This window comes from Melanostigma gelatinosum (genome assembly GCF_949748355.1).
Source record: "Melanostigma gelatinosum genome assembly, chromosome: 15".
In the NCBI taxonomy this organism is placed as follows: domain Eukaryota; kingdom Metazoa; phylum Chordata; class Actinopteri; order Perciformes; family Zoarcidae; genus Melanostigma; species Melanostigma gelatinosum.
In genome coordinates this window covers 8,132,739-8,199,118 of record NC_136648.1, presented here as the reverse complement: position 1 = coordinate 8,199,118, position 66,380 = coordinate 8,132,739, and the positions used below count along the sequence as shown (strand labels likewise).

The window sequence follows — 66,380 nt, the reverse complement described above, 5'->3', positions numbered from 1 at the left end:
ATAACGGGCAAATAATGCATTTCATTGAAAAAAACACAAAACACCTTGAGGAACATGGATCCTGCACGATTGAGTTTAACTTGTGTGCAACATATTGGGATATTTTGGATTTGAATTCGCTCATTTTGGAAAATATAATGTTTTAAATCATCTTCAAGTAAAAGTATGCTTACTCTAATGCCACCAATGTTAACGCCCTGATGTTTTGTGTTATGCTTTCTAGTGACTGTAGTGTTGAGCAAACACGTAGATCACAGAAACGTGTTCACACAGAGACTGTGCTGCAGAAGACAGAGCCACTTTGTCTACATCGGACAAGGTAAAGCACCACCACATGTCCTACATCAGTACATGTGCATGTTTTAATTTGCCATAGTCCCCTAACAGAAGCCAAATAATGCGTTTTCAAACGAACAGGGAAATTTAAAAGCAACCGATGCTCTAACTTTTTTTAAAGTAATAATCTTTGAGATAATAATTCAAATCTATTATGTGTCTCTCTCTCTCCACAGACATCTCTGAGAGTCCTGTCAGTGTTGATGTGGGAATGTGCAGGTCGCATTGCGGGGGAGCATCCAGGCCGTCACATGAAGCAGGGCAGCAGGAATACTCCAAACATTCCTCAATGCTGGAATTTCTTAGGAGCAAGAAAGTAAGTGAAGTTTCCCCTCACGCGCCACAAGGGCGCGCTGTAACTTTGTGATCGTCGTCAGGGTTGTCCTGCTCAATTCCCAATAGAAAATAAACTTGACAGCGTAAATACAGTTATAACGGAAGCGTCACGAATCAGTTCATTATTAAAAGCGTAATTCATATTCTAAGATTAGCACAAGGGGGCAACTCAGCATGAACCAAATAATAAAACCATATCGTAAACTACACGTGAAACAAAACACTCAAACTAAGTAGCACCACTAAAAATGATGCACACAGAAATATGCTGTGACATGTCTGACCCAAACACAACTCTCAACCCTTACAAAAGACGAGGACGCGCGGACCCGCCTCTCCAGACAGCCCGGAGCCGCTGAACCAGCTGCCCTCCTGCGGGATGAACCGGGTGTGTGAGCCGACGGGCATGCGTGTGGACTGGGTGCTTCTGTTGGAGGGACCCCGAGAGGTGGAGGTCATCGAGGGGTGCCAATGTGAGATCAAGCTGACTCTGTGCATCAGGGTCCCCGCACTGAGGACGTACCACTCCGAGACGCCGTATGAGACGGTCATCGACGTGGGAGGATGCTCCCGGTCCAAGGGCTCACCAGGTGTGTGTCTGTATGTGTGTGTGTGTGTGTGTGTGTGTGTGTGTGTGTGTGTGTGTGTGTGTGTGTGTGTGTGTGTGTGTGTACCTGTCTAACAACAATCAAAACAGGAAGAGGGGCTCAACCAAACAGTGAGCAGCTAACAAATGAAAAATGACTGAAAACGAGTGGCAAGTTCTTACAACAGACAGAAAAATGGTCGATTAACCAATTTAAAACAAATGGGGATACAAACTATACAGGAACATATAAAACCAAGTCACGGGGAGATTCAGGAACCAGCGTTGTTATGCTTTCTCTCAATTTAGATCAAATGAACTTGACCTTTTTATTTTATTGCACATCAACATCGGGTCACTGTGTTAATGTATTCTATGTTTTGGGGCTAAGAATGAAATTATAACAGCAACAGTTACAATGATATTCACTGCAGGCCCATTGTGAAAGCAGCACTGCTAGCATTGGATTCACCACTTCTTATTATGCTGATAAAAATTAAACCGTACCTTACTTTTTGGCCATTTCTAGATTGTGACTAAATGTAATGCATGAGTATCTTTAAAGAAATATCTTTCTTATTTTAGGTCTCTTTTCCAAATCGTACCGATATACACTATTCTCTAACAGCACCAGAACAAAACACAACTCATGGCGTTGATGTCTGAGACGCATTGATCAGAGTGGTCACAAAGCTAATCCTGTGTTATATATGTTGCTAGTCTGTTTATTTTCCTTTGGATCACAGATTATAACGCAGCTATTGCTCCTGCTCGTAAACAACTTTTCCTTTCTTAATCCTCCGCAGAGGGATTCTCCTGTGTGCCCACTAAGTTTGACTCAGCCTTGGTGGAAACCCCCAACAAAGCGGACCTCATCCAGACAGTGGCAGCCTGTGAGCTGAAGGAAAGCTGCTACAGGGTTCCATACGTGGAGTATTACTATGAAACAGTCCACCATTCAGATGGAGTTAAAGAGGAGAGGCTCAAAGTAGGTGTTAATTCTGATTTATCACTAAAACGTTTCATTCTATTTCTCATAAATCAAGAGTCTTGTTCATCCACTGCAAAAAATGTGTCTGAGTTCAACTTTATATTTGTATCCAGCCTTTGAAAATATGCTTCATCTCTTCTTTGATCAGCATGGCATACTTTAACACTAGAAGAGTGATACATTTGTGATGCCAGTTTCACACTCTCGCTTTTGTAGCACAGTTGAGAGGAAACAGGGGTCTCGTTAGGTGCCAGACAGTAAGAAGTATCTTTATTCATCAGACACTTCTGTGGGAGACAGCACTTAATTAAGCTAATCCACTGGCCAGTGGCTGGACTGTAGGATGGGTTTGCATGCTTATTCACAAGACAATACACATGCTAGATAATAATAAAATTAAAACCTGATTTAAACAACTTTGTTGGCCTTAAAAACAAGGAGTTCAACTCTTTATTCTTTCTCAAACCTTTAGCATTCACAAAAGTTCATCCTCAACCCTCACAAAGATCAAAATAATTCAATAAAACATCAGACTTTACATGATGAACAATTAGATTTAAGTTGGCACAGTTGGTCATATGCTGCTCCTCAGCTCCAAAGGTGCGAGCGCAGTGCAAACACAAATGGCTCCTGCAGGTGTCGAATCAGAGCAGTTAAAATCCTAAACAGCAGCTGGGCTCCAACTCAACAGGGTCAATATTTGTGACCAGCTGTGAGCTGATTGCCCTCTCTCTGTGTTGCTAATTTTCCACAGGAAATAGATGTGGGCAGATGTTTGGGAGGCTGCACTGCAGGAAACCGATGCCTTCTCAGGTAAGCATGAACACAGCTGCTACACACACCCACAGCCACACGTCCTCTGCCTCTCTTATAACAATTGCCTGTGAGTTTTCACACTTTCTGCACTCAGCATGTTGTCCCCGATTAATTCCCTCACCATATGTCCCCCTGTCAGAAATCCCAGACTTGTAACAGCGTGCGATAAGAGGTTGATTTGCTTGTACTATTTTTGCTCCTCTGTTCATAAAATAAAGTAAAATGATATGATGAAGGAAATAGATGGTACATTAGGAATGTGAACCTCTTATTCTTTTTATTTAAGTACGATAAACTGATATTTTGCAGTTAAAGTAACCCCATCACACGTCAACATGCTGCAGCACTCGAATGAAGCTATACGGTGTTTACTCTGCGTGAAATATTCAAAAGCAAGACCAAAGATGTTTTTCAAGGCTTCACCATTTTATCAAGTTTAAATATTCTTCATATAATGTGCCTTTTTTAGACACATTTTCTCTATATTCCCCGAACATGTTCTTTATCTTTGAAAACGTTGGTCTTGCAACTATAATTTAAAATAAAGCACTGTTTTTGGGGGGGGGGGGGGGGGGGGGGGGGATGCAAAGCGTGAGTTTGTTGTCACTGCCCCAACAGCAGGTCATTCTGGTCGAATAAGAGGTTCATGCATGGAATTCATTTTGTGTATTGTACAGTTGTAAACCCTTTATATCAGCAGTTTCTTAATCAGACTCATAATACCGTCATTAAAAGCGTAAGCAAGATTTATTGTATTAAATTAAATTAAATTGGACAATAAAAAGTTCTAAAATGTCACTGGACAAACATGATCAATCATAACAATTAAAGAACCTCACATACTAAAGTGAACTGTCACTGTGCCAACAGACATATCAACAGGTGACTAGTAGTTCTCTTGAATACGTTGAATACACTTATTGTAAGTCACTTTGGATAAAAGCGTCTGCTCAATGACTGTAATGTAACAGGAGGCCAAATGTAGACAGCTAACAAAGTGATTTTAATGTTCTTGCGATTTTCTTTGGCAGGAGTCAGTCTGATCCTGCAATCTGCCACTTATGGGCTGAAAGACAGTCCAGCTCCTGCGCTCCGCAGGGCTACGAGAGCCACAGCTTCCTCAACCCGCATGGTCGGATACGCACCGTCCTCTCCATCGCTTCCTGTCTTTGCCAAAACTGAACACGGCGCCCTCTACTGGAAAAACAACTTCCAATCTCTTCTCATGAGAAGTTATAATTCACAGCCCGTTGATGCCCCCACCACTACTATGACATTTGTTGAAGAATTTGCTTCCCTAAAGTATTATTGTATTATATGTAATATATGTAAACATGATAATTTTGTAAATAAATTGAATACAACAATGTGTGAGGACTTGTCATGGGACCATGAACGAAACATGTTTACTAAAGTGCGACTAAAACTTAAAACATTTTGGAAAATTCAAATGCCATTTCAGACATTCGAATGTGTAGCCCTATTCTAAATGATTATAAAAAACGTATTTCGTATAAAAACTTCATAAACTTTGTGTGAGTTCAGAAAACAAGTGAACAACAGAAACAAGTGGAAGTATTGGGAGGCCTGTCAGACAGTCTTTTTGACTTTAGTCTAAAGTTTCAAAGAGACGAAATTAGACTTTGAAGAATCACTGGAAAGGAGCAAATGAAAAGCTCAGCAATTTCGCAAACGTGCCTTTGAAAGAAAGCACGTGCAGGTAGTAAATATCTCCTGATTTGATATGAACGTGTGAAACACACGATAGGGGTTTTATGACTTGCTTACAGGGTGTGATGTAGAAAAAAACTTAGATCTCTTAAATGTTTATTACAGTGGGGGAAACAGACTTTTTTCATTGTCAACCTTTCTTTTACTCGTGCGTAATTGTGCGTAAAGATCAAAGTAACCAAATGGCACAGTTAGACAGTTTCCTAGGAAGGGATTGAGTTGGCTTTGATGAATGAATCAAACATAACCAAGTTTAAAGAACATCTAACATTTAAAAAATGTTTTTACACAGTTAATATATATGAAATATCTAAATTATTATATTGATTTATTACAGAAAAGTGTATTTATGGGGAAAATGAGAGAAATTGCTGGAAGTTACAGTATTCTTTTCAGCACCACATCCATTTAGCCACAACAGGAGGTCAGTCCAGTTGATTTTTTTTAAACCACAAAACTGCAAATTTGGTGATTATCCAGCTGGATAAGCAGTTGATGTAAATCTCGCGACGTTTAGCCAGCGACACCCGTCTCTTTATCGAAGTAATTGGTTTCCACCTAAGACACTGTGACCATTATTCTAAATTAATGGATTCATTTAGGAGCAGTTAACCTCCCATGGTGAGTACACTTCCTCAACAGATCAGCTCCAAATGGCTTCTGTTCATATTCGTTACATTCCTCCTCTATAACATGGAACATCACAGAGGAAATATATCCCACAACAACAACAACAACAACAACAACAACATCACTGGTCAATAAGTATCAAGCTTTTTCAAACGCTGAAATTAGTTTATTTGAGCGTTTATTGCCAGACGTGGAGACAATGGGCTTGAGTAAAATCTACAATCGGGTTCACACCTTGTTTACGCCGCCATTAGTCTCCCTTTACATTCGCTGATTGGCGATTTACATTTGCGACTAAATAGCATCTTTACTGCTGTTTACCGAGGCTTTGGGGGCACTGAAGAGTGAAGGGGAGCATTTGATATAAAAAGTCGCGCTTCCAGGACCCTGCAGTCACTCGTACTCCAAGTTGCTGGCCGGTTGTGTGGTCCGAGGACACCGACGCACAAGGGATCTACTCAACTTTTAGCCATGATGCTGTTTGTTGTCAGCTTCGCCGCTTTAGCGTGCACCGCCGCTGCACGGCCTTCACTTAGCTATCTGGAGAATCATTTCAGCGCCGAGACGGAGTCAGAGGAAGTACGCTCAGCTGCCATCAAGAGACTTTTGGAGGTTTTTGGGATGGAGGACCCCCCTGCTGTCCATGGACACAAGCAGGCCCCTCAGTACATGCTTGATCTGTACAACACCGTTGCTGATGTGGACGGTGTGACCAAAGACCCGTATCTTCTGGAGGGGAATACTGTGCGCAGTTTCTTTGACAAATGTAAGATTTAGATTCACGCATGTTACTGCTACTGGTTACTGTATACAGTGGAGTATGATGGCGTTTGTTCTGGTCTCTAATGACGTAATTTCCATTGCAGTGCACAGTGAACAGGTGGAGTTCAGGTTCAATTTGTCCACGGTTGCTAGAACTGAGAAGGTTCTCACTGCAGAGCTCCATCTCTTCAAGCTGAGACCTCAGTCAACACTGACATTCAATAGACACCATTTCTGCCAGGTACGTAACATTACATACCATCATGGTTACAATTTAATGAAGGAAGTATCTCTGTTGGACATTACTGTAACCCCCCCCATCTCTTCTGTCTCATTCAGGTCAGCGTTTATCAGCTGCTTGACACCAGCAGAAACAACACACAGGGCAGGAAGCTGCTGTCTTCTCGACTCATCCCCGTCCACTCTACTGGTTGGGAAGTGTTCACCATCACACAGGCAGTGAGTATTCACTTCTTTTTAGGGCTTGCACTAACTTATGTACGTGCATTCTGAACATAACTTCCTGAATTATGTGTTTTCGAATTGACTAATAATGTGAACCTCTTCATGAAGGTGCGCTCCTGGATGGTTGATGAAGGCAGTAACCTGGGGCTCCACGTGGTGGTCCGGACCCTGGGAGGAAGCATGATGGACATGAAACTGATCCGCTTTGCTTCAGGACGCACCCACCACCAGAGTAAACAGCCCATGTTGGTCCTCTTCACTGACGATGGCCGCCGCTCGACTACTCTTGGAAGCATAGGTGAGATTTAGGTCTCTATTTCTCTCAAACAAATCTTTTTCACATTTACATTTGCACATTTCTTACCATACAGTTCCAGACAGATTTCTTAAGGAAAAATTGATTTCCAATGCTAATTGGACATCAATACAATACATTCCTCAGTCGGCGTCTGACAATACATCTGAATAAGAGCAATGTGGGAAGGACGAAAAAATGTTAGAGGCCCCAATTCATAACAACCATGTGTTTTCTAACAAAATACTATTTTTGCTCACCAGACCCAAATGACAACACAGCCACTTCCAGCCTGCCCCAAACCCCAATGTCAGGTCCATCCTCCCGCACCGCCCGCTCCCTGGACTACAGCGAGGAGGAAGGTGCTTTGCCCTGCCAGCGCCAGGCCCTCTACGTCGACTTCGAGGAGATCGGCTGGTCGGGCTGGATCGTGTCTCCCCGGGGCTACAACGCGTACCACTGCAAAGGCTCCTGCCCCTTCCCTCTGGGTCAGAACATGAGGCCAACCAACCACGCCACCGTCCAGTCCATTATCAATGCTCTGAAGCTGATCAACGGCATTGAGACACCGTGCTGCGTGCCCGACAAGCTCTTTTCCATCAACTTGCTCTACTTCGATGATGATGAGAATGTGGTGCTGAAACAGTACAATGACATGGTGGCTGGAAGCTGTGGCTGCCACTGACATCAACTTGTCACTGGTGTCGGGCTGCACAGATATTCATTCAAAATACAATTGAGGTTTTTGTGCATAAATAGCCATCTGCCCTTTAAATTAGTAATGTGCCATATGTGGCGTTGTAATATATGTAAATATCTATAAATTATAATATATGGCAGTGATGGAAGTGATATCATGTAAAAGATGTGAATGTGTATATTTTATTTTTTTTCTGTTGTGGAGTCAAAATAAATGGTGTTCCAAAAAAAAAGATTACAGAACAAATTGATTTGCTCAATATTTTTCTCTCAAAAGTGTGAGATTATTTCAAGGTCGACTGAAGTGTTATTGATTATGACAGAACAACCACACAGTTAGCTGTCAAAATGGCCAACATTTGGTCAAAGAAAAGGAAAGCTTTACAATACTTGATAGAACAATTTCACCTAATCTCTGCAGTATTTACACACACAAAATGTTCTCAATTGACTGAAGTTTTCTGCCTACAACAATTTGATTAAGAAGAAAAGTTACAAATACACGTGTGTATTCCCATAAAGAAAGACTGAATTAACTAAACGAAATAATCAGATTCATCCCAGAGGTCTTGCTATTTTTAAATATGACAATTCTGCACAACATATTGCCCAATTTTAGAGAGCATTTCTGATTGAAATTTTCACAAAAAACTTGATCTTGTTCAGACCACACAAGTAAAAGTACAGTGAGACATTGTCACAGCAGTTCTTGTAAATTAGGTCAGATTATACAAATTTGTGGGACTATTGTTGACTCTGATATTGTTTTTATTTTCATAAAATGGACATATTTATTTGAGCAAAAAATATATATGTTGTATTTCCAAAATGTTCCTGAAATTGATTGGATACCAATGACCTTTTATTGGAACATCTCCAATGAGGAGGCCAGCAAAATCATGTGAAGTACAGTAACGAGTGTATATCAAGAAAAGCCCTCTTAAGATTTCATGCATTTTAACTCTACAATCTATAACACCGAATCCAAGGTGGGAAAACAGTCGCTTCAGAAAGTTATTTGTCATCTTTAATAAAGAGTTATATATTATATGTCTGCACAGCTGCCATCATGCATTTTCTTAAACATTAGCCTAGTTTGAATCAAAAAAATACTCTAGCAGGACTTGTTGCTGCAAGAATGCATTGAGGTATTGCCTCTCAGTTCGAAGGTCTCACTTTGTTTTTTGTCTTTCTTCTGCAGGACTTGAGCTCTGGAGCTCATGTCTGGAGGGATGCTGCACAACACCCACACCGATACAGTCGCCCAGCGCGTTGGTGGTTGTCCTCAAACGATCTCTACCAACAAGAGTACAGGAAGTTCTGTTGTGAGTGTGACTTGACCACAACCAGAGGAAGTCTAACGTTTTTCAGAATATGTGCAACTTTGTGTTATCCTCTTACCAACATGTACAAGCAGTCGAAATAGATATGCAATATATGGCACAATAATCACAGAACAAACAAACTTACAGCATCGAGTCAAGAGCGATGATGAATGAAATGCCTTCAAGTGGCAGTCCAACTGATGTTAACACTATCGTCATTGCTACCGTGCCGCCCTGGGGGATACCTGTGGCCCCAACAGCTGCAGCTGTGGCAGTGATACTGCAATTACAAGATTTTTAATGATAAACAAGTGCTAATAATTAACATACACAGGAAATATCCAGGAAAACTGATTTGACAATAGCTAGAATATGCAAGGAATGTATTTACATTTTATAAAGATGTTTACAATGTGCATTAAATCACACCTGATGATGATGATTTGACCCAGATCAAGCTCCATATTGTAAACTTGGGCGATGAATATGGAAGCCATTGCCTCATAAAGTGCTGTGCCATGCACAGTCAATGTGGCCGCGACAGTATTACGCGTGTCACCCGTTTGTCCATGTTGAGATTCTCCTCCAAACAGCGGATACTGACTGGTAGAGTCACAGCACTGTAAAAAAACAAACAACAAAAACATATAAATGACATTAATTTACCAACGGTAATCAAATAATTATTCAAGATTCAGGAGTGTGTTTTATTTGTGTTATGTGCCGTATTTCCTCAAGCCAGATCCATCTTTAGTTAAATGTATGAACTGTAGCCAACAACACTGTATAGGCAAACGCCATCATATATTTCCAAGGATGATGATACTGTGTTTTAGCATTTTACAAACTTTATTGAAATGTTGCTATTATTTTCCCCATCTGCGTGTTAGCAGCTTCTCGTTCTTACCAGATGGCGATGCTGATAAGATGCTGATAAGATGCACGGTGGCTTGATTCAGGCAGTCAAAAAAGTCCCTCAGAGGTTTTGTCTCATTCTCCACACTGCTCAGGACTAGGCCAAAGGAGATGCAGAAGACCAAGATTCCCAAAATATTGACTCCATCTGAGGTGCCTGTCATCGGCACTGTGTCATCTATAGGGTTACCAGTAATGCCGTTACAAGGCATGATGATAACCATGAATAAAATAAATGTAAAAAAATGTATCACAATTACTAAGGTCAAAAGAAAATAATCTCACTGAACCTCCTTGGTTGGGTCAGATTGACAGCACCAAGACTTTTGGCAGAAACTGTTTTTTCCTGAACAAAAGTAGAAAACCTTTGTTGTCAAGTACAATTATGAGAAATACAAAAAGCAAAACGTGACGGCTTCAGATCTCACCTTGCTAAAACAAGCAGCCACCAGATTTGAGGGAAACATATTTCCGCAAAGAAACAGAGCATGGTTAGCTTAGGCTGAATCTTTACATTTGATGAAGTAGATTGATCCTTTTTGATGCGCGTGCACCTGATCAGATCCAGAAAGGCATCCACAGTCTGCACAGCCTTCACTTGACCACCAGAGGACGCTGATGCACCTACAGGTGATTTCCCTGGCTGGATGAGAACAACAAGCACGATGCCAGTGAAAACAGCCATAGTGGTTGTTGTTATGTAATAGCAAATAGCCCGGAGCCCCATTTTACTAGAAGTCTTCCACTTCACAGATGACACACCTGAAATGAAAATAAGGTGAAGCATATCAATGTCACTCCATGTTTTAGATGTTTTGTTTTTTTAAATACCACAGCAAAATATGTTTGACATGTACTATATGTACAGTATATAAAGTATATTTAGTGTATTTGCATCATGCTAATTCTTAACATTTTCACATGGCAAACATACCCTTACACACTGTTCTTCGGCATACATGAACATCATTTACCACGGTTCCATGTGCAATTCAATGCAATTCATCGAAGCTCAGCAATAAATCCCAAACATGTGAATCTTATAAAGTTGAGTTGTAGGCTGTAGCTATTGGTGCTGTTGCTGTTTTGGATTACATTGTATTGAGGATGTTCGTAACATTCTGTGAGAAAAGGCGAAGAATGCTGTTAAACTGAGCATCTGCCAGTGACTAACATCACTGGATTTACAAGGTTGGCAGACTGATCATGTAGAATGACATGGAGGGTAATATTCTTGTGCAGGACACACTATAATACACACACATAGCCACCCAATTGGGCCATTTGACTGTAACATCCAGGGATCTATCTAACCTGTAATCAGAGACGATGAGAGGAAGCACCAGCGACTGTAGCATCCGTAAGAACAGCTCTCCAGGAAAGGTGAAGTATTTTATATTTCTGGCTGTCAGGTTACAGGATTGCAGAGCAAAGCCCAGGCCAATCCCTCAGAGAAACGTAAACAAAGCAACATGTCATTGTGTCTATCAAATTACTAGTTCATTCACAGGAGGTACCAAATGCAGTGCAATCAATAAAGCACTGCTGGAAAAGCAGCATTATGCTAACAAAAACAGGTGCAATCTCCAATAGCATGCCCGTAATGTGATAAAGTCCTCAGGTGAAGAGACCCAACAGACATGGAGTTTCATCACAGATTTACATCAACTACAACATCAACTGCAAAGAGACAGGAAAGACTACAAAGAGACAAAAGCAACTTGCGACAAGAGACACATGATGAATATGAAAACGGGCAAGACAACCACAAAGAGACACAAAGTGACTCCAAAGGGACACTATAACACAGAGAAATACAGACACACAAAACAACAGAAACAGGTAAACAACTATAAAGTATGTGTGACTTGATCCTAATTAGAAGAGATGATGGGGCTTTTTGCATGCCATAAACTGCCTATAATTACTGCTGGCATGGCAAAAAAGTTGGCAAATTAAGTCATCAACACTCACAAATAAGTTTGGAATTCTTTCAATGATGCACAGAAGCATTACAGTTCACATTATTTTATCAAATCTCTCGGATTCTATCAAAAAGGTCATAAAATACTTCTTATTTTTTATTACATCCATTCAACGGTAAGATTAAAAGACACTGTTACTTTAGAAAGAAGTTCAATCTTGACTGATAATATTTTGAAAAAGTCTATTTGCCGACTACAAAACCCTGTCTCTAAAGAGTGTAACCTGAGCTGTGACCGAGGCGTTGGCCATAGAGTGGCACTAAAGGGGGGTTGATACCACTTGGCATGATGCTGGCCGACAGCCCCTATTCATTGTCAAAGGGTCTGCTATTCACAAAGGAGAAAACGATGAAATGCTGCCATTATAATGGGGACCAAAGGGCCCGGTGGCAGCCCGACACCTGATCTCCTCTTTGGCTCTGGCTTCCTTTTGTCCCAGTATTTCATATCTGACATATCCACACACCCTAAAAAAAAGCACTTGATGCTGGAGCAGCGATGGACCTGAGGCTCGATGTTTGCGGGCTCAGACATGGGGAATAAACAGACCATCTTTACAGCAGAGCAGCTCGATGCCTATCAGGTTGGTGTCAATCCTGTTTCTTTCTGAATGAGGCGATTAGCCTCACTCACGTTAAATGGTGCTTCTCTTATCAACACGAGCTACCCGCATCTGTAAACAACGTTAATACACTTGTCAGACTTCACCACGCAACCTCCAACCCAGCTGTTGGGAAAAGTCTGTCTTCCGACATTTTACAATCAACACTTAGTTAATGATAGCATGCATATAATTCATTGGATATTTATAATCAAGTGTGAAAGAGTTATTTGTATAACAGATATGTTTGCATATAAAACCAGTGGTGGAATTGAACAAAGGACATTTACTCTACTTAATTACCTTACTGGAGTTTGTATTTCAGTATTATTTTGAGGCCCTTGTGCTAGTATTGTAAGTATTTGCATTTGAGGCTGTACTTTGAAACTCTACATTTTATAGAAATGTTTATAGAAATTAGCTTGTGAGCTTTACCTCACTACAGTCATTTCATAGCTATAGTTATCACTACTACTACTACTACTACTACTACTACTACTACTACTACTACTACTACTACTACTAAAAGTAATATGACCATGCACAAAAAAAACATACAAATATGTGATGCATTATTGTAGATGGAACGACTCAAAAGTAAACTCGGTATCTAAATGCGTACATGTTAATGCAGCATTAACTGTGCATTCTACATAATGAGTACTTTTGATACTTTAAGTGTTGTCAATATTTCTTGAGTAACATTTTAAATGCATGACTTTTAATTCAACTGAAAAGTACTTTTATAGTTTGGTATCGCTGCTATTACTAATGTAAATATCTTCTTCCAACTTGTGTCAAACAAGTGATTTAGAACACTTGCACAGCTGCATCCTGCTGTTCTTTGCAATAACTTGACTCTCCCGCCCTAATCTGATTGTCTTCGCAGGACTGTACATATTTTACAAGAAAAGAAATTCTCAGGTGAGCAAATTATTTCACGGATATCAGAATGGTACAACATCTTATTATATCGGAGTCATTGCTGGTGTGACATATATGACACGGCTGAATTTTGCTCCGTTCTGCACAATACTACAGTGTAACTTTAAACTGCAGTATCAGGAAGCCTGTCCTACTGTGGGGCAGGCTACCATTGAGACCACATGCTATTTCAAATCATGCTTTCAGAACTTTACAGCACTGAAACTTTTTTCAGTGTTGACCACAATATAGAGAATTAGACAGCATGGGAGTTCGTATCTAAAGTTTTCTTGACGACGCTCTAAAATACACAACGATATAATATGGAAGATATTTTGTAATATAATAACAAGAATTTTTTTAAACCTTCCCTAGACTGTTCGACCGCTATCGGGATCTGGCACCGCAGCTCGTTCCCCTCGACTACACCAGCCAGCCAGATGTGAAGTTACCATATGAGCTGATTGGCAGCATGCCAGAGCTGAAGGTAGACCCACTGGCCCACGCACACCCTGCAGACCCGCTCTCTCCCTGTGTTCCCAATCCATAATTAATAGCAAACTAATCGACAGAATTCTTTGAAACGTTATACGTTACCCGACTCCTTTAAACTTGAAGGATGCTGGTGAGTCCCTCAGGGCACACTTGTTTGAAATGGATAAATTATATGCCTCTTTACACAATGACAGCAAGGTAAACAGGTGTGTTAAACATGCTGATCTCTGATATGTCCTGAGAAACATTCCCCTCTCGGTCATTCATTCATCAACATTTTAGAGCTTAGTTGAATTCTCATTAGAAAGGCAAACAAACAAAAAATCAAACAAGAACATGCGATGTGAATTGAACAAAAACACACAATCACGAGCACAGGAATCAAGCACCAGTTCATAGTTCTGCAGGATTAACCGCTAGAAGGACTTGTGTCCCCTCTGGTCAGGACAACCCATTTCGTCAGAGGATCGCTGAGGTTTTCTCTGAGGACGGAGAAGGAAACATGACACTGGACGACTTCTTGGACATGTTTTCGGTTCTGAGTGAGATGGCGCCGCGCGACATCAAGGCCTACTACGCTTTCAAAATTTATGGTAAACTATATGAGGAAGTGGTACAATTACAATTTACAAAAATCACATCAAGAAGTTCCAGTTCTCATAATTCCGGTTGGGATTTGTCGTTTGGGGTCCCACAGATCCCAATGCTGTTTATGTACAAATTATAATAACTGAAATGAACCCTCTTTTTTTCCCCTTTAAATGCCACCGTACTTTTCTTCTGATCATTTAAAACCCAATATGTAGAAAAGTATCGAAACTCTTCCCTTTGCTACAAGCTGAGCTTACAAATCTGATAAAGGTGACAAAATGCAGAAATGAACATAAAGCATTGATATAGGATCGCCTTGGTAGCCGGATGGTTACTGCACATGAAAAGTAGCCGCAGCACCCCTGGTTCAACTCCACCCAAACAAAAAATAAAACATTCTTCACCTAATAAGGACTTGTTTTGTGTCCGGGTTTCACCTACTTTTCAAAAATAACAAATCATTGTGACCCAATTCACGATAGGCCTGACCTATGAACCGTGAGAAGAGCGAATTCCTGCATGAATGAACTTTGTTTACCATCATTACTGGCATTTCCACAACAGCTTTTATTATCTGGAGAAAGTAAAGAAGCCATTTCAAAGAGATATAAATTACAACTCCATGTTATACACGTGTGACTGAAAACATATACACTTGTTCAATCATATATAAATGAGACAAAGTAAATGCATTTAGGCAGAGTTAACAGGCCATTTCATTTTTTAAATGTCTTCTCACCAGTTCAGCAAACAGAATGCCGCTATAGCCTTTCATCTGATATTTAATGTTATTAGTCGGCTACAATTATCAGAACAATACAAACATTAAGGCTGCCTCAAGTGGCTCAAAGGTGTCTGGCAGATAAACAAGAAATTCGGACAAATTATTTGGTGGCCCTAATACAATTTGCTGCGACCCAGTCTTTGCATATATATATATATATATATATATATATATATATATATATATATACACACATACATACATACATACATACATACATACATACATACATACATACATACATACATACATACATACATACATACATACATACATACATACATACATACATACATACATACATACATACATACATACATACATACATACATACATACATACATACATACATACATACATACATACATACATACATACATACATACATACATACATACATACATACATACATACATACATACATACATACATACATACATACATACATACATACATACATACATACATACATACATACATACATACATACATACATACATACATACATACATACATACATACATACATACATACATACATACATACATACATACATATATATATATATATATGTGAAACTGAAATAATGCACCTTTATTAAGGAATCAGTCCAAAATCATGTTTATGAATAATTATAATAAAATTAAGAAAGTCTTTAGGTATCATGGTGATAAAACAAGTAAAGTAGTTATTTTTGCTGTCAGAGGGCCCGGAGCCCCATAAAGTGCAACATAAAGCACCCTGATACCAAAATAGGCCTCACCTTTGTGCAACAAATTCATTCAATCGCTTGTATACATTTTATAAAAGTAGATAAAAACATGGATATCTTTTTAATTTGAATATGGAACAAGCATATGAAAAGCGATCATGGTGAAAGGTGTTGGAGCTGTAAGCATGATGGACGGTGCATGGAATGTCATGAATGATTAACCAGCCCGTCAGAGAGGCAGAGAGCTCGTCAAAGGACAGTTTGTCCTCAGCACTCGAGTCCCCCCTAATTAACAAACGCTGAAAGATGAAGAAGTTACGTACACATCGTCGCCATGGGTCAATGAAACCTTTCATTCACGGTTCAAACCAAAAGAGGGCGAAACAAAAACATGGAATTTGACATCCTGTAAAAGCACAGTCACATTGGCTCAGATACCGCTTTGCCCCTGAAGGACTGGATGTGTTGGGTAAACATATATATATATTCAGTCAGCGCTGCAAGTACGGATCAAGATATTCCTGCAACATGATACGAACATTGCAGTTTCTACCTCGACAATAAAACTATGGGAGTTTATGCTTTTTTTATTTGGAGGGAAAAGTCAAGTTTCAACACACTGAATATTGTCACAAAATATCAGCTGCATCTGTATGTAACCCTGATTATTGATTAAACTGTTTATTAAATAGTTCGGTCTACATAATGTCAGAAATTTGTTTTGTCTAACCAAATTAGTCCCAAACCCCAAGATATTGAGCTGAATATTATCGAGTACAAAGACAATCATCTAAATTGTTGCTCAACTAATGAGCGAGCAAATATTTCATATCTCCTTCTTTTCCATTTCCCGGAAGATTTCAACAATGACGACTTCATCTGCAAGTCAGACCTGGAGAAGACGCTGAACAAACTGACTCGCAGCGAGCTGACAGAGGACGAGGTGAGGATGGTGTGTGAGAAGGTAATAGACGAGGCTGACCTGGACAACGACGGACGTCTGTCACTGGAGGACTTCCAGCACATGATTGTTCGAGCTCCAGACTTCCTCAGGTAGGACAACGGTTACAACCATTACAAGCAATACATCTTGTGTGTACCAATGATTGTCATCTAATGTGCCTTTAGCTCCTTACATCTGTTTTTAACAGGGACTTCTAATGAGGAAATCAATCTATTCTTATTTCTGTTCACAGCACCTTCCACATAAGGATCTAAAGAAATGAAGCAACCACGTGCATTTCTTAGCTTGAATATCACAAAAGGACGGACTTATAATGCAGCAGAATGTCTGGAAAGTGGGGGAATCATGACATCACTCATAAAATCAATCTCATCTCGTCAATAACTACATTTTTCTCCTTCTTTGGAAAGACAAACATTCTGATCTTCATCAGAGATGATCTGATTTTTACATTTAGTATCCAGAGTAAATACTTAGAGACTTGTCTCGTCTTTAACGGCGGGCACTGCTGTAAACACGTTGGATTTGTATGAACGTAGTGAGCCCACATCTGATTTTTCCTTTTATTATCGCAGCTGCAGAAATAACACCGGTCACAGTGTCACTGCAGCAGGTCTATCATCACGAGGACGCAGCAACCAACCCATCAAGACAAGGCTCATTAGTTATGACCAGACAGTAGATTTGCGTTTTGCATCAGAGGGGGTTCAGTTACAGCAGACTATAAAAGCAGAATATTCCAGTGGGTCATAGCGGGCCAATAAAAGGAGAGCCATTTGTCATCAGTCGAGCTCCATTGTGGCAGCATGGGGTCAACTGACAGCGTAGTTTCCACAGCCAGCCAATAGAGACAGCGAATAGAAGAAGCAACTTTTATAATCGTATTTTATTAAATCAAAAGTACACATACCTACAAATTGTAGATACATTTTCATATGGGTTTAGAAAGTACAGTACAATTTAAGTAGATGTCTTTTTTTTCAATGAGATATTTACAATGTATTTTTCACTTTTTTCAAAATGTATTTTATTTTTCTCCCCGTGTACTTCACAATCGATGGAATGAAAATATGACTGTAAAAAGAGATGTACAGTATATTATTAAAGGATATGATGTAAAAAACAAAATCAAAGTATCATATCAGCTGAAAGTGATGCCGTTTGAGTCCCACAAAAAGGTCTGCTCTCCGTTTATGACTTAAAGCTACAGTATCACTTGAATGAGACAACAGCACTATCTCCGCCGTCTCTACTTAATCTTCTGTCATGATCAATTCCGCTGGCATCGTTGTAGCAATGCCATTTCTACAGACTCAGTGAATGACACAAACAAAACAAAAAGCCCATACATTCAACAGTATAGGTCTACACGTATGGCTGAAAGTCACATCACACAAATATGCACAGGTCCAAGATTCACAATGCATAGCTCGCCTATGACAGAACTGAGTATTAGCGGTTAAGACAAATGGCCATGGTAGTCACGAGGTCCCGAATTATTGGATATTGTAAAAAAAAAAAAATGAAAGGAAAGTGCAGGCAAGCAAAAGCAAATCCTCCCTCGATATTGTGCATATAGGAGTTTGATTTTCAGAATAGTAACAAATGGAGGAAGGATTCACGAGGAACAGTGGAAACAGATCGAGACTCAACATCAATGTTAAATAGTGGGTACATGTTTGGATCGCTGTGGCTCACACTGTTAATAAAATACCGATGGAAATTCAGATGGCCACCGATAGTGCATACTGTGCCTCTGGTGCCACCTAGCTGTCAAACTAAAAGGGCCACAATCAAACAACAGACGCATGAGAAAGTGTACAATAATACTAACGGGCCATCTTTCAGCGTCAGACAAGCCAGCGTTCATGTAATAAGTCAAGAAACTGTTAAACTAGAATGTTGCAGGGCAGTAGCATAGAAACAAAGGCTCGCTAATTCTTCTTTTATAAATATATATTAGTACGTTAGGGCAATGTTTTTCAGTGAACTAATACCAGGACAGTGGATCACTAGTAGTGAAATAGCCAAAGAGATCAAGTCATTTATAAGTAGCTGTAATAAAAAAAAAAAACAAGAGTAGAAATTAGGCCCATTATATGAGATTCAAAACGTTTTTTTTCAGTAATTGTATTGTTGTATTGCAAAACTATCACTTGGCACACAGACTACATACAAAACACGAGTTACTGGTAAAGTGCAAGGAGAGCTGCATGGCTAGCAGGAGGAGGGGCTTACAGTGAGACACTTCTAGAGTGATTTTAATTGCTGATGAAATAACCGGAGACATCATTTAGCTTGACTGTGAATCAGAGCTGCAACAAAACCTTCCGAGTCAAATTAAAGGAAACACTTTAAATTTTTTTTGGTCAGCTGTTTAAGTCAATTTTCAAACAAAACACCAAACATTCGCTAGTTCCAGCTACTCAAATGTGATGATTTGCTGCTTGTTTTTGCTTTATGTGATAGTAAAGTGAATATTTGGGGGGATTCGGACTGAAAACAAAATGACACATTTGAAGATGTCACATTGAGCTTTCACAGCCATTGTTTTAAACGATTTTCTGATGTTGTATAAGAATAATTATTAAATGCACAATTACACAATTACAAAATGTTGGATCATTTATATTGTACTGTTGTGCACATCCTAATAGTTTCCTAATTGTGTACTTACATATAGGTCATGATGCAGTGTTTGCACATTTTCACTTTCACACCACAGTGTACAATACTTTCCAGCAGGTAACTACACCAGAGAAAGCCTAAGCAGGAGAACGTCACCTCACCAAAGTTCTGCTGATAATTTGACAGCAGAACTGTATTTACAGAGGCAGAAATCTGAATTGTATTTTTAGTAGGTTTTGTGCCTGCCAGCACCTGCAAGCTTTAGCAGAAAGGGTAAAATGAGTTGGAGGCACTGTGTTATGATCAGGACAAGATGAAACAGACATTTTAAGTCACATCGAATGATTGTCAAGGACTACTTGCAAACCAATGAGCACAACCTTTCAATCAAATTCCTCTCTGACCCTTGACTGCCTGATGAGTGATTTGATTCACAACTCTCAAAATGAAAGCATGTGCAACTCTGTTTCACTAGAGTTCAAGCATATCAGTCTCTGGTTGACATTTACCACTTAAAAATGGAAAGGGCACTAATAAAAATAGATCTCAATCTCACATTTGTATTCGCAATCCCAAAACCTTGACAATAATTGAATGATTTCTCATCCCCGGTTGTGCTACCGGCTGTGTGAAATATGAGTGTGTAGAACAAAGAGACTAACACCAGAAGTAAGAGCCTGTCTTTTGTGTGATGAAGAACATCTGGACAATGCTCCTGGTGGAGTCTATCAGTAAAGCACTCTGACACATGAAGACAACAGATCTCCTTAAAATGGAAGAGATGCACCACTGGAAGTTTTCAGAAGAGGAAGAGAGGAGGGGGAAGTCCTTCGCTTACTGGGAATATAATGGCTCGTGTGGACTGGGAGGACAGGCCGTGGATGGGAAGAAAGAAGGAAGTGCTAAGAGCAAGCACAGTCCATTTATGTCCAGCCAGCTGGCAGCCAGTACCGAAGACCTCGGTCCTCAGAGAAGGCTACAGCGGAAGAAGCTGGTCTTTTTCTGAGGCTCTGAGATCTTGACTCCATGACTGCTGCCCGGCGCCGTGTTGCCCTCCTGCAAAATGACAAATGAACAGGTCAATGCTGTCACGTAGAACTGCTGGCTCAGCAGCTGCTCTGATGTATAATCAATGACTTCTTACCAATTTTGTGTCCATTTTTGATTTGATGTCTCTGGCAAGTGTCAAAAACGACTGTAAACCAGAATAAATACACATGTTGTCACATTGATGACGTGTGATCTCTTGTTACAGGGCATATTCTAACTCAAGAATGGCTTCTTACATTTTCCACGTTGATGTTGGCCTTTGCACTGGTCTCCATGAACTTTATTCCATACGCCAATGCGAGCTGAAAGAAAATGGAAGAAAAACGTTACATTTTACCAAGTCTGTTGACATGTTTTACTATGTCATATACATCTAATAGTGCAATGTTTTTATTTATTATCAAGTATAACCTGGTGACAATGGATTACTTTAACTTAAACCAAAGCTTCTCACCTTCTCGCCCCTGTCTTTGGACACCTGCCGCTTGTCGTTGATGTCACACTTGTTGCCGAGGACCATCTTCTCAACATCTGATGATGCATGCTGGATCAAGAGAAGACAAATGTAATAAAAACAACACTCTACATCAGGGGTTCTTAACCTTTTTGACCTCGGGGCCCAACTTTTCAAGTACAAAGTGTCCCGGGGCCCACTCTGACTATATGCATCAAAAGTGTCAGACAACCTGTAGGTCATACAGAAACAGAGCAGTGGGCCTTTGGAGTCAGTACAAATTTAAGATTTTTGTCCGCATAAAATAAAAAAGTATCTTTCAGTATAAATAACTGCCGGTGGCTGTATCTGTACAGGTAAAGGACAGTATAGGGCTGCAACTACACTATCAGTGAACAACTGCCTCAAATTTGAAGAAGATTGGACAAAGTATGACCATTCTACAGAGTTTCTTCCATGAAGAGATCCAGGCGGAGCTCTAAAAGGACATTTGGAGACCCAAATGGACACATGGTAACCACACGATATTCTGACACACTAAAGGTGTTTCTCCCTTTATATTGTGATATTATATTATTTTCCTTTTATTTTTAGCCTTTACAAATTGCAAAAACGATGTATATATGGTCGAAGACATGGTGTGTGAGTAGCGGACTTGCTGTGCTTAATGGCTGCGACCGAGCGCACAAACGAGAATGAGAATAGCTCAGTTACGCAAACGTTGGTTGACGGCTTATGGAAGAGGAGGATAAGGTTTGTACTATAAGTACTAGCGTTTTCTGAAGGCAGTAGCTCCATGGTAACATCCGCTAGCACGTTGTCGGGTCTGTAATGTGTCTTTTTCCGTCGAAATGCTGCAAGATACGACTTGCAGCGGTTATGGCGACTTTGTACAGTGTGTCTGTGGGCTCCTTTTGTGGAGAAACCATAAGAAATGAAAGAAAATCGATGATTTCTTTGCAAAGATGAGGATTTTGGGCATGCTGGGATACCAAACACGGACATGTTTTGTGACGTATTTGCGCAAACAAGCCGTAGGAACGGAAGGGGAGGGGATGGAGGACGCCGGTGTTGAACAGGCAAAACCCTTGTTAAATAAATGAGATGATACAATGTGATGATCACAAAGACATTTATTATCATGTGTATGTAAACCTGCATACACAACAAGAAGCCCAACAGACTTTCCCACGAGCGTTGGATGTTTCGTCGCTACGTGTCGCTTTATTTTTGAAGGCTCCAGTGCTTCGTCTGATAGCATTAGCCCACATTCCACACACTGAGCACTCGGCTCTGCCTCGTTGCCTCCGTTCACAAAGCTTAAGAAACTTAAGAAAGTCAGGGTTGTACTTGCGCACACATTTAGACTTTTGGGGGGTATGGCACTACTGTCGTCTTCATTTTTTCTTTTTAATAACTTATCCATAACTTTCGCTACAGGCTAGCGGCTAGCTGAGTGTCTTCTTCTGCTTATTGCAGCTTGTTAAACAACTGACTGACGCATTACCGCCACCTGGTGGTGGGAAGCTGTATCGTAACTGAGTGTCTCATGGATAACAGTGATATCTCTGGTGTCTTCAATTGATAACCTATGCAGTCCCGCGGCCCTCGCGGCCCACAGGTGCAAAACTGAACGTTTTTCGCGACCCTCTAGGTGGCGCTCGCGGCCCAATCATGGGCCGCGGCCCAATCATGGGCCGCGGCCCAATCATGGGCCGCGGCCCAATCATGGGCCGCGGCCCTATCATGGGCCGCGGCCCTATGGTTAAGAATCACTGCTCTACATGGTCCATTTACATATTTGAAAAAGTAGCAAGCCAGAAAGAAAAGAGGGTCTATTTGAGCCATTAAATACCTCCTCTATGTTCCTAATCCAGTTCTTGATATTCTCAAAGGACTTCTCGTTGGTGATGTCGTAGACAAGCATGATGCCCTGCAAATAAAATCAAATGTGTTGACAATAATAGAGCTCAAGATCTGTGGTTTCACAGTAGAGTGGATTTTATTACATTTGCTTGACAACACTTGGAGACACTCACCATTGCTCCTCTGTAGTAGGCTGTTGTGATTGTTCGGAAGCGCTCCTGACCGGCAGTATCCCTGAAAAACACCAGAATTGTGACATCTCATATATCAGAAAGATCAGGAAAAATATGAAACGCCTTTAAGACTAATATTGGGATACATAATTTGGAAAAGTTAAAAACAATATGTCACTGCAGTTAGGTATGCTAGCTATGTATTAAGAAGGTTGGTTTATTGTAAATGGACTTTTTCCAACACGCTAGTATTGCAGGAAGATAAGAGGCTTTGGTACATTAGCTCGGGATCAATGTAGAGATTGGCATTAGATTGATGATTTTTGAAGGCTGTGATTGTGTCACTGAAGAGAGAAATTGTTAATAAAGGGTGAAATCAATTCTGCTAAAATTACAATCATGACCGTGTAGATTCAATTCTAAAACAACTGAACAATCTTTACTTCCCATTTTAAAAGCGCTAATGATCTGGAGGCACCCTATTCTACATCTGTAAGGACACTTAGGTTAAGTGTGAGTCATCCTTTCTTTATTAGCCACACACTGCTAGCATGTCAGACGTTCCGAGTTAAAAGGAATTACATTTTTATAAACTTACCATATCTGTAGCTTTATCTTCTTGCCGTCAAGCTCTATTGTCCGAATCTTGAAATCAATGCCTGGAGGGATAAAGAAGGATCGTGCATGTCAATCATAACGTTAACTTGCTAACTTACTGTAGCAACCTGTCAAACATTAGTCGACACTACTGTGATACAAAAATGACACTTGTGGACTAAGAAAAACGGCAGCTCGGCTTCTTGTCGTGCATACGGCAGTAATATGTGCATTTAAGAACAACAGAGCTGGTATCATGCTTAAATTAACCAGTTACGACGGGTTATAAGTCAGGCTTTCCGGTTTCATACCAGAATATAGACGGCACCTAATGGCTACTGCTAGAGCTAACAGTTACTTAACCTTAGCTAACCGCAAATGTTGCCGCTAACGTTAGCTGGAAGGGGAGCCACCCGGCATGAATATATAATACACCGCAAACGTTGGTACTCATACATTTGTCTTCTTCAAAACACACGGGTTACAATGTTTCCCCTTGTCATCTCGTATTAATGAGTTACCAAATGTATGACATTCAAATAAAGTACAGGCTCTTTGACAAAGAGAAACTAACGTTACTTCAACCCTTAACCGTTCCAGTAAGTAGACGGAGCCACTGAGACGGCTCTTTGGCGACAGACAGAAATACAGTTCAACGTCACGTCACCAAAAACCGTACCTATAGTTGAGATAAACGTCGAGTTGAAGGCGTCTTCTGAAAACCTGAAGAGGACACAGGTCTTCCCGACACCAGAGTCGCCGATTAACAGTAATTTAAACAAATAGTCGTATGTCTTCGCCATACTTGATATTATTGCGGAAATCCCGCCCGGCGGAACAGCAAACTGGATGTACAGAATGTAGGCGACACGCCCCCTGCTGGCTGTTTATATCTCACTGGGACCAGAAGGCGTTTACTCACTTTACCAACTGCAGCCTTCAGTACTCAAGTGGCATAGTCTACTTAAGTATACTTTCTACGTACTTGTACTTATATAGAGTATATTCATTTATGGTACTTCACTCTTGTGCTTACCAGTGACAGCCTAAATATTCTTTTTACTCCACTACACTTATTATGCAGCTATAGTAGTCTATTATGCAGATTCATATTTTACTTGCAAAACACATTTTCAATTTTATAAAATATGATGCATTACAAGATAAGATTAAAATGCTGCATACATGATATATTTATACAATGACATACAATAATACTCTGAAGCAGGCCATTTTAGATAAGTAGCCTACTTCTACTTTTGTGTATTTTATTCATGATAAACCTTCTCGGCTTTTACTTAAAATTGGGACTGCACTACTTTGTGGCATTACATTTTAGAGGGCCGTCACTTTTGTTTTTTTTGCAAAATATCTCAACACTAGGTCCATTTTAGTTGCCGTTTTCGGAGTTTTCAATCACATCTCCATGTTGCACAGTTTCCATGGAGAGTTTAGTTGTTTAGTACTTATTACTCCTTCATACCCTTTTGTGTGGTGCTTTTGTGAAACAATGTCAGAATCAATTGTTGTGGGACCTGCAGCTGAGCCATATCTCCAGTTTTGTATTTGATGAATCCTCTGTCTTAGCAGAGCACGAAGAAAACACTGTGCATGTTAGCACATGTAAACTGAAGGGAGAGGTAGTGTATGGCTCCGTGTTGACACACACACGCTGAAATGTGCATACATAAACATAGTCTACACAACACATACAACTCACTTCATCATCAGTTTTATTTGCGGTCAGAATTCAGTCTACAACACAATTTCCAGCACTGAAACTGATAAGCATATGGACCCAAAACCATTTTTAAAAAAGGAAAATAAACAAAAAGAACCATAAATATATAAAAGGGGTACATGTGTTTTAACATCCAGGATTAAGAGTGAAAATTACAGAGAATGGATAGCATGTAGAAAATATCTTTTGCAAAACAAGTGTTTGCTTTTTTATTTGCTTGATGTTCTTCTTGGCATTTTACAAGCTATTCAGCTCCTGCAGTGTTTGGTCCAGGACTTGATGCATTCCTACGTTTTGCTCCTTTTCTTTCGATAGGCTCTCTGCAATAAAAAGTAACAACAGATATGAAATGCAACGGCTTTGTCAGTGAACAGATTATTGATCATATAAGAGCAATGGGCGATCTATTCATATATGGTTGGAGCAGAAATACCAAAAGAAACACACTGGTGTACAAAGTTAATCTACAAATTTGACTTTTTCAGAATGGCCAAAAAATATATAAACTGTTGCAGCTTCAGAGTGATGAAAAGCAGGCAGAACTCAAATGACAGAAGACAGAATAAAAGAGATAAATATCTTTATTGAGCTTTAGTTTAACGCAAAAGGAGCAAGGGCCAGTGAGAGCAAAGGGGGAGAAAAAGAAAAGACAAAGTGCTTTCAATCGGACGAGGGGAGACAAAGAGAAAGGAGAAAGGTCATGAGCAAGGTTTACAAGGTGTTCATATCATTGAGGGCAAGATCCAGCTCCTCGCTGATAGCCTTGTATTTCAGCTTCTGAGTGTACAGTTCGTCTGCAGGTCAAAGGGCAGCGAGAGGGAGCAGGTGGAGGAGGTTGAGAGGAGAAGGCAGAATTGTGCAGACCATGACGGGAAATCAGGAGGAAAAAGAGAAATCAAAGAATGAGAAGATTAAAAACGTTAAAGTTTGGAACAAAGGTCGAGTATAGAAAGAGTGGATCACTGAAGGATTGAAAAGAAAAAAGGATTCAAATAAAGTGTACCTTCTAAGTCATCTATGGTCTTTTCCAGCTTAGCCACTGTCCTCTCTGCGAATTCAGCGCGGGTTTCCGCCTTTGAAGAGACAACACACATGTTAACCATCCCGACACGGCTTTCCTCAGAGAACAGAGTACAGTAGGCATGAACTTACCTCCTTCAGTCTGTCACTCAGGACTTTAATCTCCTCCTCATATTTGTCCTCTTTCTCAGAGTACTATAGAGAGACAGAGATATAATCGGTGACGAAAGTTATCTCACAGCCAAAACAATAAATGTAGCAATCTTATCATCAGGGAACATTCTTCATTCTGCCTTTTTGTGCTCAATTTCTATGTCGTAAACATCATCGATATACACGCTACAAGACGTTTGTCTCTTTTTTTCAGAATGTCAGATGAGAGTTCTACAGTTTTGAAGCTCATTGTGAACAGAATATGGATGTGGATGCTCTGCTGAGTGGTCGCACTGAGCCACTCAGTTGATTGTGAGAAGTTGTTTTAAAAAGGTCAAACTGCTGAGAGATTAACAACACTTACCTTGTCAGACTGAGCCTCTAGAGACTTCAAGTTGTTGGTGATGTTCTTCAGCTCTTCTTCCAGGTCAGCACACTTGCTGTATGAATAGAGGAAAGACATTTGCATTTTCTGAATATATGTCGGATTGACCCGGTTCCTTATCTGCGAGCATTCATATCACTTCTTAAATTTGTGCTTACAGTTCTGCAATTTCTGCCCTCTCTTCTGCTCTCTCCAGCTCACCCTCGAGGATCACCAGTTTACGGGCAACCTGATGTCAAAAACAGATGTTAAATCAAAGTTAAGCAAAAATGTATCTGAAAACCGAAAGTCAGCTGAGATGCGATCTCAGTGCCCGCACCTCCTCGTATTTGCGGTCCGCCTCCTCAGCGATGTGTTTCGCTTCCTTGAGTTGCATCTCCTGGATCTCCATCTTCTCCTCATCTTTCATTGCTCTGTTCTCAGTCACCTTCATGCCTCTGAAGATCAGAAAAGACAGACGGCCTTTAGTTGAACACAAATGTACGGCTATCTGTTCATGCGTTTGTGGTTTCGGGTATCAACATTATTCGGATGCTTGGAGTCTGTTCTGCACCTCATGCAAATGAGCTCACTGGACATACTAAACTGACAAAAAAACAACAGAAGAAGAAAAAACAAACCGGCTCTTGTCCTTTCTTTGCGCCTGTGTATATTTTAAATAAAATTTATATTAATAGTTTAGCTTCCTTATATTTTGCTCCAATTTGATATTTTTTGTATTTTTATCTGGTCTGTTTCTTGTGCATCTAACACCCAATTTCACACTTGGGAGATCCTATTTTATTGCATCTTATATTTCCAGAACCAATAGCTCAGCCACCTTGTCCACAACTAAAATGTATCGCCTACTCATCCCACGAGGCTTTACGTCACTGCTCCAAAACATGGGCAATTTTTGGGACCCTCAAAGCCATGAGCTGATCATTTTCCAACCTCGCAACCTATGTGGTGAGTACATTATGACTGAGGTACGTGTGGATCCTCACCTTTCACTCTCATCTGCAGCCTTCTCAGCCTCCTCCAGTTTCTGCAGGGCTGTGGCCAGTCGCTCCTGAGCGCGGTCCAGCTCCTCCTCCACCAGCTGGATCCTGCGGTTCAAAGATGCGACATCGCCCTCCGCCTACACATACACGCAGCGAAAGAGAGGTCAGAGGTCAGCCAGGAAACAAGCTGCTGCCACAAGAGGAAGGATACTGTTGAGGATGGCCAAAGCTGCACATTGGAAACTAGCGATGTCGATTATATTAGTCTTGAGTGTATTGTCTTAATAGTACTGCAGTACTGAATATTATGAGCTGTATTTTGATGGTTATTTAATTATGCATATTTATTCTTCGGAACCGATCGCAATACTTTCGAGGTCTGCATATCACCCCATTTTGTTTTTTCCAATAAATCTGATTTCTTCCACGTAAATCAGTTTCACTCACAACAACCATCGTCAGTTCTGGACTTTGCAGCTTGACCGGACTCTTTGAAAACTGCTGATGCAGAGAGCAACAAGAGTGGCAGAGTTAACCCTGTCCTATCCGAAGTGGCACAGCTGGTCTGACTCTTTGTCATGTTCAGCCATTCATGTTTGAGGGGGACAACAGATTGCTTCTTCTGGGCCCGTTTCCTGTGGGACTGATATCCCAGATAACCGCCTCTGCTCTCTTCTTCCTGTGCAGAGGCGGGATTATAGTCAGCTCCTCACTTCAGATATGCGTCAAAGGCGATTCAGGTGAAAAGCTCATAAGGCGAGCAGAACAAAGATGACTGGAAACAAACCATTTAGGTGTTTTTTTTTACATCATTTTGGTGAAAATTCCAGCTTTTTAAAAACGTTATAAAACTGCCACACCTTAATATTAAAGCAACAACCACGCTGGCGGTTGATCCAATAGCTGCCGACGGTTCTCGTTGCAATTGTAGGTGTTTGAGAGGATCTTGGGCGGGTTTAAGTTCGATAACGCAGTCGAACAAGTCTGAGAAGGAATGTCGCGACCATGATGCCCCAACTTTCCATAAACGACCACATCGACACATTACAAGATGAATAAATCGACACATTTACCACAGGGATACGCAGGAAGCGTTTGGCATTCTTACAGGAGTGTTACGCGCGTACCGTTATCCCTACCTGCAGTCCAACACTGACAGTCTGCGTGTAAATCATTCACAACATGCAGTAAACATGTTCAACTGGTATGAGAGCAGTACAGTTAAAGTAAATAAATGCGACTGAAGTTGGATAGATTATCTCACTTTGTTATGCTGTTCCCGTTCAGTGTCCAACTCCCTTTGTACTGCCAGTGCACGGTCTTCTGCCTCATCAACTTGCAGCTGGAGGGATTGGATTTTCTTCCTCACCACCTCCATAACCTCGATTACTTTGTTTTCTCAACAAACAAACAAAAGGAGCCCGGATAATGTGGCGGTCTAGATCGACTTGCTGTGTCCTTAAAAGTTATGGATTTGCGTAAAAGTCGTCGGCTCCGATGGAAAACTTTGTAGCCTCGGGCAGGAAGTCAGGGACGTGTAGGGTTGGGATGGGGAAAGAAAAAAAAAGGGGTTGGGAGTTTGCAGGAAATTTATGGCGAGATCCTCCAATCCTGTGAGGAAGCCTGTCTCAGATGACATCACAGGATTTAGGAGGGGAAGGCGCTGCTCGTTTCCTCCGCAAAAGAGGTGTGTAAAGTCAGTGCGCGAGTCTCCATTGTGGACTTATATGGCAAATGTAAGGTGTTGCTTCTGCTACGTGGTTCTGCTCCGATTAGAAGGAGGGAGGGCGCAGCGATCAAGAGAGGAAGTTGCCTCATCTGATTCAGAGCTATGAATCATATCCAACGTGAATCATAGCACACGGACATGAGTGTGTGTGTGTGTGTGTGTGTGTGTGTGTGTGTGTGTGAGGGAGAAAAGATAAGACCAGCTCAAGCTTGAGTGGGTGGAGGAGAGAGACGCGAGTTGTAAAATTGTTGTTGAGTTGTAGAAATCAAAGGTCCAAAGATTTACTCCCGGGAGGGTGAGGAGGCAGGGTCAGCGGTGCGCCGGTTATAATGCTGCGCTACGGGGGTTGTTGACCTGCAGCAGCAGCTTGGAATGTAAATGGGTTTGTTTGCAGACATGCCCCGCAGCCATCGGGTGGCGACACATTCCTTCAGCGCACCCTTCGGTCACCTCCTCCTCTTGCTTACTTTGCAAAACCCGGATTTATTTTCTCTGTCTGTCCTTGTATGACATGTATGTGTGTTATAAGCACCGTGAAATACAGTAGAAGAAGAAGTGGTGGTGGACAGACATACAATAAGCAGACCAGCTGGGTCACCTGAGACAGAAATAATTAGCATTCTTGTAGTCTGACCTTTAACCCCGGGGTTACTGCTTTCACTCGTTTTAGGTTCACTGTGAAGGCTACTTTTATTTGATGCAATGTATTCAATTGTTTCAACTGAAACATAAATTGATCATCCGAAAATTCATCATTCAACTATTTTGACAATGGATGAATTGTTTTACTCATTTTTCAACCGAAATGACAAACATTTGCTGGTTCCAGTTTCTCAGCTGTGAGCATTTTTTGCCTTTTACATAAAATATATATTTTATGTAAAAGTAAACAGGATATTTTTGGGTTTTGGACTGCTGATAAGGCAAAAGAAAATCTTATTGTTGCTCCGAGTTAATGCATCATCGTAAGAATGTGAAAAACTCGATGGTAAAAGAAGGTAGTCGTTACGCGTCACTGATAAAAACCAGATTAGAAAAGTATTTCCAGTGTTATATCAATAATATTGGACACAATTGCCCAAAAAAGCAAACAAGTCTGTTTGTCACCATATTGTTTTTTCTGAACCTTTTGCTTTAGATCCAATATAACATTGAATCAGATATCGTCTCGTTAAGGTAACTGAGATATTGTTGTTAAAGAAAGACCATGTTAAATAGATGCTCTTTGAAGGCAAAGGATTATTCACCATTGTTGCTGATGAGGAATGTACTGTAAGGGCCGGACAGAGCAGAGTGTCATATCTCTGCCCCAGAGCATTGATTTCATTAGACACTGCAGTATGGAGTTCTCTGTTTGCATAAGCAGCATTCCTGAGATTCCTGCTCGGCTACAGGGCGACCAAGTTGTGTCTGTGCTTGAGAAAAGGCTCTTACAGACCTCACAAAGACACCCACAACTCAGTGATTCTCTATGCTCTCTATTCTCTATGAACACCATGTGGGGTAGAAGAGAATTAGTAGTTTTGTGTAAATTGTTTCCAACATACATACTGTACAGTTTTTTTTGTAGTTTATTTTTTTCCCTTTGTTTTGTTGAAATCATAGAAGCCAAGGGACTTGAAGATTGTGCTCTTTGTTACAAATAAACAAATCACTTTTAAAGCAGTTTTGGATTATTGTATTTTCTGAGCGTCACTCTGCTGCTAGTTTCATCACTCAAGAAACAACCAACGATTAAGGTGACTCCAGACATGGCCTTTTTTAGGGAGTGTAAGCAGTGGAGGCAACACAGAAAAGAACATCTGTCTGCAAATTCTTTTTATTGGTCTTTTTCCAATCCTGGAGTGATATTTAGTTTAGCCTGTCTGAAAGAGTGGTAATCAACATGTTATAAAACTGAAACTCAGAAGTTGTGGCGTTCCACTGCAGTGTGGATAATGTGTTTCAGATGGCGTCGTGGTTAACTCACATCTGTGGCCTTCTTCTCCGACAGTTCCAGTTTCTCCTGAGCATCCTTCAAGGCCTCCGAGTACTTGTCAAGCTCATCCTCGGCTCCCTTCAGCTTCTTCTGCATAGCGAGCAGCTCATCCTCCAGCTGAAGGAAGGCAAACGTGACAGAGAGTCAGGAAGGAAAACCAAACCAAGTAAGTCTGGATAAAACACTGCTTTGTACAATCCAGGTTTGCTTTGATGTAATGACTGGAAGGGAGTGCTCATTCGTTGACATTTTTAGATGAACACCACTTCAGTCGATCTTTTCAATCCCCAGAAGCACTCTGATGTCAGGACATAACTAGTGCCAACCTCAGAAAGTTAAATGTCTCAAAACAAGACCAAAGGTCTAAAGCAATGACAGTGACTCTGTGGTGCTCTATGTAGGAATAGCAATGCTTTGAGCTAAATGCTAATATCAGCATTCTAACATACTCACCAGGATGATGTTAACATGTGGAAAGCAGGCATAATGTTTACAATGTTAACCATCTTTAATGTGTTAGCATGCTAACATTTGCTCATTAGCAGTAAACAACACGTACGGTTTTGGGTTGATGGGAATGTCAGTTATCCAGGTATTTGGTCATAAACCAAATTATTGAACAAATTGACATTTTGGCCTGAGGATGACTCTAACTGAAAAGTTAGAGGACCACCTATGACATCAGTGTTCAGCCTCTTGGAACCATGAATGTCTGAACACAATTTAATTGGAATCCAGCCTCATAGTTGTTTAAATATTTCATACCGTACCAACGTGTCTCTATAATCGACAGAACCAGGGCTAATTCTTTGGGAGAAAGTAGTTCCAATGTAAAGGGTTGAGCATGAAGTCTGTGGATTATCAAGAGTATGCATTGCTTCTGAAAAGACGCATTGCTGCTGAGTTTTTAAAATGCTGTTGTGGTTTAGGTGAGCCGGTCCTTTAATTGCCGCCGGAGACTGTTGTCTGTGATGTATGTTAAGATTGAGTATTGCTTTTGACCTTCCCCCAGAAGAACTGCACTCTGATGTTCGTGCCATCGCGCCAAGAATAGCAAAGAAAGCATCTCTTAGCACTGCTTGAATCAATGGCATCAAAAAAACACGAAGGAACTCTGCATAGTCTTCTAGGATTTCATGCTGACTGCTCCTTAATGTGGAAGACATGATGGGGGTCCATCTGTGCAGTGCCATAGAGAACTGTCACTCCTTGGGTGTGATTAGGGCATTAGAGACCAGAGAGAAGATTCTTTCCACTTGTTCCAATGTAGAGCCAGTTTTGTCTGTGCCTTTCCAACTCCCTGCTCTCAAGCATTCCTCTCGCACCGCCGTGATGACGACACCACGTCTCACTGGGCAATAAGTAGTAGGTAGCCTCAAATGTCATATTGCAGCTCCACATGCTTGTGTCAAGTGGTACAAATACACTATCATTAAGTTAGCCCTCGACATATCAAACTCTCTTCGGTTCTTACACTGCAGCACCAAATATGAATGTGCAGGAATTGGTGAGGTTGCTGTTGATGAATTGCAGACTTAATTTCAGATGAGAATGCTGGCGAATGAAGTACTCTCCTGCTAGAGAGTCAGAGCAACAGCTGCTAGAGATGGGTTGTTTAAACTCCTGCATCACCACTTCTGGTAGCTTCAAGTAATCCCTCTGGCTCACTGTGGATGTGGATAGCAGTCGTCACTCTGCCATTCTGTTTGTGCGTCCCTGTGGACATGCTCCACCTTCGTCTGCCCACCAAGAGACACGACTCAGGGGCTCAGTATCAGCTGCTCTCTGTAATTCAGCATTTGGTGCTTTGGGAAATACTTGACATTTTATGTTAAGCCCCTCTGCAGTCTGGACAAGTGGTTTGGTATTTATTCATTTAAGACCAGACCATACAAAACAACAATATTTTAAACTTATATGTGAATAGCAAATGAATCACATTAGGCTGTTTTCACAAAATAATCAAAAATAAAGTTGGTTTATCAGTGAATGAAAGAGACTCAAAATACTTCAGAAGGAAATCATTTAAATACACATGAACTGTTTCCAACTTTGTTACAATAAGGTTTATATATTCTTACCACTCTAGCCGGAGCTGTATAATTAGAAATAGAGTTGAAATCAAAAACGTAATAATGTTTTTTGATATTGATGTATATCATGATATGGAAAATGTACACAAACTTACGTATGTATGATAATCAAGTTATGGAGTACATCACAAAAAAAGTTCAAAAACTAATTTAGTAACTTTTTAATTACAGTGTGCTTAGATTAATCAAGTTGGACAATTCTAACCACATCATTGCAGTAGCTCTCTATACTTCTTGTATTTATTTCTTCAAGTACCCAGTGTGGGATCAATAAAGTTGATCTCATCTTGAAAGTCAATATATTATGATATCTAATTATTGCCCTACTAACAACAATGAGTGTTAAACAAGAGCACACATTGCTCTGTCAGGCCGTCACCTCCACCAGATTTGTCTCACCAGCTTGCATTTATCCTCCGCCGACTTCTTGTCGGACTCGGCCTGTTCTGCCCTGTCGATGGCGTTCTCCTTGTCCAACTTCAGCATCTGCATCTTCTTCTTGATGGCCTCCATGGTGACAGTTGTGTCTCAGTGTCTCGCAGGCTTCGGAGGAATAAAAAAAAAAAAAAAGGTTTTTATTGCTTTAGGCGAAAAGCTGTTGCAGATGTTCAGAGGAAGACGCCTCACAAGAGCCCGCACAAGGTTGACGGGAAAGAGCAACCAGCAGATGCGGAGAGGAGGAGAGAGACAGAGGGAGCTCAGAGCGAGAGGGCAGAGAGGAGGATACAAACTGAGAGTCGGCGGAGCTCTGTGTGATTTAAACTTGACTGGAGGTTTGGAGACAGCCCTTTCCCACTGTTTACCCCTTTCCGCCACTCCCCTGCGTTGGCTACTCCAGAACTCTGCCCCCCTCCCTCATCTTAACTTCACCTCTTGAAGGCTCTTTGGAGGAGCAACATGGTGTAAATCTCCTTATTTGGTTCATGGTCCTTTTGTTTTGAACAGGACAGCAGAGAAACAGCAGATAAGAAGAAGGAAAATGGTCCAGAACTCAGTTATCAAAAGGACATTGTTCACATTTGTGAGTTTATTTTCCCCCTTTGGACTGCATATCTATATTCCTGGGCTCTTACTTAGGAATGTTCAAATTGATGTTAATACCAGAGTTGGTTAGAAAGGACATAGTTTTCATTCTACCGCTGCATGAAAAAAGGGGCTTTTGGAAAATGATCCAGCCAAAGAAAATTTGGAGAAAGCTGCCTGCATGTGATCTACACCAGGCAGCTGGAGCGTTCCAGTCGAGCTACACACATGAACCATATAGGTCGACTGCAATTAAGATCCTCTCAATTACTATTGGTCTGAAAGACCTTTATTTCGATCTGTCTTCTGTTGTTGGTAAGGCACACAACATAAAAAGCATTGTTGACTGGTGGATACAACTTGTGTTACTGAGATGGTTTCCAGGAATTCAATTTTCTGCACCAATATGAGATATTTGGAAAGTGGGTCATGCATGGTCTTCCCTTCATTTATTTTCAGTTTAAAGTTGAATAAAATGGCAAGAAAATCAAATGTAAGAAGATGAAAACTATTTAAAATATTGATATTTTGTAACTTCTGATTGATCTTGGTGCATACAGTGGTAATTTGAAATTGCTGTAGTGAGTGGGCGCTGTGTGTGTGTGTGTGTGTCTGTGTGTGTGTGCTGATGACATCAGCGCTAATGGACCTGTCTGCTTGCTTTCAACTCCTCTGTGCCAGTTGCCCCAGCTAAAAATAAAGATTCCAAGGAAACTCAAAGAACAGTGAGGCGTACAGTGGCCATTTAAGTGACACCTTAAGATAAACTTGGACACATGCATCTCATGTTTTTCATATTGCGTTGCCACTATTACAGTCTGTATCCCCTTATTGGATGTCATTCCTTGTACAGAAGAGGGCTTTCTGAAGTTTTGAGGAGCATATCGCCGCAGCGATATGCATGTGACAAAAAATATTCTTCGGTTTCAGCTACATAAACCATTTAAAAACCCATCAATTATATAAAAAATGCTTTGCTGCAAATATATTTTTCTTAGTTTATGAAAGTTGTCACTTTGTCATGACATATCAGATGGGATCATTTGGTGTGAGGTCAGAGCCAGTTCTGCCTTTTATATCAAATTGGTGTTAGTTTGACAGCTTTACAATCCTGCGTTCAACACAAGCTGACAATGCGACTTGGTGCCTTACTTGGTCTGTCAGGGTGTTGGCTGCACACAGATACGGTTCTGACAATTTAATGGAACAAATATTGAATTTGGAAGTGTTTTAGTGATGTTTTCTGTTAATAAAAGTCTTCTTGGGTTGTATAGTGAGCAGGAGGTTTGCAGCCGAACCACGAGAGCAGAACAGAGAGGGGAGGTATAAGCCAGAGAGAAATCGAGACGGAGTCAGATGCAGATTGAGAGAAATCAGAACCCTCCCACAGGAAACCGAGCTAAACTCCTCTTCTCCTTGTATGGTAAAAACTCCCCCAAAAGCCACAGGATCGCCTTGGGAGTAGAGTCAAAGTCCTGCTAAGTATAAATCACAAAGCCATGGGAATAGTGGAACAGATTAGAGTGTATGTGAACTCTACCATGAAGAATTCAAACGAGTACAGTTTTAGGAGCCTTAAGTGCTTGATGTCATGCAAGGGATATGTGGACATTGACGCTACAGTTCTGGGTTAAATGTCCCCACCGATAACTTTTATGAACTGAAAACACATTTGTTACAGTAATCAGTCCAAGTCGACAACAATGAACAACTAATACTCCTAAAGTTGACTGTGGCAACACCTGCACATGTGACTTATCAGGTATGTCACACCTGTGTGATGCGCTGACTCATAGTGTACTGAGACAAGCCCATTCTGCAACAGCAAACATGTCGGCTCAGCGGTTTCTATACAAACATGTCTTTCTACACAGCTGACATCCAGAGATCCCCCACCTACAGCCCCAAACACAAACACTGTGTATAGTGTATTGAAGTAGCTGAGGGAAGTGGTAATCTGTTATATTTGGCTCTGTAACTCAGTCCAGTTGTATCTTCGACTTCTAACAATGTGGAGACTCCATCTTACCAGCCAAGGGATCGGAGATCTGTCACTTTGATGAGGCACAGTTGTCTCACACAAGCCCAGCGCTGAAAGGCTTTTCACACCAAGAGGAGGGGGGGGGAATCAGATGGTTGTCATTATTACCGTCCCTGCTTCAGTTGCCTCTGTTTTTAACTTTATCAAATGTCCAAAACGACCCAACTGTTCATTCACACATCACATGTTCTTGTATCTCTGCTATCGGTTCACATCTCGATCTCCATCATACACTGAGGTGAAAAGTACCAGCTGCTTGGCTAGTTTACTTGAGCAGGCTTTTAGACCTAGTTATTTTAATGTTAAGCCTCAATAATTACTCCAGTAGCTTTGTCTATTATCACACAGTGACATATTCATAAGTGGTATATTTTTAGACATATGAAGCAGCAATGCCTCTCAGTTAAAGAACTGGGGTCACATATCATCTGACAGTGAAGACTTGCAGAAACTCAGAGCAGTTGAATGAAAATCTGAGTTCAGCTTTGGTGAAGCTCGACACATATTTGCACCATTGCAATGGAAAATACATAATGATTGGCTGGTTATGCAAGATTCACCATCCGACCACCCAACTAATGACACTATATGACCAAAAGTATGTGTGAACATGCTCGTCAATGTACTTTTGTGTTGTTGTTGAATAGATTTATTGATTTTCATATCTTTCCACAATAAATAAGGAAACAAAAGCAAAACATAGCAGATAAAAACACGGAACAAAATATAAAAAGCATGATGATCATGGTCATCCTGTCATGCATAAGCTACATTTCTTCATCAGAAAGTGCAGAGTTGGTTGGGTGACTTGGTTTTCCAGGTAGTTCATTCAGCGTTTTTTCAAATGTCTGTGTCTAGCCTTCAGTAGCATACGTCAGTATTTCCATTGTAAGGGAGCCATTGATCATTAGTTGGTGCTTCAGATTCTTTTTACATTGAAGAGCTATAAAATATTTTGCCAATATAGCATTCAAAACCTGAGCAGTTTTACCTCTGATTTTTGTAGTTTCATATCATCAGAAAAGAGACCCGATGTGCAAAGACATGGACAGAGAGGAAATGTACGGAAACAATAGATACCCAGAGAATGTGCATCTCCTGGCACTTCCACATACAGTGAACCAAATACCTCGTCCTCTAAGACACATTTGACAAAAGTGTCTGGATTGTTTTTTCATTCATTTTGTGTAAAATAATCTTGTGTTCTTGTAGTCTGGGACCGTTTTTCACGGCCTTGGCCTTTTAGTTGCAATAAATGGAAATATTAGTACTCCAGCATGCAATTATATATGAGACAATAGTGAGCTTTCAACTTTGTGGGAAATGTTTGCATTGCAGTTTCATCAAAACATTTGAAAATGGTACTGTCTTTTGGTGTTGATTATGTGGCAAGAGCTGTTTTACCTAAACATTGGAAGCAGTAAAAGTTGTCGAGTGCAGATCAACCATTCATCCAGTAGAGGGAACTACAGGATGAAAACAAGGTTGATGACAGAAAGAAGCAGGTCTGTGTAACATGGCTCAGAAACCATGGAAGCTTCAAAGAGCGTGTTTACATGGAAGAAATGCAAACTCTGGATTTATAGTGGTCTTGGTAAACGTAATCTATTTCTGATGTGTGCATTGTGTTCTAAAAATCTGAATAAATGAACATTGTATTTCGCCATGCATATCATCCACACATTATCTAACAACATTTTACACACACTTTACTACAAAAGATGGTATAAGGACAATTTAACAATATTCTATATCCGAATCCATGTCCATTCCATGTCAATATAAATGGAATGAGACTAAAACATGGTCACGGGCTTGTAGTTTCTGTCTGTACTGTTGTCAGGTCAACAACAGGAGAACAGGTGGCATGTTGCATCCATCAGTGACCTTGTTGCACAGGTTTATACGCAGAAAAACACTTTAAATTGTCACACAAGGCAAAGATAATTTAACATTTACCTGATTTAACCTGATGCACGCTCAATGAAACAAAACGTTTTCATGTATTTGTCAAATTGTACGCCTATGTATCAAGATACCAAGATACCCCCATCCATTCACAAAGAAATATATCTATTGATTTTGGAACCTCTCTGGACCACTAACAGTACATCCTCCGGTCCACAGGGGGCGCTCGTCAGATGCCCGGATGGTGTGACAAACCAAACAGGGAAGGGTGGCTTTCCTCCTTTACAGTATTATGAATGAAAGTCTGTTCTTTGATTTTCGCCCCGAAGTAGTTATTATCAAACGTTGTCAATAAGCTGCTGATACGGAGCTGAACTAAGCTCGTGTAGATTAGTTCAAGATGTCTGCGAGTGCGGTGTATGTCTTGGATTTAAAAGGAAAGGTAAGATAACGCTACGTTGCTAAACTGGCTTTAGCCTAGCTAGCAGCTCTGCTAACACATTCTTCGCTGACAGATCACGATGTGGTTTAATCTGCAGCTAAGGCATCGGCATAGGTCGATGTGCTATGTCAAGGTTTTTGGCCTTTAATTTAAGCCAGTAAAGTGCACAAGGAGGTCAGATTCATGTGATGGTTTAACTGGAAAATATTAGGCCACGTAGCGACAGGAAAACAAACCCGGTGACCAGCTGTTAGCAGCAGGGACATGTCAACGGTTGCCAAAACTCCCTTCACAAGTCGACAGTTTAATTACATACATTTAATGATGTCCCTACAACCTATTTTAACCCTTGTGCGTCTTCTGGTAAATACGACGTAAACGTGTATTAATCGAGATGCATTTACATCCAGAAAAATCACGTTTGACAGCTGTTTGTTGCTACCACGCACAGATGTTTCAGTTAAAAAAAAAAAAGTAACGGGTGCATCAGAGACAAGGCAGCTACTTGTTTGACAAATTGCAACATTGTAAATATGTTTGCATGCAGATTAAGATGTTCTATCTAGTTTTGTTTGTGCATAACATGGAGCATTTCATCATAGATGAGTAAAGATGATTACAAATGAATGAACCCATATAACAATATGTTTAATTGACTTTATTATAAACTTCACCCATTGGTAACTGACAACTAACATTTAATAACTATTACTATTACTATGACTAACTATTGATTTTCAAGTAATGCATTAAAAATAAACCATAAGTTACAATGAAAAACAGGACACAATTTAAGAGGAAATGTATATACATACATATATATACATATATATATATATATATATATATATATATATATATATATATATATATATATATATACACACACATACATATGTTATGCACATATACATACACATAGCAATAAATAATAATAGTAAATAAAAAAAACGTGTCAAAGTACTGTAAAATAGTACTGCAGATGTTGCTAACATTCAGTAGGATCGATTTTGCGAGCTAAACAAATACTATCTTTTCCTTTCAGGTCCTCGTGTGCCGAAATTACCGGGGAGATGTGGACATGTCGGAGATCGAGCACTTCATGACCCTTCTGATGGACAAAGAGGAGGAGGGGACCCTCTCTCCAATCCTGGCCCATGGGGGAGTCCGTTTCATGTGGATCAAACATAATAACCTCTACTGTATCCTTCACTCTGTGTTATTGCACTTAACCAGCTGGTCAACATTTGGTATTATGTCTCCTGTGCTGCTATGGCGCTTGTATTTTTTAAACTCTTGTAGCTAAAGTTCTTAACACACATCACATCAGTGGTTGCAACATCCAAGAAAAATGCTAGCGTCTCGCTGGTCTTCTCCTTCTTGTACAAAATTGTCCAGGTAGGACTGAGCTCTTTGCCACTGTCTACAGCAGAATTAGATAGTAAACAACACGAACGAAGCCGTATATACTTGATGTTTACAGTGACGGACAAATAGGAATATAAAACAGAAGTTGTGTTTTTCAGGTTTTTTCAGAGTATTTCAAAGAATTGGAGGAAGAGAGCATCAGAGATAACTTTGTCATCATATACGAGCTGATGGATGAGCTGATGGATTTTGGCTATCCTCAGACTACCGACAGCAAAATTCTTCAGGAGTGAGTTTCTTCTTCTTTAGTCTCACTGCAGTTAACTTTATGTACGTTCTTTACAGATGCAACTAATGAGTACTCCCATTGTTGATCCATAAAATATAAATATTCTGGCAATGAAAAGAGCTTTTGAGAAGCTTTGATGTTTGTTGTTTCTACCTGATAATCAACTTTAGTGATTTTATGACATTGTCATTGTTGATTGTTCTAAGTGCTAATATTCAGTGACATTTCCTCCTGTTTTTACCAATCAATTTTGGCACACGGGATTAAACCAGCTGTTTGATTTAATGTTTTTTATGCATTGGTTGTTGTGTTCATCAGGTTTCACGGATTGTCATTTCTATAAATCAAAGTGAGTTTAGTGTCCTCACCATAAAGCACTGCATATGACCGTTTAAACTTACGGGACTTGTCTGTGCGTGCTGCAGACATGTAGTAAGCTAACTCTGGATTTCCCCCGAGTGTCGTGAGGAAGGACAGTCAGACAATCCTCCCTAAGTAACCATAAAAGTCTCTGCTCGTCTTTGACGCTTACGGGAACCCGCCTCCGCATACAGTTGAATTTCCCTTTCCTCTGTTTTGCCTCTGTGTTTACATTTTTGTTTGTCTTTCAGATACATAACCCAGGAGGGGCACAAGCTAGACACTGGCGCCCCGCGACCCCCCGCCACGGTCACCAATGCTGTCTCCTGGAGGTCAGAGGGCATCAAGTACAGGAAGAATGAGGTCTTCCTGGACGTCATTGAGTCAGTCAACCTCCTGGTAGGAACTCCTTGTTCTAGAAGCGCTGTGTTGCTCAAGGGAATGCCAGTCACAGTGCTTGTAAACTTCCTCCCTGTGTGCGTCACAACATTAGCGATCTGAACTTGCTGTATTTTCTGTGGGCTGCTGTGAGAGCTCTCTTTAAATGGCTAATGCTTTCTATGATGGCGTTCTGTGTAACACTTTCATTGCTCTGCTTTTCAGGTTAGTGCCAATGGTAATGTTCTACGTAGTGAGATCGTTGGCTCCATTAAGATGCGTGTCTTCCTGTCTGGAATGCCTGAGTTGCGGCTTGGCCTTAACGACAAGGTTCTGTTTGAAAACACTGGAAGTGAGTCATCTCTTCTAACAGACTTTGGTTATTTTGTGTAAACACACGATTCGAGCTGGGTGAGGAGCTGCCTGATGGACGATTTGATGATAATACATTTCCCTTTCAAACTATACAAGTGTGAAAATTAGACGATTCTTCCTGGCGCTCATATCTGTCACCTCATACTTATCAGAAAAACCCTAAAAGTTATCTACAAATGCAATTTGACCTCAGCCTGATTCATACCAGTTGATGCAGTGCAGGTACGCTTTGTGTTTCTCTTTTTCTTCTTTTCATTTCATCTCTTGTTTTTTCATGGAGGAGGAAAGAGTAAATCCGTAGAGCTGGAAGATGTGAAGTTTCACCAGTGTGTCCGTCTGTCTCGCTTTGAGAACGACCGCACCATCTCCTTCATTCCTCCCGATGGAGAGTTTGAGCTCATGTCCTACCGCCTCAACACTCACGTGAGTACTGTGGCTCTATCAGCAGGGTCTGGTGGTCCGATAGACTGACCCCTAACAAGAGGAAGGCTGTCAAATGTACGCCTGCCAAGCACCAAATCCCACCGCACTTGCTGGTCATTTTCTGAGATGATATCAGTTTTGAGTTCCTTGGGTTCCAGTAGCCTTTTTGATTTAGCATGTTGCATGCATGTTGTCCTCACAGCATATCAACCGATGAACCCGCTGTAGGAATTACAGGAAGACAATATATTTGGAATCATAATTAAGCAGCCCACCACAATAACTCCTGGTACTCGCAATGATCAGTCTCCCCCTAGTTGCAGGTTAATATTTACAAAACTGTAAATCCTAGAGATAGCTTGAAGGCTTATATTTAGCAAAGGTGTTTACAACAACTGCTTTGGGAGGCACAGTCAGTAAGCTAATATTTAAGTGACGGGATCTTGACCAAACCAAACCAACATTTTCTCAAATGAGGCTAAATTGCTTCATCATCAACCGACCAAGAGTATTTCAAATACCAAAACCATAATCCGTGGAGAATCATATGGAAGGAGGACAGGGGGAGGATTTAGGAACTCACTTAAGGTTAAGAAAATGTAAAGTGACCTTAAGTTCTCAGTACAAGTTTCACAATAGACGTGCCAGTAAGCTTGTGGGAAAGGAAGTAGCACAGTGGAGCAGAGGTCTCTCCAGTTATAGCTACTCGGGGTCAAACTTGAGACTTCTAGAGTGGCACGTTGCTCAATCATACCTGTCATACCTCCTCCTTCCCCAAATTCACCCCAATTTCATGATTGAGTTGTGGTAAAAAAGGAATAAACACAACAAGTTAAAAGTTACATCGCTCAGTGTGTATCTTGGTCTCAAATAAAAGAAAGACTCAAATAGGAGATCAAGATTGTTTTCATGTTCAAACATTTTGTGCCTCATTATCTTCTGATCGGCTGATATATTGTTATCAGATTTTTTTTTTGAAACTCCCTAATATCTGCCTCAAGAATGTAGCATCTGCCAGGCTATATACTGTATATATGTTTAATATGAAATGTGTTGCATAACGACACAGGGTGTTAAGTACCCCCTCCCCCCCCAAGTTTTGCGCAATCTGTGTCTTTCCCTTGATTTGCTCTGCACTGATTTCACACAATGCAAAGTTTGAGTATGTGACTTCTTTGTTGTTTTGGTTGGTAGTAAATATATGTATGCCTACAAATGCATGTCCTATTCTTAAACATGTAATGTTGGTTCTTGTTGCAGTAATATCTGCTGTCCACCAGGTGGTGACTGTGTCACATGTTATTTAAGCGGACATGCATGTTCCTCAGGTGAAGCCCTTAATCTGGATTGAATCTGTCATCGAGAAGCACTCCCACAGCCGGATCGAGTACATGATCAAGGTGGGTCACCTTTGCACTCGTCATTCGTAGCAACATTCTTCTTGTTGTCAAATCTTCCCTAGTTCCCACAGTTTATTCTTAAAGTAAGAAAGAAACATTTGATTTGACGGTAATGCAGTTCAGCCCGACTCAAAGTATGTGAACCATCACATCAGGGTACCGAATAGATTTTCAGGGACTTAGTTGTTGCCTATGTTGTGTGTCTAGTTGTCATGGGAGGCAAAACCGCATTTAATACCGTCATCAGGCTTTGGTTTGATGGCTGTTAAAACTGGACCTGCTTGTTTTTCTCGTCTCAGGCGAAGAGTCAGTTCAAAAGGCGCTCCACAGCCAACAACGTGGAGATCCACATTCCTGTGCCAACGGACGCTGACTCACCCAAATTCAAGACCACAGTGGGGAGCGTGAAGTGGGTGCCCGAGAACAGCGAGATCGTCTGGTCAATCAAGTCCTTCCCTGTGAGCATGAATCCTGACTCATGAGTTCTCGTGCAGATGTTAAAAAGGGACTGCGTGGTCTTACGTTTGGGTTTTAAACAATGCTGCAAGGTGTTGTGTTGCAGTTTGCTTGTGGTTCTCAACTGACTCTTGTTCTGGTGGGTTAGTTCTGTGCTGTAGATAATGTTTATAATAACTGAGCAGTAGAATATCAAGTCTGTTTTGTATGAATAATTCTGTGTTGTGACTTCTCACAGGGTGGAAAGGAGTATTTGATGCGCGCCCACTTCGGTCTGCCGAGTGTAGAGGCTGAAGACAAGGAGGGGAAGCCACCGATTAGTGTCAAGTTTGAGATCCCATACTTCACCACCTCAGGCATCCAGGTACTCTGTCAAACTGTATTTTCATATTGTTCCACAAGTACTTTGTTCAAGCTACATGCAGGTGGTAGAGGTAGAATGAGCCGATAGAAAATACAAGTTTTAATTTACAAAAACAGGGTGTTTGTCACAGGAAAACACACTAAATCTATTTACAGGTCGACCTGTGTTTATCATTCCTATAAACACAGTTCCTGGTTCAAGCTGATTCATCTGCACCTGCTCTCTGATTGTCGGCCAGTTATTATTATTATGCATGCGTAGTCCACATATCTTGCGGTGCTCGGTTGTTTCCCTGTAGTCCTGGATTCAGAATTTATAGTACGGAGCAACGTCTCTCGTATAAACTCTCTCTCTCTAGAACAGGAATTCAAACAATTCATATTTGACCCGTTTTTGGCCAGAGGGGGCAGTACGGGAGCACTGTTAAGCTGTGAGACTCTTTTTGTGGTCGAGAAAATGTCTACAGTTGAACAAACCAGAGAGCAACTGCTCACCGACCTGGACTGAGCCCTCTGCCCTCATGTTAATCACAGTGATAGAAAATGTCATTCTTAGTTGCAGGTGAGTAGATTCATTGGAATTTGATTGCGATTCCCATGAAAATGAGAGAGGAGGTAATGTTTTTCCTTCATGTTTGAATAAAAAATTGCTGACCGCACACTTACACAGATGGGCAGATCACTGAATAATCCCAGTTGTCCTGTGATTATATGTGCAGCATTACAGCAACACAAACCTGTGTTTCTCCATGTCTGGATGTGAGGAAACAATGGCAACTTGACAAACTCTATTTGAAAATAGAAGTTTTCCACAAGGATTTACATTATCCCACTTCAGTGATAAATCAACCAGATCTCAACTCACATTGTCAAGACATGGGACAAGTTATCAATGCCACTGTTGTTCAGAGCTTTAATGTGATGGATGCTTTATTGAGCAGTAATTCTTTCGTAAAACAGTATTTCCTTCAGACTGTGTATAAACGTCCTGTTCAAAATATTACTTTTATAGCAATGTTATTTTTAATATTAAGCTCTTTGATCAAGCTCGGCTGAAGTGGGTCCTGAATCTCTCCTTACAGTTTTATTTACTTCTTGACTTTTAACACTGCTTTCTGTCTGATTCAAATTAAAAGAGCTGAGTGGTCGTATTTTCCGGCTTCTCCACATTTCCTGCGATAGTCAATAAAACCGTATTAAGCTGTGTGGATATTGTACAGCCCACCCGGAAACAAGAAGCTTGAGCCCACGATAATTGAAATATGTGATACTTTTAATTGGGGTGGTTTTGGCACTACAAGAATGCTCGCCATTTTCCAAGGTAATTTGGCAGCTGCGATAAGTAATCTTCTTTTCCGTCCTTCCTTTCACATCTTTGCCAATCCACAAATGAACAGATGCTTGAATGAAAGGAAGCGCATCAAGTCATTGTGCAGCGAAAAAACAGGTGTTGAGATGCTTTGCATATCCATGAAATGGAGATGGGGATAGAGATTACTCCTTTGCTGCTTATGGCTTTAATTGTTAACGTTATTTATAAAAAATGATTGTCCAAGGTATTTTTCAACGCTTTTATGATCACAAGCATAAAAAAACAACAACAATGTTCCTTTGGTCTCTAACAAAAGACTTTTTTTTTTTTTTAATGATAAGCCTCTATCGTACGGTTGAAACATGTTGTAACAATATGTTACACACAACATACACATGAAACATTGAATAAGTAGAATAAAAAAGTAACTCAATGTAATCGAAAAACAACCAGAAGTCAGATAATACGCAGTGCAACTAGATCAGACTTGCACATCCATCTGTTGATGGATCCTCTTTTTGTGGTGTTCTACAAACCATTGTTGGCTTGTCTTCAAACACAATCTATATTTATATGTATAATAAATGCCCGAAAAATCACACTGATATAGTCACTTAAAAAATTTAGAATATGAAATTGAACATATTCACAATTAATGATCAGAAAACTTTGTATTTCTAGACAGCAGTTCTTAGCAGTACTACCGTAACATTGGACATCTCAACTGATTGAGCAATTTTTTGACCTGTTGAGTTATTCATTTACATAAGCCTGGAGCTAAACTTAATAAAAGCAAAGGACTAGTTTTGAAAACCGCCGTGCACCCTGGGGATATTGTTAGTTAGTTTTTGTTCTTTTTTGAGGGGGGGGGGGGGGGGGGGGGTAACATACTTTAACTGAGTGCTAAATGGTTTTTCCGGTCATTTTTTCAAGAAGACATGACATGTCAACTACATAACCGAAACTTGTTTGAGAAGTTAAGGGCGATTTAGGAATCAGTCTACAATATTGGTGCTTTAGTTGTCGCAGTTTACCAGTTCCCAAAATTGTTGAACCAAAAGCCTAAAAACGCCTTGCTCAGCGTTTGCAATCACTCTGTGGTGCGCCCACCATCTCAAAGGCAACTTGTGACGAGCCATATTCCCATCGAACTCTTGTGTCCGGCCAGTAACCTTTTCCTCATTACAGGGCAACAGCAGACTGGCTCTCAGACTCTGATGCAGCCAGGAGCACCACTCTCTACGTGTGAGAAGAGGCTGTGAAGCTTAACTAGACACGTGTAAATATCAAAGCATGAGAAAGTTCCTCTTAACTCTACCACTAAGTGTATGGGAGAGCACATGTGAAGTGTGTATGATGCACGTAACTGCACCTTATAAATTTAACTAGAAATGGAGTAATCCCACACTTTGGCCGAGTGGCAATAACGGCAGAAGTGTCGCTACGTTTTTAAATCTCCCGTCTTTAGGTGATGCCGAGGGAACGTTGGCAGATGCATTTTGGGCCATAGCTTCTACCAAAAAGCCTGATAGATCCAGACCACACATGTAGTCTGTACTTACCAAACGAGATACAACAAACATCCTCCTTTTCCCTTCTCATCTTACAACCCATCATGATATTTTGCGGAGGATTGCTTTTGATGCCGTTTTGCTGACTGCGTACCCACGGTCAGACCGACTGCATGTTTGGCTGCTGGGGTTCAGGGAGAAGTGCTGTGCTGGGCAGACTCGGTGATCCCGCGTCCATGTGTTTGTCGTCATGCGTCTGGTGTCCGAGGCGCTCTGTCTCTCTCTCGTTCTCTCTCCGTCTCTCTGACCTCACTGTGTAGTGGAAGGTAATAACAAGGCGGCCTTACCAGAGGCCCGCCGCCACTCAACCCACAAATTCCTGCCCCGTCTGTCCAGCTTTTGGCTGGGAACGGGCATGAAGGAGACATGGCAACGTCTCCCAGAGAGGGGTCACGTCAGGCCTTTAGGTGACCGACCTCATCCCTGCTAATAGTGAGAGGACAGAACAGAATGTCTTTTTTTTTTTTTTTTTTTTGCAGAAGGGTTTGTGTGAAACTTATTACTTCTGTAATATTTGTAATAGCAGGGACAGATACTCATTGCTACCACAAGATGAATTAATATACCACAGAGAAGTGAATTATCAATGTCATTGTGGTTGAATTGTGATAGAAATGATATCCATAATGCATGTAAAGTCATATCATGATTTATGAAGAAAAAACGATGCGCAATCATGTTCAGTGATGGACGCGATTGCATGATATTACAGTGTTTTCTTGAAAAATCAGCTCTGTTGTAACACTGGTCTGGTGAAATATCAGTTAATGGCTTGTGAAAGTTGTCTCTTCATAATGCTGATGTGCATTTTTTTCCTCCTCACAGGCCTCAAAAATTACAGTTATGTAAATGAACTTAGTTTCCCTTGAAAGCTGTTCTGTATCTGCTTCCCTTCTCGCAGTGTGACTCATACCACTACTTCCTCACCATCACCACTACTCTTACTACAACTTGCAGCTCGCTACAAGCGTAAAGGAGTACTCCACTTAAAATGTGCGAATACTTGCTGTAGGTTTGAAAGGAGGCTCTGAACAGTTTGTAGCTTTGCTCCTTTGCAGACGATGTAGGCACAACCGAGACTCAAAAATGAAAATACTGTTTAAAAATATTCATAAGAACTTCTCAAACCATAATGCACTTCACCACTCTCTATGTGCAATATGTTACAAACAATACCAGTGCATGCTGGGATGGACTCCAGCCTGCAATGAGACCCTGCACAGGTTCAATTCAGATGTTAAATGTTAAAGAACAGGTCATTTTAGCTTCTGGTGAAACAACTATGTTGTGTTACTGGTTGGACTATAACACAGCAACTTACAGCAATGTCTGCGATGATGTGCAAACCCAAAAGCTGTTCATATCGAAGAATTCAGAGTTGGAAAAATTGTTGGCAAAAGTCATTCAGCTTTGTTTTGCCTCAACAGGTGCGTTACCTGAAGATCATTGAGAAGAGCGGGTATCAGGCCCTGCCGTGGGTGCGCTACATCACCCAAAATGGAGGTGGGTTATGATTTCACTCATACTTGTGCAGAGTGCCCGTATCTGCAGCTCTTAGGCAACAGTTGGGCAATGCAGTGCAATGTGGTGGGAACCAGCCTTGAACTCATGCAGTTCTATGAAAAGGGGATACAGTGTAGAACATGAGGCAATGTGGCAACGTCCTGCGAAATGTGAGAAAGTGAACTTTTTTTTTTTTTTTCTGTCGAGCTTCCCCGATCTTCATACCGAAATTTTGAACGTTGCACATGTTTGTCTTTTTTGCTAATGTTGCCACGAATTGCCAAACATCCTTATCTCATTTCCTTTGTATTCCATTCATTCTGGGTGGAAAGCATCAGCTGCCTCCACTTGATTTCTCTCTGATTCTCTCTTATTCTTTTGTCCATTTGATTACATTTGATCCATTTCCTCCTCAGATTACCAGCTCCGGACCCAGTAGGCGGCGCCTCAGCCGGCAGTAGGCAGGTGGAAATCAGAGGGGGCGGCGTGGAGCCGCTAATGCGCTGTCAATGGCAGGTGTCAGTCATGAGACCAGAGGACTGTCTTTCTTTAGTTTTTGTATCTGTTGAAGTTATACTGATTTCTGATCAATGCAAATATTAGTTGGAGCCTTCAGTTAGGTAAGGTTATCAAATAAAAAGTAATTTAGTTTTATTACTGTGTGAGCAAGGCCAAGGATCGCAGGAGCAATGTTTACATCCAACACACAGCGCAGAGATGTATACAATCGTATCACAATGGGTCAAATGGTTTAAAAGAGTATGTTACGATTCTCATTTAAAGTTACTATAATCACATCCTCGCAGGTCAATAACGCACTCTCTGGTCAGTCTGAGTAGGATGTTTTTTTATATGAAGCTGCTTTGTTCTGCCACAATTCCTATTTGTTGATTATGTGTATATATTTGTTACATGTTGATGAACTTCAGTGTTATTTGTTTGCTAATTGTAAATTGAAAAGCAAAGTTAAGATCTCTTTTTGTTGTTTTTTTTTGTAGTTTTATCACCTGTGATGCCATTGCTACATGCCAGAGCATTGCCCTCTCGGCTCCATGGCTGCTGTGTGCTTTTCATCAGTTTGACTCCTCTGACATTCAGCTTTGCAGAAAACATGAAGTTTAAGTCACACGATAAAAAGAATACCAATTGGAAATCCCTCTTTTCCAACCCGACACTCGTTTCCCTTTTCCCCGTCTGTAACCACACACCTTTTAAATCATTAAATGTCTATTTAGAGAAAACCGTTGCACCGGCTCCCTGCGTCATTGTGTTTGTGATGTCAGCGCAGTCATTACGGTGAGCTCACAAAGCGTCATCTGCAGGCACCTTTCCCACGGACCAATGAGGAATGCTGAATGGAGGGGAAAACTCTGCAGAGGGGGAGGGGGGGGGGGGGTCCTGTATCAGGCTCGTGGGTGTACTTGGTTCTTTCCACCCCGTCCTGGAGGTCTTTTCAAACAGTGCGACCCTTAATACCCAGGGCCCGTGATATCATAGGCAATTGAGCGCCAGCACTCCGTAAACACGCAGGAGAGCAGGGGAGGATGTGACTCGAGCTGTGGTCAACGTTCACAGACCTGCTGGAGAAGAGAAACGTAGGATGGACCAGCACAGACTCGCTATTGTTCGTGCCAAGCCAGACTGCAGTGGTCCTGCATGAGGTCATTCCTTAAGTTCGTCCTGTACGAGGACTGTCATACTTTTAATTCATGTGACTCAAAGCAGGTGCTGAAGGTCCACGTCACCATGACCTATCATTTTTTAACTTGTCACATGATGGACTTGATTCTATCATCGGTGTTTTTTCTTCTTCATTTAATTCTTCTAAAAAGCACCTGCTTCTGTTGAAACACCTTCAGAGCAGGTGTTCCTTGTCTGTGAATGAAATGTGACTCACTTTTTAAAAGAGAGAAAGCTGTTATTTGGTAGTCGGTGTTCTCGATAGTCATCATCTGTTAACCCGCCTGTAACCGAAACATGAAAGCTGCTGAAGTTATGTTCTTATCTGCAGCTATTTAGATCTTCTTCTTTTTCCCCATGCAGAACATTAACTTTTTTTCTGAGATAAAGTCTCAAATATTACATTAACATTACGTCAGCCAGCATTTTCCTGTCGTGCTTGAGACCGTGTGAGAAAAGAAGTCGGCAAATCTGCTGAATTTGGAGATAAGCAAAGTGAGTTTATTGAGTTTTTTGAGCTCTTCTCTTGAGTGAGCGCCCGCATTAGAGTGCAGTTTGGCATGCGAATACTTGTCCAATCCAGCAGTGATCTGAATGACGGGTATGAGGCTGGTAATAACTCCTCGTCAGACCAGATTCAATTTTATCTCGTCTACATCAACCTCTTCACAGTCTGTTAGGAGAGCTTTGGTTCTGGATCAAATACAGACATTTTTACAGGATTGTGTATTCATGTAGACACTAACAACTACATGATCGTTTAAGATTCTCTCAATTAAAATCCCCGCAGCACAGCTGTTGGTAGAACAAACTTACTCCTCTCCCTCGCTGGGGAACAGTCTCTGTGATACTTGGCAGACCATGTGAATGTACTATTTGGTGCATGATGAGAACGTTGCCTTCATGAGGCAAATCCAACCTCTGTGGAGTCAGGGGAGACGCCTCATGTTGCAAGATTTCTGACAGAAGTTACAGGAAAACATGAGTATCCTTTTTATGTTCACAAATATTGAACAAACTATCTTATCTAACATTAACCGCAGGGTTGTAATATGTTTCTCAGAAGCACAGGGTCCTCATTTTTGTTAAAATGGTGTGAGATTATGAAAAAAGCTAATCATAAGCAGAATAATTCTTTACTCAGGTAAAAGTAGCAATGCGGCCATATACATATACACGATTACAAGTTAAAGTCCTGCATTCACAATGCTATTTAAGTTCATGTTTGATAAGCAAAATGTACTTTTAAAGTATCAAAAGTAAAATCACTCATTATTCAGTGTTATATGATCATGTATTAAATTATGAAATATGCTGAAATATTTTACCTGCTTTATATACAGTGTTTATTTAATCAACTTATACTTTTTGTATCTAAAATTGTAATGCAAAAAAAACGATCTTTCTTTTTAGCAGAAACAGAAGTTAAGTTGGGCCTTTACTTGGAAGTGCAATATTTAAGTAAATACACTTAGTTTGATTCCGCCACTGTATATTTTAAATGTACTATGTACTAAATGTACTATGATTGTAAACTAATTGAAAATAATCTGAAATTATGAGCTGGGAATAAGGAATTAGTATAAATTAATTGAAAAAAGATTTCTTTGGATCCTGCCATTTTCAATTTTACCTACAGCACAACTAGGCGAAAAGGTAAATGAGATCTAGCTTCACCTTTCCCCTCGTGGAGTTATTTGGTTGCTATGCCAACACGCCATTGTTATTGATTTTATAGCAGAGGCCTCACCGTAGTTATTGTCAATGGAAAATAACTATGGTTACTCAACAGTGTGACGAAGCAACAGGTAGACGTCTGGCAGGATGGCAGTGTCGACTTCAAACACAGGTGTGCCACGAGGAACCCCGTGTTTACCCACACACGGAACCCTGGCGCCTAGCAACCGAGGGAAATCCTTTCTGTCGCATCAGGACTGTGATCCCGGGCGTGACGTCAAGACAGGTCGTTCCCCTCTCAGGCACGCAAAGTGCCCCTATAATCACCGGTGCTGAGCCTCTCACTCTCAGTTGTGAAACACAAATACTTGAGTCACCGTGAGACAGTAACTGGACAAACGGTATTTCTCTCAGCGATGGACTTCCTCCCACAGAAACCTGAAATAATTGTTAGACTTGAATGACACCATGGAGCTCAGTGTGTGTGGGCCGGGCTGGCTTTGCAGTAGTACAACCTTACTATCGACCATATTATCAACCTCATTTCACAACACACAGACCGTATTATTATGGACTGCCAGAGCAATGCATCACAAAGTGGGGGTCGGACCCCCCGAGTGGTCCAAAGATCAATCACATAGGTCAGCAGATGATTCAAATAAATGTTAGACATTTTGTGAAATGCTCTTATTCACTTTCTTACAGATTGAGATGACAAGATCACGATCACCCTCATGTCTTGTGGTTTTGAAACTAATTGGCATAACCTGTGAGTAATACATTTGAACTGCTCACAACTCATGGCCATAAACTGTGATGAGGGATCACAAGTAGACACGTCGAGGCTGCAAGTAACGATTATTTTCTCGATAAATTGTTTGGCCAATAAAATGTCCATTAAAATATCCCAGAGCCCGTTGTGAGGGTCAGAGTGCAAAATGCAGAAAATGCCGACAATTGAAAGGCTGGAACCAGCAAATGTATGGCATTTGTGGCTTAATCTGACTTTTTATTCAGCCTAACTTTCAGAGTTCTGTTTTTTTATATTCCTGGAAAACTACCCTGGACACCGCCATGGCATCCAAAACAAAAAAAGACACTCGCTGCCAGCGGAGCGCTGTTTGTTTTGTCAGTTAGTAAATGTCTCCTCCTTTTACACTCATCCAAACTGAATGTCAATACAAGAGGCATAGCTTTCTAAATATGCCCCCGGTCGGTCTTTCTCTCTATATTTACATGCTTGTCTTTCGTCTGTGCTGTGGAGTTACAGTGCCACGACATGCCCAACGCTGCTGAAGGATTATGTGAAAATTACACATCTATAACGACGCTTCTGTACAACCTGAGGCAAAATCTACAGGCCAGTTTGAATCATGTTTTTCCTTTTGACAACTGTCTGTAATGGCGAGTAAACAACCCCCCACTAAACAAATATAGATGTGTCCGGCTTGTATGAGAAGGAAGTTGTCTTGGAGAAAAAAAGACGTCTTCCTTTATCAAATACATAAAAAGAGAAGAAGCACCTTGTGTGTTCACATAGCACTGGGCATCATTTATGTGCAATTATAAAGGAGGAAGTCTTTCACTCTTCTCTGTCGCCGAACAAAACAGTCAAAATTAATGTTGCTGGAGGCAGAATGCTGATTGAGAAGTCCTTTCTTGTAGCACAATAGATGCTGGAATCCTTGTCTGTCCTCTTTGAGAAAGCACAGGACACCTGGCTGTTAGATGTAAGTTCAAAGGCCGGTAGGAGCTTTCAGTAACCTTCTGTTCTTCTTTTGTATTTGGATAAAGAAAGACAAGTGCACAGTGGACACAAAGACACCTTGCAATCTGGATAATGACAATTGCAGACCTTCGGCAGCACCACAGAGGACTAACCTCTACTCCCTGTCCTTCAAATTGCTTTTTTAACCAGCTAATCTACATCTGGATATTATCTGGAGAGTAACAGCTGTAATAACCATTGACACACTCGTCACAAACCACCTAATTCACTTTGATTGTCCACAAGAGCGGCTTTTGGTTTCGCTCCCTGCTCCTGAAAATATTTGTGTTCGCTGCTCTGGACATTTGATCGGCCTTGGACGGCGTCTAACATACTTTCTGCTGTCTTAATGCCGGCCTGTTGCACCAAATGGTATTTTAGCACAAGTGCATGGCAACAGCAAAACAAAGAGGCACAAAATGAATTCTTTGGCCGACCACTTTTTGAATTACTGATCATGTAAAAACCCGCTGTGGCTCCCAGATTGCAAACATCAGTCCTTGGAGCCTGCATGCAAACCAGCCCTCTAAATAGGCTTGTCTATTTCTGTTGGGCTGCGGGGGGAAACATGTGTTTGACATCAGCGTCACTCGCTGTGGACGTATTGCAGTGGGGCTTCATTGTCCCCTTACAGCAACTCCACTTAAAATGAACGGGTGACAATGGTTGATTTTACTGTAATTACAGTCCAATCAATGAGCTCATGTTTGAGAACAGCCCTGCTTACTGAGGTTAAATGGGTTTTGGATCCAATCTTGTGTTTCATTTTTGAATCTGTTTGGGCTACTGTTTATACTACCTCTTAGAAAAAAGGGCTCTGGATAGACAGCAGCAGAGTAAACACACGCACAAAGTACAGCGTGTCCCGCGCCACAAGAAAGTCTCCAACACTATCAAGCCATGTACAACATGCTCAGCATCAAAGAGCGAAGTCATGAGCAACTTTAAATGACTGAATTACTCAGAAACCTGATGCGCAGGGACAGTTCGGGAAGGCGAGAGTGAATGAGCAGCTCCATCCTGCCATAACAACTGCTGTTGAGGAGCTCATAATGAAAACACTAAACAGACAAATTGCTCCAGCTGTGCTACCGATGACCCAGTGGGGAAAAAAAAAAAATGCTTAGCGGCTCCCAGGTGTGGATATGTAACACGCTACACTGTGTTTCAGCTGATACATAATGTTAGGTCACACAAGACTTAGTCTTATGAAATGTTCTGAAATGAGAATGACATTAATATTCAGTCCATGTAGGGAAAGTCTGAGCGATACTTTTCCCAACATAGAAGGATTACATGAAGGAGACATAAAGAAAACAGTGGACTTCACGAGGATTTGCCTTCAAATCTGTCAGATTTAGACTTTTACTGCAAGTGAAGTTTTCATTTTCAGTTTGTCTTAAGTAATTCTAACCCTAAACTTCATTCTAAATATATGTATATGTACAGTATATATACCCTTCACATCCATTGCTTTTTTAACTTGTACTATTTCAACATTAAAAAGAAACCTTTTTACACGACATGCACATGCATTTGCGGTGCTGCCTGTAACATGATCCTTTTGAGCAGAACCGTCATGTTATTCATGTCCTTAACACAAAGTCTGCTTTTTTGGAGCTTCATACAATTTTGTGAATCTGAGCTGAATGTCAATGTGAAGTAAACATCTGAAAAAGAGCAGCCCGCATCGCAACTCTCTGAATGAAATGTTCAAATGAAGCCTCTCCAGTTGAGAAGGCAGGTGATGCTTTTGACCAGTATCCTCATGAACCCAACCAGTAATTGTTTCCCAGTCGCAGAGTGCATTTACCCAATCAGCTCGTGGAGAAGAGGAGGAATGAGAGGCCCGGCCGTGTGACACCAGCTCTCTCCCTCTATAATTTCCGTCCCCATTTTCCACCAAGACCACTCAATCTTACAGCCATATGGCGGTTTGCTGCCATAACCATTCCCAGCTGAGTAAAAATAAACCTTTGGGATGCATCCTGGGACAGGGGTTTGAAAATGCATTCAGTACAACGTGTGCTTGACTTTGCGCTGGTTACGATAACCTACTGTGATTCATCCTATCTGCAGATGATTCCCCTCATATAATTTGCAATGGGAGTACGGTCAGGGTATACAATATCATTCAGTTAAAATTCAAGGGTGAGGCAAAAATAGACATTCAACCACATGAAGGAGTTGAGACCAGAAATAGCTTGTTTGATGGGTATATATTTCAGTGGTGCAATGATGGGGTCTCTCCAGAGAGCTTGAAAAGCTCCCCATCATTTATGATTTGGGGTAGGGTGGTTGCGCACATGGTTAGCTTACTGTGTGCTTCTGCATAAGACACAGACAGTTTAAGAATTCAAACATCCTGAAGCATTTAGATAGGGGAAAAAAACCCGTCTTGAAATGTAAATTACACACACTCCCAAAATAAACTCACGTGTTGAGAATGCCACTTATTGTTAATCTTGGATGAAATTAGTTAGATTAGCCGATGCTCTTTCTTCAGTCTTTCAGCAAACACTGCATGTCTTCATACCGCAGTCTGATGTAGTAACTACTGCACATGAGGAGGTGCGTCTGCCTCCCACGTTGATTAACCTGTAGATGTGGTGTGAGGCATGCAGACATGGAGGCACGATCTTCGCCCACCTTCAAGGATTAGAGATTACTGTCTCTATAATTATTGGCAGCGATTTATGGCCTGGTTTTGTAACAGTATTTCACAATGGGGAACAACTGTCGAAACATATGTTCATTAACAGCTCAAATGCTTTTGTGCAGACAACCAGAGATTTACAGGCAGAACGTCAAAATGAGTCATTAGGCTCTTTAAACTCTGATATGAAGACTATGCGGGAATAAATCTTATTTTTCAACGAACCAAATTCTCTTTTTGAAATGGCACACCGAGATTGATAAATCCCAATGTAGGTTTTCAACCACACGAGTGCCATGACACAACTATTGGCTGTATTGCCGTGACATTTGTCACAAACATTTGTGGTGCCCAGGTTAGGAGTTCTGACTTTTCTTCCAGCACCCTCATAGCATTCACATTTGTAGTTCTGACCAAAACAGTCTAGCATGCTGGCGTTAAGTACAGTCTCACTGAGCTGCTTGTCTTGTTTCATCTGTAACCCTTAATTTCAAAAGCACTGAAGAACTGGAAGTACAGGGTTTTTCCTCGACAAAAGAATATTCTAAAAAGGTGGTAAAAAACAAAAAAAGGAAACTGGTTATACTATGTATCTGAGAGACATGAATATTTGACTGTGAAAAGATCCTTTTAAATTGACCTCTTCACCCCCAGGTTAATTGACTTTTCGACTCTCAGCACTCACAAGTGACTGAAAAAGCTTCAGCTGCCGTCTGTCAGCATACCAAAGCTGAGGTTGTAGTGCCGTGATCACTATCTCAACATCTACACAGCGGGGCAATTTACTTGCATGCCCACAGGAGATCATAAGGCAGTCAAGCGATAAATTACAAGACTGAATCAAAGACTGCGGTTTCAAGTGTGTGAACTGGAAATATTTCAAAATAATGTGTCCCCGACAACATTTCAGCAGCGTGGGCATTTTTTATTCCTGTTTTATGTGTCACTGTCACAATAGGATGTGCTTCCTCACCCTCAACTTTTTGTTATAACAAGAATACACCAGGGATCCTTCAACCGTATCAGCATTGACATTGGTATTGTTGTCTTAAATGAATAGATGGGAAACAATTATTAAAAAGTGATGCAAATCCCCGGGCTGCTCTACCCAACAGGACACGTTGTTGAGTCACAGCTTGGGACAGCATGCCGATGTCTTCTGTCAACTACACAGGAAATCCTACTTCGGTTTCATAAGTCTACATGAGCTCTGACTTTAAATATGTGTGTCGCAGTTCATTGTGGAGTGAAAATGAGTTTAATTTTGAATATAAAAAACGACCACTAATGTGGGTTTTCACCTATTAACAATAAATCACAAACTTTACATTACTGGCAATCATTTTCCAAAGAATGCAGTGAGTGAGATTGACTTTCAGGCATTGGTTCATGCTTATCACACTATGAAAATCAACTTGGGAAATCTTTCATTGTTGCATGGGAATATTGAATATTGTTTGGGGAACACACCAACAAGAGTTCCCACAATAGTTCTTGCTCACAGCTGTGTCATGGAAAGACAATGTAAATATTTGGGGGCACTTTTCTCTTTGTTAGATAGTAGCCAATGAGAGATGCGATGGGAAATAAGGGGAGCGAGAAGGGAGGTGTTAAAGGGAAAGTTGATCTATCTTTGCTGCTGCCTTCAAGAAAAGAAAATAAGGGGATTTTGTCCTTTCTTATATTAAAGGATTGTTGTTTGGTTGCCAAGTGTCCTTACATTTTGCAGCATCCTTAAAAACCCATTGAGATGTTTGAGTAAAGGCCACTAAATTCAGGGGACGAATCCGGAGGTGACGGCAGGACACCTTGCATTACCTTAACACTGTGTAAAATATTAGATTGAAGGGAATTCTTCACCTGCTTCCTTATTCCCTTCTCTTGTCATCTGTCACACCTTAGACATCCACACCTCTCTCTCTCTCTCTCTCTCTCACTCGCTCTCTCTCTCTTTCTTTTCCTCCCCTGTCCTCCACATACACATCTGACAGGATAGGGAAAGCGAGGTGAGGTGAGGAGCAACAAGAGGCATCAGCATCCCTCAGGGCTGAGACTCCCCTCCTTTGATCCTCCACAGCAGATATGATCATTGAAGGTAACTCACCCCCCCCCCCCCCCCCCCAAAAAGACCTTCCGAGTCATCTCACTGAATTCAAGCTGCACTAATCTCAGTGATCTTTATCTCCAAACTTCAAAAAAAAAAAAACGACCAAAGAACCAAAAACGGACTGTTTGTGACTTAAAGTTCAATAGAATCTCTTGGCCTAAATCCTAATGAGGAGTTTTACGACCAAGGGATGAAACAGTTCAGCTTTGCCACCTGTTTGTGTGCTATCTGGGCTCCATTCTCCAAAGGAGGCCGAGGGTGAGCCAGAGTTCCCCTGTTTATGTCAAGCTCATATAGCTTTTAAACAGATGCTGGACCCGCTGTAGCCAAACCAGCATCACTTTTAGTGTTGACCCATGTGGTGATTCTATTTAGCTTCTTACAGACCCCGTTAAATTTACCCAAATGACTCGAGCCAAATGCAATTTCAGTTTATATGGAGTCGACTTTAGTGAGTTACTTTTAGTTTTACCAGCGTGCACAGGTTGGTTTGAAGGAATCCTCCAGGAGATATATTTTGAGGATGATTTAAAACTCAGGGGAGTTTAACTTGCTTTACTCCCACACGAGATGTGTTAAAGTCTTTGAGTTATATTGTTAGAAGCTTGTGGGGGAAAGTCCTCAAACATGTGTTCCCTTAGAAAGAAAACTGTGTGTGTCCTTCGTTGACTCAAACTACAATGTGCAGCATCCACTCCCTCTGCATCTGACTGAAATTGAGTGACATATACATTTCAGCCATGGTAGAGAATTAGTGGAGTAGTAGGCGGGTTACAGAGGAAGAAATTAGTCAAATGTGTTGATTGCCCTTTTTTAATTTAGCGGAACATCCTCTTAAACTCATCTGCACTCCCTCATAATTATCTATTACCCTCCTACATGGACAACAACACCAAGAAAGTCCATTTCCCTCTGCGGATGGTTAGATGCAATGGTTTTATAATGGCTTTCACGTTGAAATGTCCTCTTCTACAAAGAAGGAAAAATAATAACAGCAACATTCCTGAGGGGCTGTAATTTTCTTCCGGCTGGTAAAAGTTGCATGTCCATTATGGTCAGGGTCAAGGAACACATGCAATCCGGTCATCAGGGCCGCATGGTCGGCCACATCAGAACCGCCCGTCACGACCAGTGGAAAGGCCCTGTCTGTTAGTACAACACACAGCCAATCACCAGCCAGAGGCCCCAGCGCCTCGGTACATTTGCCCCCTAACCACGCCGCGCTCTAATTTAAGCACACATATTCCATTGAAATTACAGTATGCATAACCACCCTTCCCTGCAATTTACATGATTTGCATGCGGATGGGGTGAGCCTAGACAATGCTGATGCAGTGCGTGCTCAGGAAGTTTCTTTTTCTTTGTTTTGTTCAGGTCAGTGGAGCGACGGAAAGCTCAGAGACAAGCTTTTCGAGTTCACAGGAAAACGAGAAGACAAACCATTTGATTCATGCAGTGATGAAATGGCAGCACTGTCACAAAAGGAATGGATCACTGAACAGTAAAAGTCACTCACTGAATTCATTTGCACACATGAGATCGGCTGCCAAACTATTTTTATGAGTCAGTCTGTGAAGATTCATGCTAAAATATATGTCGATGGATGTGAAACATACAAAAATACTCTATGAAAGATGCAAAAACATATGACATAATAATGAATGATAAAGATAGTATGAAACTTTCAACACGGTTAGACATTCTTACAGCCTCCAAAAACGTGTACAGCAAATAACTATCGACCTGAATACATTTAAACAATCCTCATATGGCAAGAGATTTGCAAAATCAAAGCAATTGTGACCGACTTATTGTTCCTAGAAGATATGTTTTGACTATTTACGCAACTGTTTGTCAAACTCAATCAATGTGTTGGAAGCTCTTGTATACAGCAGCATGAGTAAAGTGAAAACACAACACACCCTGGCAACATGTCTGAATATCTGCTGGTGGAACAAACTCTCAGACTACACCTCTCTTATCTGAAGTATGAGCAGTGTTGGCTTGTGTGGGATGTCGCTTGGCTGCATCAACTCTACAATCCGGAGTGGAATTTTACAGGTGTTGTGGGAATGTGAGGCTCCACTCTACAAAAGAAAAACCAACATCTTCATACCTACACAGTCTTAAACCCACATAGTTGTTGTTGGACATGAGGTTATTCCCTATCTCCCTTTGAGACGTTGATGGAGAACACCATTAGGATCTCACAAGGGCTGTTTTTGTGTAATAGGTGCAATGAAAGACATGACAAACAATCAGACACACACGCACACACACCTCACCTGGGAATGCCTCAAAAACCACACACCGCTGCCCAGCGTGTTGCATCCTGGGATAGACGGGGGCAATGATGAGTCACTGTGGCATTCTTGGAACCTGAAGGGGGAAGTGTGTTGTGGTGCTTTGGTATTTTGACTACAGTATCAGATCAGACATGATCAATGGCATTTGACTTTAGTTTTAGAACGCTTGTCTGTCGTGCTTTTCATTTGTTGTTCTTTAGTGTTTCCTGAAGCAGATTACTGTACAGAACACAATGTTTTTGCTTTTGACACCAATAAAGATGACATGGGTTGTACACAAGCGGTTGGCAGGTGGGTGTCCAATGCAGGGGTGTAGGGAATGACCGAATTCACGGGGCCCCTTTAAGGAAAGGGGCGTAACCCTGGTGACAGGGGGGGGGGGGGTTAAAGGGTGGCAGGAAGTGAATGGATGTTTGTTTGTATGGATGGAAATAAACGGCCACATGGTGCAGCCAAAGGGAATACTCGCCTCCTTGTTTGTTTCCACGCACCTACAGGGGCGTATTTAACTTCTGGTCACCAAGGAGACAAAGATGTAATAACCCTGACCAGTGGTTCCCAACATGCTTGTATCCCAGGGGGTACTTCTGCAGTTGGGAACTGAAATTGTAATCTAAAAGTAAATAGTTGAATCTATTTAGTTAGATTGTTGAAATTGAAAAAAACTGCTAAACATTTGAAATAGCTAGCTAAAAGTAACAGATGAGTATTTAAAATAACTAGCTAAAAGAATAAACAATTGAAATAGTAATTACAAACCGTTAAATAGCTAGCTAAAAGAATAAACAGTTGAAACATTTAGCTAAAAGTAACGTTTACAGATAAACAGTTGAATTTGTTTGGTAAAAGTAACAAATAAAGTGTTGAAATAGTACTAACAGATATATAGTTTTAATTGTTTTGAAAAGGTTGAAAAAGCTCACCGAAACTATAAACAGTTGAAATAGTTCGCTAAAAATAACAGACATTTAAAATAGCTAGCTAAAAGAACAAACAATTGAAACATTTAGCTAAAAGTAACGTTTACAGATAAACAGTTGAATTTATTTGGTAAAAGTAACAGATAAACAGTTGAAATCGTAGTAACAGATAGTTTGCTGAAAGTGATGGATACATGGTTAACTTCCAGCCATCCGCCAGTCCAAGTGGTAACTGTTAGTGGGATGAATGAAAAGTTGACCAGAGCAACTTAATCACTGACAGTTCAATAGTATTACTGTTATTATTATTCTAATTATGATTGGGTAATTTTTATTTATTTACAAATAATAGCATTTACCTACAGCACAGGAAGATCTATTTACACATCTGGAATGATGGGTGTTGGGTGTGAAATATGGGTGAGCCAGACACTTCCTGACAGATTTATTTTATGTAATCCCCAGTGAAACATCTTTATTTTGGCCTGATGTCAATGTGTCCAACAGGTTTTTGAGAAATTAAACACAGCATTTGTCCAACAGCATCATACATGTTTGTCACGTTTACAGTTCACAAACCATAAACATGCTTTGTCCCACATATAGATGTGGTTCATTCATTTACTCGGGTGTGTTGAAGACACCACAATGATACGCTGTTGCACAGTAAGTGCTTTTGAATAGGAATTTGTTCATTGTCACATATGATGGAGAGCTGAGGGGGCCTTGGCATTTGAAAAGGCCATATTTGAGGGCCTCCTCTGTGAGTGTTTACTTTCAAGGACAAATGAAGCCATTGAGTCCCTGTGAGCTGTGAATGAGCTCCTTCTGCACACACAGGCTTTTTGAATTCACATCAAAACAACCTCAGCAAACCCAGGGATGAATTCCTCCGGCGTTTAATGTGAGGGCAAATAGGCAACCACTTCAATAAAATACCTCTTGGATGGAATTGCATAAGTCAGAAAAGCAAGCGCTGGCCAGACCAACGGTTGAAGGTTTACCTGAAGTTCTTAAGGACTATTTAAAGAGAGGGGAGTTATTGTGTTGACAGGTTTATAGTGGACATACATGCAGCTGGTATGTGCAGGTACAAAAACTTGATTGAGGGAATACTGAGGCTGTCATTTCTCTAGATATCCAGAAGTCGCTTTGAGTCACCACCTCAAAGCAAAATTCATTCACCGAATTGTTGTAAAATATATAGAGGATGAAGTAGACAAACCTCGACCACAAGTCTAGTTTTCCATGCCGTCTTTGTGAGTTTGAAAAGACAATAACAAGTTGAGCCCTGCGAAGGCCATCCTATTATAATTATATTGTACCAAAGCTCCCCCGCCCCATCTCCCTCCCCTTTCCGCAACCCCTTCCCTTCACAAACACACACAACACGGCATCACGTTACACGCTAACATCCCCGCACCATGCAATTATACAATCGGCAGAAAACCTTTATTTTTAGGGGCAGTAAATGTTTGACTTCATCTTGTGCGTACGAGGCTGAGAGAAAAGGCAGGGGTATTTCACTGTAAAATATTTAACAACTCAAGCTTCATTGTCCAGTTTGTGGATTTTATGATCTTGTAGGCGTTTACTTGAGTTGAAAGCGTTTCCAGTTCCAGCATCATCCGAGAAAAGACTTGAAGCACATAGTGTTCACAGGATAGCAGGTGTAACTCATTAAAGCTTTTTGCTTGCTGTGGGTGAGTCGTCAAGGTAACACTGCTGAAATTACACGCATTAATTATGGATTTAATGAACATAATTACGTTAAAGTAGAGTAATTTATAAAATACAGTATACATGCCAGATTATAGGGACCTCTAACCTACATGAAAGTAGAAAGTGCCAAGTCATGTTTCTTCAACTTCTACTTTTGTGAGTCAGAAATAAATGTGTTGTAACATTGGTTGCTTACTTCTTATAAACAGTCTATGCTCGCTACCAGTCTTCTACTGTTGGACAGAAGGAAATGCAAATGGTGAAGTGTTTGATTGTGTCAAGAAATAATAAATAAAGACTCTGAACACCACCATCGTTATTTTTATTGTTCCATTCTATTTTTTGATATTGCAACTTCTTGAAATGCGTAATCGTCGAGAATGATTCCTCTTTCAGAAAGGGAGGTTTGAAAGCCAGACTCTCTGACTCTGGCAAAGGAATTAATGAGTCATTGGGATTGGTTAACAACTCTATCTAAGTCTTATAAAGCATTTGGCCATTTTGTGCTCAGCGGATACGCTAACATAAGTATAGCTAGCTGTCTAGGTAGTTTAACACACTTTAGTTTCCTGTTTAAAAGTGGTTGTGTAGTACGTGCTCCATGAATGGATTCTATTTGTCTTAACTTCAGACATTACGTTAAACAAGCAAGATACTGAAAGGATAGTTCTAATGTGTACAAATTTGTTCAGTTACGAGAGAAATGAGGCTCGTTCATCACTCGCAGCATATTTTTGGGGGGTAAAATGTTTTATTTTTTTATTTTCATGCATAAATTGGTGCATTTTCCAGTGATAAAAGTCTTCGCCAGAATGCACCAAATTGTGAAAAAAGTAACAAAGCACCTGTGTGAACTGGGTTCCCTTCATGCCCTCAAGAAAAAGTTCACCCAATTAATCGTCATTATGAAATCAGCATTCTGTTTGATGGGATTTGTTGACTTTAGAAATAGTACAGAATAATGTCAGACTTTCTATATACTTTAAAAAGCACCAGGAAACTCTTCAGAGTTACCTTACAGAAAAGACCTGAACATGACTTTTATCAGAAGAGCTAACGAATAGTAACCATTTCATTTTGGAGATATTTCATTTCTGGGCTTCTGCAGAAGAATGTGTGTGCTTGTTAACAGGTCAAATATTTCCACTTCTGCTTGGTGAATAAGGTTCAGAGAATGTGTCAGACATTAAATACACTGCGAGTAGAACTTCAACATGGAGAGAGAGAGAGAGTCGTTATGCTCGTCACTATCGCTGGTAGCAGAAAGAACAAGACTGCACATGGCTTGTGCTGTTATTTATTACTCATCAGAAGTTCATCATGAAAAATGGGACAAAGAATAAGAAGAGATAATTGGTGCTGCTATGCTGTGACTTGTCTGTTAAACGTCTTGCTGTCCATCACATCTTCTGAGGGCAGACGTGTATTTGTGGCTCTGCTCACTTAAGAACTCACTGTTCAAGTAGGTTCAGGCATGATGACCACAGTGCCAGTGTTGGGTAATTACTGCTTGTTTCATCTGTGAAGTGCACGTGACCTGCAGGGCTGCAGTCAGTCTACACCTCGCTTTTGTTTTCCAAGCCGCACGGTCACCCAAAGTGAACTGTTTGCAAAAGTCGAGGCCTTATCTCGGGTTTAGAATAAATAAAACATTTGCTATAGAAGTTATTGAATGATGTGCCAGTTTTTAATCTAATCTACAGCAAGAGGAGATAAATTCCATGCCAATGAGTTTTACAACGCAGAGGAGAAGCTATCTGCAGGTCTCCTCGTGCGGTTTATCTTATCCTATCTTAAATTAGCTGGAACAGATTCAAGTTATGTTTTCAAAGTATTATACCACCAAATCAAATGAATATAATTGATTATATTCATTTTTGACAAAGAAAAAAATCCAGGGGGTTGTTGCGTAATATTTCATAAAGAGAAGTGTTGCCAGGGACACAAGTGACCTATTAAAAAATACAAAATGGAAAGGTGAAAGAAATAAACTTCCCCAACAAATGTCTCTTTCAAATGATTTAAAATCCCGTTTTGGCCAGATTCTGTTATCTTTTTTTGTTTGATGGGGGAAATCAAACGGCACACCCGAGGTTGCGGTTGTGGTGACTCATACTAAAAACATTACCTCAAATCAAGCTGTCGGTACTACAGCACGGCATATTCACTAAATCTTCTCACACAATTACTTCTTGTAACTCATTCTAAATGAGTTATTGCCTCACAATTCCAGTGTTCTGTTCATGTGTCAGAAAACCTCCAATGCATTTGCAGCATTTTTCAACTTGTGCTGCGTCTACTTTATAGAGTCAGTTTAGTTTTATCACAAACATATCAAGACAGTATTCGCTGATAAACTGGAAGTGAACTCTCTAGTATGTCCCAGTACTTTCCAACCAAAACGTGATTGGCAAAATTCAGCAAAATGTAAACGTAAAATCGAGGTTGGCACGTGAAACCAAAACTATTACCAAAAGGGGTACTGTTGGAACATATCTGTAAAACATCTCTTCACTGGTAAGTACCTGTTTTGAATTTG

At 40.8% G+C, this 66,380-nt stretch overlaps 5 protein-coding genes across 9 annotated transcripts; 3 read left to right on the top strand and 2 right to left on the bottom strand.

Annotated features, from left to right (window-relative positions):
* Positions 1–5,897: 5,897 nt before the first annotated feature.
* On the top strand, positions 5,898–7,633 carry admp (anti-dorsalizing morphogenic protein; the record flags this gene model as incomplete). The annotated part of the gene is made up of 5 exons (XM_079285647.1): positions 5,898–6,192; positions 6,293–6,429; positions 6,528–6,647; positions 6,762–6,951; positions 7,212–7,633. The coding sequence occupies 5 exons, from the start codon at positions 5,898–5,900 to the stop codon at positions 7,631–7,633; spliced, it is 1,164 nt and encodes a 387-aa protein (XP_079141773.1).
* A 4,771-nt stretch (positions 7,634–12,404) lies between these two features.
* On the top strand, positions 12,405–17,197 carry LOC306789419 (calcium and integrin-binding family member 3-like; the record flags this gene model as incomplete). 2 transcript variants are annotated; one of them, XM_079285352.1, is made up of 6 exons in its annotated part: positions 12,405–12,455; positions 13,363–13,397; positions 13,773–13,884; positions 14,338–14,485; positions 16,837–17,032; positions 17,176–17,197. In XM_079285352.1, 6 exons carry the CDS (start codon positions 12,405–12,407, stop codon positions 17,195–17,197), a joined length of 564 nt encoding a protein of 187 aa, XP_079141478.1. The 2 variants fall into 2 exon arrangements, with proteins under 2 accessions (XP_079141478.1, XP_079141479.1); XM_079285353.1 differs by lacking the exons at positions 13,363–13,397; positions 13,773–13,884.
* A 614-nt stretch (positions 17,198–17,811) lies between these two features.
* On the bottom strand, positions 17,812–24,539 carry LOC306789199 (ras-related protein Rab-8A-like). Its single transcript, XM_079285025.1, has 8 exons — positions 24,391–24,539; positions 23,713–23,773; positions 23,115–23,175; positions 22,931–23,008; positions 21,076–21,165; positions 20,858–20,923; positions 20,716–20,766; positions 17,812–20,627 (listed from the first exon to the last, which is right to left on the bottom strand). The coding sequence occupies exons 1-8, from the start codon at positions 24,512–24,514 to the stop codon at positions 20,538–20,540; spliced, it is 621 nt and encodes a 206-aa protein (XP_079141151.1). The 5' UTR covers positions 24,515–24,539; the 3' UTR covers positions 17,812–20,537.
* Positions 24,540–25,427: 888 nt separating this feature from the next.
* Positions 25,428–34,499, bottom strand: LOC306789404 (tropomyosin alpha-4 chain-like). Of its 3 annotated transcripts, none has more exons than XM_079285328.1 (9): positions 34,193–34,491; positions 31,692–31,817; positions 27,997–28,130; positions 27,330–27,447; positions 27,169–27,239; positions 26,990–27,065; positions 26,605–26,667; positions 26,456–26,525; positions 25,428–25,772 (listed from the first exon to the last, which is right to left on the bottom strand). In XM_079285328.1, exons 1-9 carry the CDS (start codon positions 34,304–34,306, stop codon positions 25,690–25,692), a joined length of 855 nt encoding a protein of 284 aa, XP_079141454.1. In that variant the 5' UTR covers positions 34,307–34,491; the 3' UTR covers positions 25,428–25,689. The 3 variants fall into 3 exon arrangements, with proteins under 3 accessions (XP_079141454.1, XP_079141455.1, XP_079141456.1); XM_079285330.1 differs by lacking the exon at positions 25,428–25,772 and adding an exon at positions 25,874–26,246 and having other exon boundaries at positions 34,193–34,499; XM_079285329.1 differs by lacking the exons at positions 31,692–31,817; positions 34,193–34,491 and adding an exon at positions 29,258–29,630.
* Positions 34,500–39,021: 4,522 nt separating this feature from the next.
* On the top strand, positions 39,022–50,251 carry LOC306789455 (AP-1 complex subunit mu-1). 2 transcript variants are annotated; one of them, XM_079285413.1, is made up of 12 exons: positions 39,022–39,207; positions 40,253–40,409; positions 40,538–40,605; positions 40,734–40,864; positions 41,476–41,623; positions 41,828–41,954; positions 42,261–42,400; positions 43,729–43,800; positions 44,100–44,258; positions 44,495–44,620; positions 48,930–49,005; positions 49,422–50,251. In XM_079285413.1, exons 1-12 carry the CDS (start codon positions 39,166–39,168, stop codon positions 49,442–49,444), a joined length of 1,269 nt encoding a protein of 422 aa, XP_079141539.1. In that variant the 5' UTR covers positions 39,022–39,165; the 3' UTR covers positions 49,445–50,251. The 2 variants fall into 2 exon arrangements, with proteins under 2 accessions (XP_079141539.1, XP_079141538.1); XM_079285412.1 differs by having other exon boundaries at positions 42,258–42,400.
* Positions 50,252–66,380: the final 16,129 nt, after the last annotated feature.

Bases quoted from the DNA above. Each gene is read 5' to 3' on its own strand.
- LOC306789404 (XM_079285330.1), bottom strand. From the start codon at position 34,306: ATGGAGGCCATCAAGAAGAAGATGCAGATGCTGAAGTTGGACAAGGAG. The intron at 27,448-27,996 runs GTGAGGATCCAC...TCTGATCTTCAG, and splicing joins GCTGCAGATGAGAGTGAAAG to AGGCATGAAGGTGACTGAGA. The intron at 26,668-26,989 runs GTAAGTGTTGTT...GTCTCTCTATAG, and splicing joins TAGAGGCTCAGTCTGACAAG to TACTCTGAGAAAGAGGACAA.
- LOC306789199 (XM_079285025.1), bottom strand. From the start codon at position 24,514: ATGGCGAAGACATACGACTATTTGTTTAAATTACTGTTAATCGGCGAC. The intron at 23,774-24,390 runs GTACGGTTTTTG...TTATCCCTCCAG, and splicing joins GACGTTTATCTCAACTATAG to GCATTGATTTCAAGATTCGG. The intron at 20,767-20,857 runs GTAAGAAGCCAT...TCTGGTTTACAG, and splicing joins CCAACATCAACGTGGAAAAT to TCGTTTTTGACACTTGCCAG.
- LOC306789455 (XM_079285412.1), top strand. From the start codon at position 39,166: ATGTCTGCGAGTGCGGTGTATGTCTTGGATTTAAAAGGAAAG. The intron at 40,410-40,537 runs GTATCCTTCACT...ACATCACATCAG, and splicing joins CAAACATAATAACCTCTACT to TGGTTGCAACATCCAAGAAA. The intron at 40,606-40,733 runs GTAGGACTGAGC...TGTGTTTTTCAG, and splicing joins TCTTGTACAAAATTGTCCAG to GTTTTTTCAGAGTATTTCAA.